Consider the following 72,089-nt stretch of genomic DNA (forward strand, 5'->3'; position numbering starts at 1 on the left):
TCATATGCGTGAGAGGGGGATTACGTGTTTGGCTAAGAAAAGTTTGCTTTCTGGAGTGAAACAAGCAAAGCTAAAAATGTGCATACATTGTTTAGCTGGCAAACAGAAAAGGGTTTCCTTTCATAGACATCCTCCCTTAAGAAAGCCCGATTTATTGGAGCTAGTACACTCTGATTTGTGTGGTCCTTTTAAAGTAAAGTCAAAAGGTGGTGCACTTTACTTTGTGACCTTCATTGATGATCATTCTCGTAAGCTCTGGGTGTATCCTTTGAAATCTAAAGATCAAGCACTTAGCGTGTTTAAGGAATTTCAGGCCTTAGCTGAGAGACAAACGGGGAAGAAATTAAAATGTATCCGCACTGACAACGGTGGTGAATATTGTGGCCCCTTTGATAACTATTGCAAGAAAAAAGGAATTCGTCATCAGAAAACTCCACCCAAGACACCTCAATTGAATGGTTTGGCAGAGAGGACGAATAGAACTCTAGTTGAGAGAGTTAGATGCTTACTTTCAGAGGCTAAACTTCCAAATACATTTTGGGCGGAAGCACTTAACACTGTTGCCTATGTTATCAATTTGTCTCCTGCAGTTGCTTTGGATGCTGATGTCCCAGACAGAGTTTGGTTTGCCAAAGATGTTTCTTATGATCACCTGAGAGTTTTTGGGTGTAAAGTTTGTGTGCATGTTCCTAAAGATGAGAGATCGAAACTGGATGCCAAAACTAAGCAGTGCATCTTTATCGGTTATGGTCAAGATGAGTTTGGGTATCGTTTTTATGATCCAATCGACAATAAACTTATTAGAAGTCATGATGCAATATTCTTTTAAGACCAAACTATTGAAGATATTGACAAAGCTGAGAAGATAGATTCTCAGAGTAATGAGAGATTAGTTGATATTGATCTAGTTCCAATTGCTAAGGCACCTATTGCACATGAAGGAACCCAAGACAATGATGGAGATAATGATCAAGATCAAAATGATCATCATGGTGTAGATGTTATGGATGCTCCAGTTGATGAAGTTGTGGTTGATCAGCAACCAATTTCTGCACAGGCAACTACTTCGAATGCTCCTGAAACCTCTCTTAGAAGATCTACAAGGGAGAAGCAAAAATCCATGCGCTATCCTCCTGATGAGTATGTACTTTTGACTGACATGGGAGAACCTGAGAATTATGATGAAGCCATGCAAGATACTCACAAAGATCAGTGGATCGAAGCGATGGAAGATGAGATGAAGTGACTCCATGAGAATGACACATATGAGTTAGTGAAATTGCCGAAAGGTAAGAGAGCTTTATCTAACAAATGGATATTCAGAATAAAGCAAGATAACCATACTTCTGCAGCTAGATACAAGGCGAGGTTAGTTGTTAAAGGTTTTGGCCAGAAGAAGGGAATTGACTTTGATGAAATTTTCTCCCCTATTGTGAAGATGTTTTCTATTCGTGTGGTTCTAGGCTTAGCTGCAAGTCTAGATTTAGAGGTTGAGTAGATGGATGTCAAGACTACTTTTCTTCATGGTGATTTAGATGAGCAGATTTATATGGAGCAACCTGAGGGTTGTGTAACTAAGGGAAAAGAAAATTATGTTTGTAAATTGAAAAAGAGCCTGTATGGATTGAAACAAGCTCCAAGGCAATGGTATTTGAAGTTTGAATCTGTCATAGAAGAACAAGGGTACAAGAAAACTTCTTCAGACCACTGTGTATTCTTCCAGAAGTTCTCTGATGATGATTTTATTATTTTATTGCTTTATGTGGATGACATACTTATTGTTGGCAAAAATAAATCCAGAATTGCAGTCCTTAAGAAACAGTTGAGAAAATCGTTTGCGATGAAGGACTTGGGGCCAACAAAGAAAATTTTGGGCATTCAAATCCACCGACACAGAGATAGAAATGAGTTATTTCTGTCCCAAAAGAAATACATTGAGAAGGTACTCAAGAGGTTCAATATGACAGATGCAAAATTGGTTAGTACTCCTCTTGCTAAACACTTTAAATTGAGTATTAGTCAGAGTCCATCTACTGATGAAAAGAAAAAGGAGATGTCTCGTATTCCTTACTCTTTTGCCGTTGGTAGCTTGATGTATGCTATGGTTTGCACTAGACCAGATATTGCACATGCCGTTGGTACTGTTAGTAGATTCCTTTCTAATCCTGGAAAAGAACATTGGGATGCCGTAAAATGGATATTAAGGTATTTGAAAGGTACTGCAGATTTGAAGCTGTGCTTTGGCAATGGCAAACCTGAATTTGTTTGTTACACAGACTCTGATTTAGGAGACAATCTTGATAATTCAAGATCCACTTCCGGTTATTTGATCACTTTTGCAGGTGAGTTGTTTCTTGGCAATCTAGACTATAGAAGTGCATAGCTCTATCCACCACAAAAGCCGAATATATTGATGTCACAGAAGGTGCCAAAGAACTATTATGGATGAAGGAGTTTATTAATGATCTTGGTTTTGAGCAGCCAAGGTACATCTTATTTTGTGATGATCAGAGTGTTATCTGTCTCACCAAGCACTTCACTTTTCATTCTAAGACCAAACATATAAATAGAAAGTATCATTGGATAAGAATGGTCGTGGAAGAGAAATTATTTGAGGTTGAGAAGATACACACTGATGAAAATCCTTCGGATATGCTGACAAAGGCGGTGGTTGCAGATAAACATGAATTTTGTAGAAAATTGGCAGGCATGAAGACTGTCAATAGTTCTTCTACTTAAAGACACATTTGGCCCCTTGGCTGGAGGGGGAGTTTGTTAGGCACATGCCCATGTTGTCCAGCCAAAGGCCAAATGGCCTAATCCTATTCTCTTTTGGTTTCCATTCCTATTTGGAATTGGATTCAGTTTATTCCTATTTTGAGTGGGTTTTGGCTTTAAGAGAAAGCACCACTCATGATCTATAAATAGGACAACCTCGGAGAATTATTCGATGCTCATTGATACAAATCTTTGAAAGACTTAAGCACATAAGTGGCAATGGCAAGCTTGAACTTATTTGTTACACAGACTCTGATTTAGGAGGCAATCTTGATAATTCAAGATCCACTTCCGGTTATTTGATCACTTTTATAGGGAGTTATTTCTTGGCAATCTAGACTATAGAAGTGCATAGCTCTATCCACCACAGAAGCCGAATATATTGCTGTCACAGATGGTGCCAAAGAACTATTATGGATGAAGGAGTTTATTAATGATCTTGGTTTTGAGCAGCCAAGGTACATCTTATTTTGTGATAATTAGAGTGCTATCTATCTCACCAAGCACTCCACTTTTCATTCTAAGACCAAACCTATAAATAGAAAGTATCATTGGATAAGAATGGCCGTGGAAGAGAAATTATTTGAGGTTGAGAAGATACACACTGATGAAAATCCTTCGGATATGCTAACAAAGGCGGTGGTTGCAGATAAACATAAATTTTGTAGAAAATTGGCAGGCATGAAGCTTGTCAATAGTTCCTATACTTAAAGACACATTTGGCCCCTTGGCTGGAGGGGGAGTTTGTTGGGCACATGTCCATGTTGTCCAGCCAAAGGCCAAATGGCCTAATCCTATTCTCTTTTGGTTTCCATTCCTATTTGAAATTGGATTCAGTTTATTCCTATTTTGAGTGGGTTTAGGCTTTAAGATAAAGCATCACTCATGATCTATAAATAGGACAACCTTGGAGAATTATTCGATGCTCATTGATACAAGTCTTTGAAATACTTAAGCACATAAGAGTGATTTTTGAGAGAGCTTTCATCAAGAGAGAAGAGAGAAGAAAAATATTTGTTTTGCTGCAGATTTTTATTCCGACCAGCCAACTTCAAATCACATTTTCCGATCGTTAACCATTGGATCGGGCTGAAATATTGACTGAGTGTTCGCAACATCTGGTCTTTGATATGAACGGTGGAGATCGGATTTGGAGGCTCGTAGCATCTGATTTCGAGCCTCGAACAACAGCTTCGTTTTTGTGGATTATACTCTTTCTTCAATTGATTAGTTATTGCTATTGTTGCTCCGTGTTTGGCACTTGTTGTGTAGCCAATTTGGAGAACTTTTGTAACTCTCTTATTGTTATAGTGGAGCCTTTTTTTGGATCTTTATGATCCCGTGGTTTTTACTTTCGATTTGAAGGGTTTTTCACGTTAAAATTTGGTGTTTTTATCTTCTTTATTTTCGGGTTTGCCTCTTCCTCGACATAACAGAAGTCGTCTTTGTTAGGGAGCTAGCGCATTATATTTTAATGTTGGACTTTCCGGTGCTAATCTGAATTTAGTAGTTCCACTACGAGTGCTTGACATTGGCCAAAAAACAAAAACAAAATATATTGTGATTTTTGTTTTTTTTTCTACTCGGATAATTAATGTATCAACATTGGGATCTAAACTAATATGAATTCGCATCGCATCGCCTAGATCCATTAATAAAAAAATATTTTCTATTAAAAAAATTTAATATTCAATGCTTGAACGTAAGACCTTTAATAAAGGATGAAAGTATTTTATTCTTCCCATAGCAATTTTTGATGTTCTGCTGTGGCTATTTACACTTGTGCTCGCCAATAATGACCAAGGAATGTCTCTCCTTAAATATGAAAAGAAAAAAAATTCAATCATTTTGGACAAATTAGGATTATTTGTATTTTTTTCAATTATTCTCATGGTGCGGGGTGGATTCACGAATAATGAATAACAACAATAACAAATTCAGTGATTTTGTATATGTGGGGTTTGAGAGGGTAAGATATACGCAGTCTTACCTCTGCCCTAAGAGGATAGATTTAGAAAAATAGAAGGTAGGGGTTTGGTGGAATTAAAATAGAAAAATAGAAGGTGGGGGTTTAGTGGAATTAAAATCTTCCACATTAGGCCACAACTCCATTCTAATTAGTGTATCACTATAATTCAAGGAGATCTTACTCTAAGTATGACCTAACTTATTATATTGCTATTAAATGTGTTTGATTAGGTTAAACAAATTTTTTCTTAGAACAATATTAAGCTCCAGCTTTTGTTTTAGTTGTGGTTAACGCTATACAATATTTGCGTATCTAACGCTTTCTAAAAATGCAATAACTAGACATTGAAATTGAAATATACAAGTAAACAATGACAAACGGAGTGTGTATTACGTATATAAAATTTTGACGCTTTAAATTTAACCTTTGTAAAAAATAGTAGAATCCATATTTTAAATGGTAAAGGCTGAACTTGCATTGCCCACAGGCCACAGCCAAGAGACCTTTTAACATTTCTTTGAAGTAGATTTTGAGATCATCAACCGTTGTGGGTAGGGGTGTACATGGACCGGGTTGGTTCGGTTTTTATCAAAACCAAATCAAACCAACTATATCGGTTTGGATTGGTTCGGTTTTATCGAATTTTTCGGGTTTTTCGGGTTTTTTGTTACTTAAATATTATTTCAATCTTACTTTGTTAAATTTTTGATAAGTAAATATATGTTTAGTAAAAATATAAAAAATTGACAAAAATTATCTATTAAAATATTTTATGAGAGAATTTTCTTAGTAACATATATTAGTTATTTTTTTAGTCGTCTGATAATAATGTTTCGTTAATGTACACTTTCAAGGTTAACCGAATTTAGTAATTAAACATAAAAATCAATATGATACCTAAATAATAATAATAATAATAATAATAATAATAATAATAATAATAATAATAATAATAATAATAATAATAATCACTTTACATTCGAAAAAGATATAACAATTCAGTAGATCTTAACATATGATACGAATATGGAAGAAGAAAGAGATTGACGCATTTCAATAACACTTGATGAGAAAGTGATCACACAATCTATTATTTAAGGTTAATAAATATGGAGCACTTCATATACTATTAAATATTATATCCCGCAAGATAATCCCAAATATTTCTAGATATTTTTTAAAGAAAACTCTATACAAAATCTTAAAAGTATATATAAAAATTATATATTTATATGTAGGCTTGGTTCGGATTTTTTTACTCAATACCAAGCCAAATCAAACCAAACCTAATCGGGTTTTTTAGTCGGTTTGGTTTGACTTTTCGGTTTGGTGCGGTTTTCCGGTTCGGTTTGTACACTCCTAGTTGTGGGGGATGCATAGAATTTGTACGCCCTTAATCATAAGTCATGTGTTCGAGCTTTGGAAATAATTTTTTTCGATGGGCTTTACGCGACAAAAATCAAGAAGAAATTCAAAAATAGCCAGATTTACAAGTGGTCGTTCAAAAATAGCCACAGTTTTAAAAGTCATCAAAATTTAGTCACTTTTCATGTAAAGAAAAATTTGAACGAAAATACTATTTAAAATCCGGAAAATACTCATACTAAAACTCCAGTATAATATACTGATCCAGTATACTTTGTTGGAACTCGAGTATATTATACTGGAATATACTGGAGTTCCAGCAAAGTATACTGGAACTCCAGTATATTATACTGGAGCCAACAAAGTATACCGGTCCAGAATAATATGCTGGAAATTCATACACAGGTACACCAAACTCTAGTATATTATGCTGGATCTGTCTCTGTTGCAGCAAAATAGTGGTTATTTTTCAATGACTTGGAAAACGCTGGCTATTTTTGAAAGATCAATCCAAAAACTGGCTAGCCCGTGCTATTTTAACCAAAAATCAGTATCGAACACTAAGTGAAAAACGAAAAAAATTACAATTTGATAATACTTCATTATGGTCCCATTCGGTGGCAAAGCCACATGTATTCAAGGGATGTCAATCGACACCCCTTCAAAAATTACAATGTTTAGCTAGATAAAAAAATTGTGTATATATTCTACATATTAACACCACTTGACTTTTTTGTGGACTTACTCCTCTATATTATGATCCTCTTAATAAAAATTTTTGGCTTCGCCTCTAGTCTCATTCTTCCCATTGGTCTTGGCATTGAAATGATCATATCTAGCAACAACAAGAAAGAAAAGGAATATCTTTTAAAGCAAAATCCAAATGGCATTAACAAAATTTATATTGTTTTGCCGATGAATAATTTCTCGCAACAGAATTAAGAAATTAAAAATACTTTGAATAGCGACAACAACTTCCATTGAAGAAATTGTAGCAACTCCTCCGCCACTAATTTTAATAATACTAATTAAAATTTAGTGTCAGAATACTTGGTCTAGAGGCGGATCGAGAGCACCATGCGTTAACAACTTGTTTGGATGTTTGTTACTTATTGTATTGCATCGTGTTGTTACTTTAAATATAAGTTTATTTTTATTGTTACTGAAATTTCATTGTATCGTATCGTTAAATTCGTCGTTACGTAACAATAGAAAGTGACACTTTATGGACGAATTTGTTGGTGTGATGGTGTCGTTACCTTATTTTTTTCTCTCATCTTGTCCTTCCTTATTATTAAAGAATCATATTTTATTCTTTACCCTACTTTTTTATACAATAATTCTACTATGTTACCTATTTTTTTAGTAATATTGAAAGTTTATTTTCCATATTGTTGGTGCATGATACCATGAAATAACGGCAAAGGATACAATCTATCCAAATATTATATTCATCAAACAATACAGTACAATACAATATAATACAATACGATACATTAGGAAACGACATGTAACAACAATCTAAACATGCCAAGGGGTCATTGGTACAAAAGTAGGATAAACAATGGGATATCCTATGGGATTAGCTATCTTACGTTCTATATGAGATAATTAATCTCACCATTTTAATGTATAATTTATTTCGGAATTAGCTAATACCTATAATCAAACATGAGATTAATACAATCCTAAAATTATTCTCCTTATCTCTTGTACTAAACGACTCCTAAATGTTAATTAGCTCCTAATCTTTCCGATAGAAAAACCCAAAAATATTTCCCTACTAAACGTTTCAAGTGATCGAACAAGTCCCACGTACATGTGCTCTTACATGTCCTTGATTAATAAACTAGACAATACAGTACAGAAATGCTATAAAAGAGCAAGAAATTATTACATGTATACAAGTTAGCAAGAATTGCGGTAAGGCTTTCAGAACTGCAGAAAACGTCCTTTTAAGACACAGTACTGACGAAATTCATGTGATCTCTAAAGCAAAGCCAACTCGGATCGAAAGACCTATGACTAGACATGCTTTCCGACAAAAACTTACTCGCACTTATATTTACGCGAAATTAATAAATACAATATTTTTAGTACGATGAATTAAGTTGTTCACAACGGATACATATCACAACAGAACTAATGACCAACTAAACATCTCAACTGCTTATTAAGTGCGTCAACTAAACATTCATGCATGACTTGGCATATCGCGTGTTGCACACTCATGTAACAACACATTACCTCAAATTTTAACAAATCTCCCGCGGTTGGGGTGTTTATCTGGTCATTGCTAAGGTATTATTTAATTTCATGTAGACATCGAGTTTGCATTAGTATTTATCCAAATTGCTCATTACTATCACCTCTCCAAGGGCGGATCCATATCTCGCATGATGAGTTCACATTAACTATAGCAACATTAACACATTCAGTGGAATCTTATAAGTGTGATCTGGAAAGGGTAACTCTATTTTATAAATGTAGATAAGTTGTTTCTAATATAATATCGACTCAAAACAATGAAAATAAAGCACAAAACAAATAAAACCAACAAGAAGTAATAGCCAACAAAAGCAAATGGTAAAGCGTGTAATAACTAACAATGATCTAGGAGTGCGAAAAATACAAGAATAGTGAGTTCACACTTCACAAATTAAATACAGTCAAACATATCTATAACAGCCTCGTTTGTTTTGAATATTTTTGGATATAATAGCGAAGTGTTGTTATACAGAACATATATTTTAATATAACATGAAAATTGGTTCGGAAAAAGCTTTTATAGTGAAATGTTGTTATATAGGGTTGTTGTTATAGAGAGGTTTGACTGTATCTAGTAGTTATACATTAATTTAAAATTTTTATAAAAATTTATAAACTTCAAATCCACTACTATTCCTTATCCACCCTCGAGTACCCGGGGGGGTTGAGGGTTCACAGACTGGGATTCTCGAGAAGTTTTATTTTGTTTCTCATACAACTGACACTAGTTGTATGAGACTCCTTTTTGTCTCACAAATTTGTGGACCTCAATCTTACACTTCTGGGTCCATAAAAATCTAAGCCCACAAAATTGTGAAATAAAAAAGTTGTCTCACTAATTGTGTGAGACACAAAAAAAAAAAATTCCGAGATTCTCTCAGTTTTCTGTGTTATTGTCAGCTGGAAGGAAACCAATTATACAAGGCAGCTAGCTCTACCCCAGCATATATTTCTGCATTTGGAGTTGCAGAAAAAAAACAGATCAAATATGACAGAAAACATCAGATTTTTCTTTTGTTATGTCACTATACTTCTCTGTCATACGTTACCCTCTTCTTCCCATTATTATTCTCCCCTTTTTCCTCTTTCCTACGGCATGGTCTTTTCCCATCTGTAAAATGCTTTGCCATTGCTTTTCTTGATTACACGTTACACTATATATTTCCTTTGGTATGCTTTACACTATTTATAATCATTTAGTGATTTATTTTTTGGTTCCTCCCCACCCCGATGTACGGTACTTACATTGGGATTCGATTAAATCCGAATTCGTGCAGAAAAGTTTCACATTAGGAGGTAAATGCGCTCCTTAACAAAGACAACTACATAACAAGAGACTCGAACCTGAGACCTCTGGTTAAAGATAAAGTAGTACTTATTACTCTACCATAACCCTTTGTTGTAAAAAATTAATTGCGTATGATATTATTAATTGCGCATGATGTTATTAACATAGGTGGACCTAGTATTTAAAGGTTGGGGTTGCATTCTGCATTTCAATCAAAATCTGCTTTGTATAAAAAGTGTCGCTATCAATTATATTAATAATTTTAAATACATATACAGTATACATGGAATTTTGCTAAGATGACCCCTCTCTTTTTTAAGCTCAGATATCGAGCAAAATTGATGAATCCATGGGTTTACAGAGAGAAAAACGAGAGAAGAAATGAGCAAAAATTCTGTATTGAAAAATAATGTTATGTGTCTTTCTAGAATGTTCCCTATTCTTATATATACAATGGGTCTAACTTCATGCTACCAAAGAATACAGACGGACCTAGTAAATAATTATAACGGGCTTGTGGCCCAACTACACTACTGACTAATTACATCCCAAAGTTAAAATGTGTCATGTAACTCCAACAACCCCCTCAAGTTGTAAGGTGGGCACACTCCCAACTTGCTGGACAATAGGTGATGTTGCAAACTTGTCAAGGACTTAGTAAAAATATCAGCTATTTGTGAAAAAGTGGGAACATGAGATAAAGAAATGAGCCCATCAGCCAACTTGGTGCGAGTGGAGTGACAGTTCACTTCGATATGTTTAGTACGCTCATGAAAGACAGAATTTTTGGCTATATGAATGGCAGCCTGGCTGTCATACAATAGAGGAACAGGAGTAGTAAAAGGCACTCCCAAATTAGCCAACAATCGAACAAGTCAAGCTAACTCTGCAACCACCTTACTCATGGCTCTGTATTCAGCTTCAGCGGAAGATAAAGAAACAATAGGTTGCTTTTTAGACTTCCAACTAATGAGGTTGTTCTATAAATGAATGCAAAACTCAGTAATAAACCTTCGAGAAGTTGGACAAGCAGCCCAATCACTATCACAACTAGCTAGCAAGGAGAAATCAGAGGAGTTGTTAACGAATACCCCATGATCAAGTCTACCCTTCAAGTATCTCAAAACATGTAATGCACCAGTCATGTGAGGAATTCTAGGGGCCTGTAGGAATTGACTTAGATGCTGCACAGTGAAGCACGAATCAGGCCTAGTGTGAGTTAAGTAATTCAACTTCCCAACTAAACTCTTATACTTGCCATGCTCAGCTAACAAATCCCCAATATCAGCATCTAGTTTAAGTGAAGTATCCAATAGAGCAATGACCTCAGAAATATCAGAACAATGATATTCATCAAGCAAATCATTAATGAACTTTTTTGATGCAAAATAACACCTCAAGGAAGAGAAAGTACCTCAATACCCAAAAATAATGAAGGAGTCCCAAATCTTTAGTTCTGAAATGGTCATCCAAAAATGACTTATGGCCTGAAATCTTAGATAAGTCATCTCTAGTGAGTATGATGTAGGGTTGTTCATTCGGATCGGATATCCGAAATCCGAATCGATCCATTCAATTTCGGATTTCGAATTTTGAATTGGATCAGATTTTGGATTGTGTTATTAAAATTTCGGATTTCGGATCGGATTCGGATTGGTATATTTTAATCCGATCCGAAATAATTATTGCATGTATAAATACTACACTTTAATTTCGGATAGTCAGTACTTCCTTTACATCTTCCTCCAAGCTATTACTTTTATAATTGCTGGATTTAGCTATACTGGCACCATACTACTCTCATAATTGCATAAACATGAATTTTTCTTAATGTATTGCCTCTTTTACAAAGAAATATACATATTAGTTTACAACTTTGAGGCATAATAATACGATCCGAAATCCGATCCAATCCAAACTTTAAAATCTGATCCGATCTGATATAATTCAGATCGTATTCAGATTGCATTTTCTAGAATCCGAAATCCAAAATCTGAATTCGAAATATGCTAAATCCGATCCGATCCGTGCACAGCCCTAGTATGATATGTATGATGTGTTCCACATAAACAACAATGAAAATAATAGAGGACTCAGACTTCTTAACAAATAATGAATAGTCATTCAAGGAGTGAGTATACCCTCTAGAGCAAAGAGCTTGTGATAACTTTGCATACCACTGTCGAGATGCCTGTCTAAGACCATAAAGGAATTTTTGAAGTTTGCATACCAAGGTGGCAGAATTGGAAGAGGTTGAAGGAACAAAAAGTCGAGGAGGAATATTTATGTAGACTTTTTCACCTAGGTCACCATGCAGAAATGCATTATTGGCATCTAATTGAAATAAAGGCCATTGTTTCTTAAGTGCAACAACAATCAAGCATCTGACAGTGTACAATCTTGACAATAGGGGAGAAGGTTTCATTGAAATCAATCCCTTCTACCTGAGTGTCCCCTCTAACCACCAATCTGGCCTTAAACCTTTCCACACTACCATCTGCTTTATATTTAATTTTATAAACTCATTTACAGCCTATGGGTTTCTTTCCAAGAGGTAATTCAATAATCTTCCAAGTCTTATTTTCCTCTAAGGCTTCAAACTCTTTGGCCATAGCTTCCTGCCATGCATGGAGCAGCCTGAGTGTAAGAATGAGGTTCTACTAGAGCATGTTGTGTAGTAGAAAAGGAGGAAGGAGTGGAAAAGGAAAGGGAAAAGGGAAGTTGTACAACATAATCCTTCAAATGAGATGGTGTTTACCTTGAAAATGGTAATTACAATTAGATTTGATTTTGTAGTTCTAAAAATATGTGATTTATTTTTATGCTAGTTATTAGGCAATAGATGCTAAGTATGAGCTAGGAAAGTAAAGTAAGAGTAAGGGGCAATATGACTATTCAAACCGGACGGCCACGAATCCGGGCCTCGAGCTGGCCTATTCTGGCCTCGAGGTCGAGCTAGAGTGCTTGATTGGGGCTGACCGATGAAGGTCTAACAGTTCCAAGGGCTTCAATAATGGCTCTTTATGATCAATGATGAGTAATAAATGAAGAACAATCAATGAAACACAATAAATGTAAGCAAAAAATCAAAGAAAAGATAATGGAGAGTGTTTAAGTTAGAGAGCAGATAATGTTTTTGTTCTTGTATTGAATATCACATGAGAAAGAAATAACAAGGGCCCCCTTTATATAGGAGGGGGAATCCCAATATAGTACATATGCATTTATTATAAAGATTTGCAGCTGGTACAACTATTTAACGTCATGGTATGAACTTGTACTATTCTTGTAGACCTGGTCAATCACAATCACGCGCCTTGGGAATTTCTCGCTTATCCATAATAGCCGTCGACCTGCACTGTCCCGAGGTCGATCATAGGGAACCCTCGGGGTCGAACTTCAAGCTGTGTCTCGGGCCTTATGAAGACGGGCTATGTAATGTCATAATGATCATAAAATCGGACTCTTCAATTTTAGCCGTATACTGATAGTCCCCGCGTTTCTTAGCATAGAATGATATGAAATGACTTTGACATCGATTTCCTTGAGCCTCTCACGATGATGTCATGCTCATGACATAAGTTTTCCCGATGACTGAAACATCCCATTGGTTCATCTTCCCAGAAGCATTCAATACACTGCCGGTTTATTTTCCCAAAAGCAGTTACATCGCTACCGATCCGTTTCCCAAAAAGCATTGATTGCACCTGTTGATATGTTTCCCAAAGGCATTGGTTGCGTCGATTGATACGTTTCCCAAAGGCGTTGATTGCGTTGTTGGTTACGTTACTGCCTTTCTATAAATGGGAGGTTACTTGAACCAAAATTCCACCTCAGTCATTCTTCAACAGCCTTTAACCCTTTTCTTCTCTCCATCCTTATCCAAACTCTAATTTTCATGGTTCAAGCCCATGGCCGTAAGGTCACACGGCAACGGTTTTGCTAGTTATGCCACAACTCTTTTTCAGAATTTGTCCTCACTGAGTGGGATCATACTGGTTTTTTTGTTGTTGTTGTTGTTATTGTTGGCCTGAAATAATGAGAGAGGGGCTTCAAATTATTCCCGTATTAGAGGATATGTGGAATGTGAACTACTGCTCATCTCTCTTAACTTCAACCTGGTGTGGTGCTTCACTCCTTTTGCTTTCTACGCAGTGAGGTGGCGCCATCTACTAACTTTTGCACCCCACACCGGTGCAATATCACAAGAAGTGGCTTCTCAATAGTAGTACTGGCGAGACCTATACTCGCCAAATTTTTCACCAAGCTGCAATTTTCCCTGCCTGTTAAAAGCTTTTGCTCTTTGATAGGCTATAGCCTCTTCCTCATCTATTGCTGCTTTGGAGAAGATTCTCAAAAACGTCATTCTGAAGATCGAAATGGGATCCCCAAGGAAACGGTTCTCGTAGATGTCACTCCCGAGGATGCACATCCGAAAGTAGATTAGGCTTTTAGGCTGTTGTTTTTTGCTTCTTTGTTTTTGTGTAAGGACCCCTCGTGGGCTTTTGTAATCGTCTTTTATCAATACAAAAGTTTCTTTGATTTGCCTTTGGCTTGTGTTGAACATCCATTTTACTTTTGATCGGTCCGAATACTAGACCCCGACATCGTAATCCCTTCGGTTCTCGATCGGTTAATATGATATTTCTTGAGATTCTTTGTCATCCTTCGGACTATGTCTGGATTGATCTGGTACAAACTTAGGTCATCGTGACTTCTGAGTTCGAGTTGAGCGAGAGCAGGGCCCCGATTTTCTTTGAAATATAGCTTAGCCTTTTTAGGCCTTGCTGCTAGTCCTCGAGTGAGAGTTTGCTTGATCATCTGAAAATAAAGATAACCCTTAGGCTTTCACAAATAGTCCCCGAGTGAGAGTTTTCTTGAACTCGAGCGGCCTCGAAAACTTGCTTTGAACATAAAATGAAGATATCCCTAAGGCGTTATAGATAGTCCTTGAACGAGGATATACTCGAACTCGGATGGCCCCTGGGCTAAGGTAATCGAGAGAGCGTTTAAATTGAACTGAAGACGAAGATAGCCTTGAGGCTTTATTAATAACCCTCGAATGAGAACTGACTTGGACTCGGTAGCCTGGGGGCCAGAAAATCGGGTTAATGACCCGTACTTGTAGTAACAGAGATCCTCGAGATCGGGCACCATCTCGAGGCTCGGTTTATGTGGATAGCTCCTTAGAGCCCATTTATATATTGACAGAGATCCTCGATATCGGGCACCATCTCGAGGCTAGGTTGACATGGGGATCTTTGGCCCTTCGAACGTTGTACAACAACATCATTCGTATGACACGGCCATGAACTGACCGAGGTGGTCTCGCTGGTACACTTCCCCGAAAGTGATAATGGCCTAGTCAGAATTAATTGGCTCTATATATGAGTTTGTTTTCCTCTTATTTGAGGATTCCGCTACTTTGTGCAGCTATCCTTTGTATAGAGTTCTCCTTCCTTGCGTCAGCTCTTTCACCATTTTAATCCAAAGCTTTCGCCTAAGTTTTCATTTCACTTCTCTTGTTTCACCATAGTTATGGATGCTACGCCCAAACCTGCTCACCAAGAAGAGGAGAGTTTTGCCTCTGCTTCCCGCTCAGTCGGTGGTAAACCACCGGTGTTCGGTGAGCTAACCTCGATATGTTTTGTCTCAAGGAAGGACTTTTCGTTATAGAGGCCTCCCAATGTTCAGGTCCATTGGAAGCATGTATCGAGGTTCATTTCATCAATAGGAGAGGGACATCTAGGGGCAGTGAGGAGAGACTGCGGATGGGGAGAAGAGGTGGTACTGTAGGTACCTTCCCTAGAAGAGAACATCACGGCTCATGTAGAGGGTTTTTTGAACATATACACATACCTTTTTATGTTGGGCCCTCTTTATAGAGTCATGCTCGACTTCTGTCGAAGATGTCGGGCTACCCTGGCATAGGTTCACCCGTCATTCTACAAGATAGTATTGATGGTGAGGTTTTTTGCGGAGGAAGCAGGGCTTGAGTTTACCCTTAGCCATCTCATCAAATTGTACTGGCCCTTTCATTACCGAGGCCTGATAACTTTACGATATCGATCCACCAGGCAGTTTGTTGTCGACGATGAAGAAGATGGATATCGAGGGTGGATGAGTTGATTTGTCCGAGTGCGGACTGTCGATATTATCCCCATAGAGTTCCTGCCATTTCCTGAGAAATGGAATTTCGCACGTAAGTGGTACACTTGTGTTTTTATCATTTTTGCTCATGGTGGAGGTGGACTCCGTAAAGATATTTTCCTTTTCTTTTGTACAGCAATCCCCTGGATGCCATACGAGGTTCCCGACCTGGCGGATTGCACTTGGAAGTGGGCAGCTCGCTCGACCTACGATGAGCGCAAGTGGCGAGACCTGTCGAAGGGTAGATGGGATGCAAAACACCATAGTATGTGCTGTGTGGTTTATTTTCCTTGAAAGGTACTTTTTTTTATGTGTATTAACTCCGTCACTACAGGCATTGGAGAATTTTTTGAGATGAGACCATGCTCCCTCGGAGAGGAGGAAGGATCGACGGCTTCTAGGCTGAGGAATGATAACAAAAGGAAGGAGTCCTCGACTAACAAGGGTGCTCATAGCGAAGCAAACCCTGCTCGGAGGCTCAAAAAAGATATATCGGCTGAGTTTACAGCACCCGAGGCTTCTAGCCTCGGAAGGAAGGCTCCTCCTTTGCCGCCGTCTTCTTTTCCCATCGAAGGTACTTCGAGGGATAAAAAATTTCAACCTCCATATTCTTCTCCCGTTGAAGGTACTTCGAGGGACACGGGTTTTCTGCCGGTGTCTTCATCTCTTGTCGAAGGTACTTCGAGGGATGTTCGAGGCCAGGAGCCGCCTAAATCAAGCGGGGCCTCGAGCGACTATGTCCCCACCGAGATTGGTTCGACTGGGGATGGGAAGATCAGGCCAGTAGATGTACACTTAACCTTTAAGGAGGCTCGGCGGCTCTATTCTGTGGTGAATTTTGGTTGACTTTGTTTTTTTTTTATGGTTTTGCATTTTCATTTTCTTACTGAGCTTCCTTTTTATAGGTTTTTGACAAGCTCAAGTCTAGGTTGTTCCGTCATGAAGCTAGGTTGCGGAAAGCCTTGTACGGGGATAAATCCCTCAGGCTTCTTTGTGACAAAAGGGAAAAGGAGCTGAGTCACCTTCGGTGCGAGATGAATTGAAGTAACCTTTGTTTCGAGGGGGTGAATGTTTTTCCTCCTATTCTTCAGAGATTAATATTTTGATACTTCAGTTGCAGAGTAAGACGGAGGACCTGGAACGCCTTTGGGGAAAAGTTGGTCAGGCCAAGTATGAGTGTAATGAGCTAAGGGCTCAGGTAGATGCCCAAGTTGCGGTCAAGAAGAATGCTTTGGCCAAGGCTTCTGCCCTCGAGGTGCAGCTCCGGAATGCTCGTGAAAACAGCTTGGTCCAGACAAGCAGGATTGCAAGGCTCGAGTATGACCTTTTGAAGATGAAGGTCGAGGTCGTGGATGCCCAGGCTGAAGCTGAAGAGATTCGGGCTAAGGCTGATAAGAAAGTGGTCGTCTATTTAAAAGATGTTGCCGACACTCGAGCTGAGTTGGGAGGAGCTTCCGATCGAGAGAGCAGATAAATATGCCCGATGCAGATCCCGGAGGGAAACCCTCGAGGAGATCCATGCTAGGGGCTTCAATCTCTTGGAAGAGATAGAGCAGGCCAAGGCAGATGAATACGACGCCAAGTTCCTCGTATCCAATGCCGAAGATAATGAGGAAAAGGCCGATGGGGCCATAGTCCCCGAGGAGAAAGTAGACTAGGCTTTCCCTTTCTGATTTTGTGTATAATGCTCTTAGAGAATCATTTGTAAATGAAGCCTTTCATGTATATATACATAAAGAAACCTTTCGATTTTCTCCTTTCATAAATTTCCATTTGCTTGTGTATGTCTTTCTTTAGTTGTGAATTTTGACTTTTATCAATGATTAGCCAGATGAATCGGGATTCGGGGTAAAACCCTTAGGTTTACAAATCAGCCCTGAGGCTTCTTAGGCTGGCACGTAGGCTCTTACGCATTTACCCATAGGCGTTTTTTAGTTAACCGTTTTGGGCTTAGTTTTCAGGTCGGGTTTCGACTCGAGCTCATCGACCCTTAAGTTTTTGAATTTTAAGCTGGATCTTAGGCTCTTACGCATTGGGTCGGTACAACCTCTAATATAGGTTGGCACTTAGGCTCTTACACAGTGTGTCAGTACGACCTCTAATATAGGCTTGCGCTTAGGCTCTTACGCGGTGGTTCGGTATGACCTCTAATATGGCTTTATTTTTCCCTCGTAAAAGATTTTTTTTAAATTTTTGTGTTTGTCTGAATCTTCGACGGTTTGATAAGAACCTCGATTGTGAGCCGTTATGTGACGATAAATAAGCACCTCGATAGGTTTTGCTCGATGGCTGAATTGTCTCCGAGCCTTTTTATTGTTTGGAGCTGATATGATCGAAGCTCTTTTGCTTATGCCGAGGGTAGCCTAATTAACCAGTTTTTTTCGAAGTATTTTTGAAGTAATTGAAAGCCTATGATTTTATGGCGACGGTGGGGCGTCCCCAAGTCACGTTAGTTTAGCTGGTACAGCCTTGAGTTAGTGTATTTGGCCGTAGCCTTTTAGCCCCCGAGTGAGGTAGCCTCGACGTCTATATCGAGAGTATGTCTTTTTAGGGGTCTTACAAGTTCGGATATATAGCCTTGACTTTTAAGATCGGGATTAAGCCTTTAATAAGGTCTTATAAATTTGAACATGCCTTACTTGAGGTCTTACAGATAGGTTACTTGGTATAAGTATAATTCATGCCTTGCTTGAGGTATTATAGATTTGGTATTGCCTCATGGAGGTCTTATGTTTCCTTAGTGTTGCCACATGGAGGGTTTTCAGGCTCGAGGTTACCCTCTTGAGGTTTTATGGCCTCGAGTTTTTGATAGCTCGATAGGGTGACAGTCGGCGACAGTCCCCGAGACATCGAAAGTTTTTGGCTTTGGAGCTGTTTTTTGATGTTGCCTCATTGAGGGCTTATGAGCTCAAAGTTTTCGGCCTGGAGGTCTTATGGCTTCGAGTTTTTGATGTCAGTTCCCGGGTGTTCAGGGAATTTCTGGCCCTAGAGCCGTTTCTTGTGAAAATAGCAAACTTCTTTGAAGTGCAAAGTGTTCTGATGGTAGAAATCAAAATATATTCATTGATTACTTGGCACAAGTATTACATAGTTTTCACCGTTGAGGGTTTGATTGGTCCGCATCGAACATGGTTCTTTCTACCGTTTTTGCCCAATACATCATTTTTCTATTGAGACCCTCTTTGGCTTGTCTTGATTTCTCCGGGGAGATGATCTCCCGGGGGGATGCCCCCAGTATTCGAGGTTGATTGAAGAGAAGCCTTGAATACTTGTTAAGTTCTTCTTAGGTAGCATATAGATGTTGCCTAGTTAAAACCCTTACCGGTAAAACCCTTCTTGGGATAAAATCCGATCGAAGGAAAAAAGTGCAGCGCTTGCTTTAAAACCTAAGGTCTTCAAGCTGGAGGGTACTTCAATTCTTCTAACCGGACTCCTGCACACCGGTTAGTGTAAGATGTAAATAAAAAGGGAGACGGTCATACCTTATTCATGATGGCGCTCGAGCCTCGATATGCTCCAACAGCTCGCTCCGGGGACGCGGTACAGTCCTTTGCTTATTTACTCAGATGCAGCCAAAAATGTAGATTGCAATTGCTACTTCGCTATTTGCTTATCCTTTGGCTCCTTCGATGTTGAAGGTGTCAATGCCGGTGCCACATCGTGCACCGCGAACATCTCTCTTGTTTCATGATGTTCCCCGTATACCATTTTTATCCCGTCCTTTGTTGGAAACTTCATCATTTGATGAAGGGTTGATGGTACTGCTCTCATGCAGTGTATCCATGGCCTTCCGAGCAAGGCATTGTATCCCATGTCTCCTTCGATGACATGAAACTTGACATTTTGGGTTGTGCCGACCACGTTGACCGGGAGGGTGATTTCCCTTTTTGTTGTCTCGCTCGCCATGTTGAATTTGTTGAGGACTCGAGAAGTGTGCACGATCTGGTTGAGCAGTCCGAGCTGCTCTACCACCCTCGACCTGATAATATTGGCCGAGCTACCTTGATCCACAAGTACACATTTAATTTGAAATGTATTCACAAGAAAATAAATTACCAATGCATCGTTATGAGGCTGAGACAGGGTCTCGATGTCCTCTTCGCTGAATGTGAGAGCGTCCTCGGGTACGTAACCTCAAGTTCGCTTTTCCCTGGTGATGGATATTTTTGTTCTTTTGATAATGGGTTCATGTGGGATGTCAATTCCTCCAACGATCATGTGGATGACATGTTGTGGCTTTATTATTTCATTTTTCCTGTTTGTCTCTCTTTCTTGAAATTGATTTTTGGCTCGGTCGCTGAGGAATTCTTGGAGGTGCCCTTTGTTAAGTAGTCGGGCTACTTCTTCTCGGAGCTGTCTACAATCTTCGGTCCTGTGACCGTGTGTGCCGTGAAATTTGCACATCAGGATAGGATTTCTTTGTGACGGGTCTGATAGTATAGGTTTTAGCCACCTAGTGTCTTTAATTTTACCTACAACTGATACGATGTCTGAAACATTGACATTTAAGTGGTACTCAAATAATCGGGGTGCCTCCGTCGGCCCTGTGTATCTGTCGAATTCGGCCCTGCTCACGAGTCCCTGAGGATTCTGACCTCGATCTACCCTTCGATCGTTTCGGGGTATGTTACGCCTTGGGGCGTTTCTTCGATCTTTAGTGTATAGTTGGTACCTTTCCTTGTTTGGCTTTGGCTCCTTTGACATGAGCCTTCTAGGATATACTGAGCCCGAGGGGGCTCCCAGTTAGTCGTCCTCGACCCTAATCTTTGATTGATATCGGTTGTGGACATCCACCCAAGTCATGGGGGGATATTCAACCAAGTTCTGCTTTAGCTACTTCGAAGCTACCGAGCTTTGTTCATTCAAACCTTGGGTGAAGACCTGCACCGCCTAGTCATTAGAGACTGGTGGTAACTTCATTCACTCCATTTGAAAGCGAGATACAAACTCCCGCAACATCTCGTTTTCTCTCTATTTGATTTTGAAGACGTCAGACTTCCTTGTAGTGACCTTGATGGCACTAACATGTGCCTTTATAAAAGAATCTGCCAGCATGGTGAATGAGTCTATCAAATTCGGGGATAGGTTGTGATACCACATCATGGCCCCTTTTGAAAGTGTTCCCCCGAATTTCTTCAACAGGACGGATTCAATTTCGTCGTCCTTCAGGTCATTTCCCTTTACAGCGCAAGTCTAAGCAGTGACGTACTTGTTGGGATCCAAGGTTCCATTGTACTTCGGGAGATCGAAAATTCTGAATTTCTTCGGAATAGGCTTTGGAGCCACACTTGATAGGAATGACTTTTGTACGAATTTCTTTGAATCAACACCCTTCAGTATCAGGGGTGCGCCTGGGATCTTATCGACCCTTGAATTGTAGGTCTCCACCTTCTTATCATTAGCTTCTATCTTCTTTTCGCCCGATTCAATCCTCTTTGTGAGGTCCTCGAGCATCTTCATAATACTGGGGTGGGCTGCTGACCCATTGTTGCTCGATCTTTCCAGTACCTGTTCGGCTCGATGAGCCATTTCTGGTGCTGCTGTGCTTGGAGTTTTTTGGTGGCTTTGTAGTTGAGCAATAGCCAGCTGTTGTGCCTACAACATCTCAAAAATGATGTGAATGCTAACCTCTTGTTCCTCCCGAGCTGGGGTTTTTTGAGCTTCTTATTGGTTTTCTTGGCGTACACTCCCGTTAGTGTGAGAGATTATATTAACATGTTGGGCATTGCGTGAGACCACATTCACGTGGATTGGCTCTGGTGCATCCTCAGGGTTTCGTAGTGGTACACCGACGCTTGGAACAACTACATCATTCTCTTCATGGTCCTCGGGACCGTTGTTTTCATGTGCATTTATTGAGTTAGACATTTTGACGTGAAATCAAAGATTCTTGGGCAAGAAAAAGTGTGAAGAATAACTTGTGTTTTCAATAAACCAACACGAAAACAATCACTATTATTTTTAGCCCCATGGTGGGCGCTAAACTGTTTACCTTGAAAATGGTAATTACAATTAGATTTGATTTTGTGGTTCTAAAATACGTGATTTATTTTTATGCTAGTTGTTAGGTAATAGATGCTAGGTGTGAGCTAGGAAAGTAAAGTAAGAGTAAAGGAAAGTATGATTATTCAAACCAGACGGCCGCGAATCGGGGCCTCGACCTGGCTTATTCTGGCCTCGAGGTCGAGCTAGAGTGGTTGACTGGGGCTGACCGAAGAAGGTCTAATAGTTTCAAGGGCCTCAATAATGGCTCTTTATGATCAATGATGAGTAATAAATGAAGAACAATCAATGAAACACAATAAATGTAAGCAATAAATCAAAGGAAAGACAATGGAGAGTGTTTAAGTTAGAGAGCCGAGAATGTTTTTGTTCTTGTATTGAATATCATGTATGCAAGAAATAACAAGGGTCCCCTTTATATAGGAGGGGAAATCCCAATATAGTACATATGCATGTATTACAAAGATTTGCAGCTGGTACAACCAATTAACATCACGGTACGGACTTGTACTATCCTTGTAGACCTGGTCAATCACAATCACGTGCCTTGGGGAATTTTTTGCTTATCCATAATAGCCGCCGATCTGCACTGGCCTGAGGTCGAGCATAGGGAACTCTCGGGGTCGAACCTCGAGCTATGCCCCGGGCCTTATGAAGACGGGCTATGAAATGTTATAACGATTGTAAAATCGGACTCTCCGATTTTAGCCGCATACAGATGGTATTTAGTGGGTTCTAGAACTCTTTCTAATCACAGGAGAAGGATGAGTTTGAGGTTCTGACTCATGTATTTGGAAGGTTGGCTGAACAGGATCAGGTGGTGCAGAATAATCAGGAACATGTGAATCAGTTGGAATAGTGGTATTTGGAGAAGAAGATCCAAATGGACTTGAACTAGACAAATAAGAATGTGCATCAAAGGAGGACATGGGAAAAGAAGAAGTTGGAGTAGAAGAAGAAGGAGTAGAGTGCACCAATTGATAGGGGAACACATATTCATGAAAAATGACATTTCTGGAGTGCAAACTGACTTAGTATTTAAGTTGAAGAGTTTGTAACCCTTTTTAGCATAGGAGTAGCCAATGGAAACACAAGGGGAAGCTTGGTTGAAACTTGTCCCTATGACATTTAGGCACGGTTGCATAACATAGATAGCCAAAAGGTTTTTGGGTGAGAGTATGAAGGTGGACTGCTATAAAAAAGTTCAAATGGTGTCTTATTGTGCAAAACTGAAGAGGGATACAACATGGGTCTGTCTCTCATATTGTACCAAATTAATGGATGGCGAGAACAAGTGTCTGTTATATGGATATATTTATCAATTAACATGGCTAATGACATACATTTTTATTTTAATTTTTACCTATTAAAGTTAAATTGTTTGGCTTAAAGTAAGTGTTTGACTCGAAAGATATCGAAACCTTTTTGAACAAATCAATCGAAATTGAAGAGGTAAATCTTAGCTAAGTATAATAATCTCTAGATTGGAAGAGAGATACGGGGAAGATGGGTAATCAGATTTCTTTATCGATCTGAATCAGTAAAATCCTTTCAAGAACACTTCTCATTCATAAGTAGAATTATAGCCGATATTCTCAAAAAATCCCCCCTTTACAGAGTTATGATTCGCTATATATATAGGGAGTGAGTCCCCTCTAAGCTGTAAAAGACAGATTATAAAGAATATTCGAAGGAATATTCTTAGTATTCCCTAACGGGCCTATATTATTACAAGGATCGTACAATCTCTTGTTTATCTCAAGGCCGTCCTCTGTAAGGCGTCAGGTTATGGGGAACTCGCCGTTTCATCGTACTCGTCGATGGTCGTGGTTGTTCAAATTTGGACCCATACAGTACGTTTTTAAAATTTTCCTGTGCCATGTAATATAGCTTTGGAAAAATAATATTGTATTGTCGCTCTCAAATAATAGCCGAAAAAATATATTTTTTTCCGTATGTATATATATTATATATGTTATATACAAAAATTATACAAATTTTATATATTCTTTTAACTATCAAAAATAAATAATTTCTGGCGCGAATTGAAAACAATAATACCACCGTAGCTTTTGCACAACAGTGAGGATCACTTAAATACTATTGACAGATACACGACGAGGAAAAGGTTGAGGACCCACTCTAAAGATATTGCGTTGCGTGATTTCATCTTAATTTACATGTAGGGGTGGCACAGATAATAAATACTAACTGGTACTGTAATTTTTATCCCTACTGATACTGTAATTCGATGGCAAAAGTTTACACTCAGGACCCGTTTGACCATATGCTCCCGTTTGGTCATACATTTTGATAACTTTTTTTCAAATCTTTTTTGAAAACATTGTTTGTTCATAGTTTAGTGATCTATTTTTGAAAATTTTCTGAAATTATTTTTCAAGTTCCCAAAATCTAGTTTAGGGTAGTTTTTGGGTGAAACTTTTTCTCCCACTCATAAAACTTCAAATTTTTTTCAAATAAAATGCATGTCCAAACATAATTTCAACTTCCAAAAATTATTTTTCAAAACTACTTCAAAAATTATTTTTTCAAGTTTTAACCAAATCTATGTCCAAATGCTAGCATAGATTTTGCCAAAATAAACTTGGATTTTATTTGGCAAACACATGTTTGGCCATAGATTTTGCCTATATTTTGGCAAAAAAATCTCAAATCCCAAAATCAGCTCAATAGCGTTTTGGGCCAAATCTCTAATAATACACATGTTTTTCCAAAAATTTTAGATTTGAAAAGGTATGTCCAAACACATTTTTATCTTCAAACCAAACTTCACCCAAATCAGATTTTTTCAAAACAAATTTGGGAATCTATGACCAAACGCTAACTTAAATTGACTCTTTGGTATAAATGGGTAAAAAGAGGAAGATATACTGATACTAATATTCTAAATCTAATTAAAATATGTATATTGCACAAGAAACCTAAGTATAATCCCTTTCTGCAGGCATGATGGTAGGACATTATTTTCAAGAGTTAAGTTATATACATTGTACAATAAACTTAAATATAATCCCTTTATGTGTAACTCATCTTTTTTCAGAATTATAAATCCCACATTTTAAAAAAACTTACCTATAAATTTTTGAATGGGAGCGGATAATGTAAAAGTTCCTTATTTGGATGATCGTCCCTCTTTCTTTTTCTTTCTCTAAATTAGAAAGAGTGAGATTTTACCTATTACGGGATGAAAGATAAATAAAGGGATTAAGAGGGCTTTAGGATCAGAGGAGAAGCGATTAGTTGGTGCACTAAATTGATGAAAGAATCAATAGGAAGAAAAACGACTTACTGAATTCAGATCAGACATCACTAATATGAACAAAAAAAGAAAATCTTAAATTGCATTTGAAATCACTTATATTCTCAGTATTTAAACAGACATTAATCTAATATTTAGGGCTTTGACAAAAAGAAAAGTATAATTGGGAGGTGCAATTCTGATGTCATATAATAATATTCTACGAGAAAAACTAATTCATCCATTTTAATTTTATGTGGCATAGTTAGATGGGTACGGAGCTAGGAAGGGAAGAAATACTTTTAAAACTTGTGATTTAGATAAGTTATGTGATTTTTGTCGGTATAAAAACATGTTGTGAATGATACAATAAAAAATTTGAAGTTTAACTATTTAAAATACAAAAAAAAAAAGCACTTCTCTTTTAAACGAACTAATAAAAAAGTAATTATATTAGATAGAGATTTGAACATTAGTTGTTGGGGCCAAGTGAAGGCAGCAAGAACAACTAGTGCTTTATGCTATACATTGGTGAGACTTCATTGAAGTAGAGTTTGGCCCCATTTTGGATGTACTTTGAGTTAAAAGAGAAAAGAATCAAATGAGTGCCAAAAATAGGATGACGGCTATGCACGGATTAGATCGGATTTAGCACATTTCGGATTCGAATTTCGGATTCTAGAAAATGCAATCTAAATCCGATCCGAATTATATCGGATCAGATTTTAAAGTTTGGATCGGATCGAATTTAGGATCGTATTATTATGCCTCAAAGTTGCAAACTAATATGTATATTTTCTTTGTAAAAGAGGCAATACATTAAGAAAAATTCACATTTATGCATTATGAGAATACTATGGTGCCAATATAGCTAAATCCAACAATTGTAAAGGTAATAGCTCGGAGGAAGATGTAAAGGAAGTATTGACTATCTGAAATTAAAGTGCAGTATTTATACATACCATAATAATTTGGGATTTCAGATTGGATTAAAATATACCAATCCGAATCCAATCCGAAATCCGAAATTTTAATAAACACAATCCGAAATCCGATCCAATCCGAAATCCGAAATTGAATGGATCGGTTCGGATTTCGGATATCCGATCCGAATGAACAGCCCTAGGTGACAGTGAGAAATGCTTTCTCATTTAGCATCCAGCTTCCACAAATATGGAAAAGCAACTCTTTGCTGTGCCTTTTAATACTATCCACAAAATACATCCTAGTTGCAAATTCAAATCTTTTTCACAGCACTACTATATTATTTGGTGTTAATTTTGAAAATAGTTACCTCCACTCAATGTTTGCACTAATTCATAATGTACTTAACTATTGGTAACTTATGTCTGATCTAACTTAAATTTGTGACTTCTTAGTTCAAATAGTATTAAATTTGGTGCATAACCTAATAGTGCTACATTTTTCATACCTTTGAGCCTTCACTCAAAAATCTTAGCAGATTGGACAAGTAAAAGAAACCTTTTATATGTCACTCATGTAAAAGAATGAGGATAGATTTGGGCATGTTAAAATCAAGATAGGATCTCACTAGCTCAGCTCCACAATCATTCATTTTATAACCAAAAATGCTATACATACAACTCATGACCAAAAACTACGCCTCAACCACAACAAGTTGAAATCGACTATATGAATTCTCAATAACCATATACTCCATTTAAACTCCTCATGACCAACATTTGACTAATGCATGGGTTGGTGCGTGTGAGAATGAAAATATACAAAATGCAGTGATGATCGATTGTGAATTGAACAAACAGTAAGAAAAAAGAGAAAGGAAGGCAAAAACAAGCTATCATAGCACAGGAAAAAATGTGTGGGAGCTATAAGTGCCTCACATTGTTAGGCATGTTAAACTGCTAATTATGTTCATAAATATTCGCATACAATACTCTCTAGACTAGAGAGAGAAGCAGTTCATTTTAACCTTGTATCTGCCAAAAGAGATAATCCACAAGTGAATACCATGAAATCTGAGTTCACTTCCAAGGATATCAGAAAATTTCATTTAGGCAGACAAGTACTTCTGTTTCTTTCTAATGTTATCTTCAGAATTTTCATCAGTGACGACTACATATAATGAATTATGCCCTCTCAGATAAACCAAATTTAAGATCAAGAACAGACTCACACTAAGTTGCGTGCTTGTAATGCCTCCTGCAGGCAATTCACTGCACCAGTGTAATTTAGAAATCCCATAAACCAAAATTCATGGTTATCGACAGATATAGTCTGGACATATCTTTCGGATGGATTGGTCCTGCTTGATGAAGGATTAATTGCCTTAAGCTGATGCAATGGGATAACTACCTGCAGATTTCATGGTAAAAAGTGAGAAATGTGAGTATAAATAATGATTCGTCAAATGGAAAAAAATTAAGTACAAGAATAATGACAAATGAAACCATACAGACCTATTTACCACATAAACATATACACATACACACACACATATATATACATATATATATATATATATATATGCTCATTATCTAAATGAACTAACAGTTAATGAATAAGACATGAATACTCAAAAGTAACGAGCTTAGATTTCCCAGCAAGTAACATTAAATTGGCAGGTATTGACAAATATCTAAACTAGTGTCGCAAGGAAACATCCAAGGTTCTAAATGATGGTAATACCTGTTGATATCGAACGAGATACAAATGACACTCATGCAAACGAGAAAACGGCCATCGAACATTAAAGGAAACAAGCAGTGAGATAACAGATGTGTTACACTTTGAATGGACTCTGTGATACACAAGTAGAGCTAAAACATTGTTTTCCAGTATAGAAACAGCTTTTGCAAGAGCTAATTATCCCAAATTTTCCACATCTCAACCACTGTAATTGTAGTTTCTCAACCAAAGTTTCTGTCTGCAAGCTGTCTATGGCTATACCTTCACCCCGATCCTTATGATCTAACACTATGTAATGCAATACCTGGGCACTCTCAGGACTATCTAGATACCCTGAAGTGTTTTAAGGAAGTACTATCTTCAGAAAAAACTGCAGTGAAGCAGAAGAAAGTGAATATTTGCTGTGCAAGCATTTCTCCGCTTTAATAGTACGCCTTTGAGGACATTTTCAGTTTTCACTGAACTCAGGGAAAAAGAGGCTACCATGAGGTAGCTCACATTAAAATAACGCGACTAGGTAGCATGTAGATGCAACTATCACAACCACTCGTTCCTACAGTCTATTAATGGATAGCAAGACAGATCCTCCAATCATACATAGACAATCATTTGAGCTTGAAGAGATTTCTTATAAGCAATCAATGAAATATATTTAAGACTTAAGATGGAGAATGCTACATTGTCAAATATAGAATAATGTCTGCTCACTGCATACAAAGTAAAAACTTCGCCAATATCAAAATTTGTTTCAAATTGACATGAGTTGAATTGCTTTGCAAGGTTGGAAGACTTAAAGAATGTGAATTACTAAAAAGTTTATTGATGGAACATGTTGAACTTGTGACTTCAACATACTATTGGGATTACCCAGGGAAAATTCACTTGAGAAATGACAAGTATAAATTTTCATATTATATTATTATTATATATATTTCTTTGTAAGAAAAGAAACAATAGATTGGCACAGTCAATGGAGATGTGCAAATTCACTTTAATATACATGAGTTTTTCTAATAAATCACAGTTCAAAACTGGGTGGATAACGCATCCTCTCCTCCCTCTCCTCTATCCTTTCTTCACTTAAATACTAGGCTTGTCTGTGTCAAGGTTCAAACTCATGACGTGTGCCTAATCCACACATCACTGGTTGCACTTTACCACAGGACCAAAATACCTGGGGGCAAAACAACTGGCTTGACAGAAAAAAAGGATACATATGATAGCAACTGGCACCAAATGCTCTTGAACAATTTTGTGAAGTGTAATATTATTCCTATCTGTTGATTGTTAACCTCAAAGTTTCAATTATCCCCAGTTGCCAGTTCTATTGCCTCTTCGTAAACTTGGCCATGGGAAGAGCATGTGTTATTCACATGATAGAATAAAGGGTGTTTTGATGATTTCCCGTACAAATTAACTATAGAAAAACAGCGTGTAACCCCTTCATGCTGCCACCATCTCATCAATACTGCATCCTCTCCCATTTCTAGCCAAACCTCCTTCCTTCCTCCCTGGCCCCCTCTTCCAAACGCCGTTCCACCTTCTACAAAACCCCTATTGCACCCGCTTTCATCCTCCCAAACTCTCTTTCCCTTTCCAAAACCTAGTGTAGACACAACACACACACGCAAATATGGATATGAAGGTAATATAAGAATCACTAACAATTATTTCCCCTTTTCAACTAGATGACACTAGATTCATTAAAATGAGTAGAATGAACCCTCTAACCCTGTCTGATGGTTCCTGTGGCTTCTGATTTGCATGAAATTATTATTTCCAAGTAAACCTCTCATTCTCAAATCATTTTCACCTAATTAGTTGGACGGAGTGGATGATAATGATTGCGGTGCGGAATAGGAAAAAAGACACACTCTTGAAAATTTGGACCAGAGATGAAGATGATTCATGAACATGTGACACAATATATTTCGAGACCGAAGTGCTGCAGCACAAATGATTGGGAAGTGAAGCTGGGATGTTAAAGTGGATTATAGGGGATCGCTACGCAGGAAAAGCATAGTAACTCTTTTCTGATCCAAAGCTGCAGAAGATAATATTTATGTCAATGCTTGAATCTCGTTTTACCAATCGATAATTGTTACGCACAAAGGCATCCTTCAACTATCTTAAGAATTACTTGAAAATCCATATGACAGGAAAACTTTTAAGGCAGTTACATAAACTGAACATAAACAGCACGTATTTTAGTGTGACACAAACTACAACAAGATGAGATAGGTTAGTTAAATAAATCATGCTTGCTCATCCTGTCATCTAGGAATGGATGACCAGTAATATTAGCATCCACATTTTCCCATAGTTATAGAAAACCTACACCAAGCTGGCATTAAGTGGAGATGTTCTCCAATCTAACAATCACCTATCAAGTTCAGCAGTAATTACAGAAAAGGCAGTATATGTGATAGTCACTAGTGCAGCTCTAGACTGACAAATAATTAATTGAATACATGTATGGGCTTCCAGTACTGAAGGACAAAGTCTAACATACCTTGTAATAGCTCCATTCAGTCTTGTCTTCTGCTTTATAGGAGAGAGGGTTATCACTACAAAATGCAAGCTTAGCTGTGGAGACATATAATACTCCCATAACCGGACCAGCTGATGTGGATAAGTAACATGCAAATGAATTCTGAAGTTGCTCCTCAGGAACAGTCTCAAATGTTTGGCGAAATATCTTGTCATAGCCACCTTCTGCTAGAACCTTTGTTCCCTGAGCAATTCTTCCCAAGGCAGCATCAGCAAGACTAGGGCCTGTTTTCACTATATCAGCCAATAAAAGAAACAAAGTTATTGCATGTGAGCGGGTGGAACAGGAGCTCTTCATCTAATTGTATATGACCTAACGTATTAACAATAAACAAAGCTTGCAAGACAGGAAAGCATTAGAATCTTCAACAGATATAAGCCCCCCCCCCCCCGGGGCCTCTTTCCTCCACCCCTACCCCCAAGAAGAAAAAGTTAAGCTTTACATGCGTATTAAGGAAGTTGTCCCAAGAAAGAAAAACAAGTTGACAGATGCAGCACACAAGGGGAGGATTCCGCACTTCTCAAGCTCACATCATATACATACACAAACTCACAGCAAGAAGGTATTTACAGGATCATATCCTCAACATAAGCTCATAGCAAAGTTGGTGGCAACTCTAGAGAAGTGCCATAAGTTGAGGTATGGCTCTTAGTCGCAAATGACTTATAAAGACATCCACATTGCAAATGTGCTTATTATTACAGACGTCCTAAATATCAATTTAAGCAAAGTGAAATACATTGTTATTATTTTATCTTTTTATAAATTACCTATGAATTCACAGAAACACCATCTCCAGGATGTGAAAAAACTCTGCCTGCATTGTGAGACTGGAGTATTTTTAAGCTTCACATCATGGATACAAATAAGAGAGTTTTGTTAGGTAAAATTTCATTTATGCACGTAATAACCTAACTTTAAATTTAGATGCAAAAATAAGATCTCATCCTAATAGTGTTAACTATTGGAGGGAAAGAGACACGTGCCTTACACATGACCCATTTATTAGTCTATTTAATGGCTCAAAACTCGGTTTTACTTTTTTGAAAAAACACTCATCTTTGACAGCGCCGAAGGGTACAGCCTAGTGGTCAATGAAGTGGGTAGAGAACCATGAGATCTCAAGTTCAAGTCCCGGTGAAGACAAAATAGAGTTACTCAGCGGTACTTGTACGGGTGGGAGATAACAGGTATCCGATGGAATTAATCGAGGTGTGCGCAACTTGGTCCAGACACCACCCTTATTAAAACAAAAAAAAACATAAATTGACATCAAACGTTCAATATGCATACAAATCCTCTAAATATAGTGAGTAGATTTTTATAATATTTATCATAAAGGTCGTTTCTTTTTTCCTTGTGCTTTTTTTGGTAAATAAAGATTTTTTACCAAGTAGAATATGTACAACAAAACAAAATAAAAGGACTACAAAGAAAGGAAACTGAACAACAGTTCCAGTACATCAACTACTCATCCCCTAAGATTAACAACTGGCTACTCAAGGATAGAAATTGTAGTGCTGCAGCTTCCCAGCAACAGTTTCCAGTTTCCTTTTGCTTCTTAAAGCAGGATAAAATTGAAAAAGCCTTTGATTTGAATACTAAAAACTCAAGAAACAGAAAAGGAATCTCATTATTGTAAAATTTTACCATGCTATTTAACGGGTGGATTTCATTGTTTTTCTACTGAATATGATAGCTTTTTGTTTAAGTAGCAAAGAAAAGTTGTACAAAAAAAAAAAGAGATACTTTTTGGTTTTGAATATTTAGTAAGTAAAATTAAAGAACTTTTCATCTAATTGAGATAAAACAACAAATACTTATCGTATATATTTTGTTAAAAATAAAAAATAGTATTTACTATATGAAAAGGATTCGTATGCAAAAACACACCAATGACAAGTTTTATTTACACAAACTACTGATTAATTAGTAAAACCAAGTTTTGAGCCCTTAGAAGGACTAATAAACCCGACATATGCGAGGTAGACAGATTCTTTCCCATTCAAAAGTTAACACCATCAAGATGAAGTCCCACTATTTGCACAAATGTTAAAGTTACATTATTACGTGTACAACTTAAGAAAATAGGACAATAAAAGCACAAACTCTCGAATCTAGGGATCAAAAAAGTATCTTTTCCTAATATTTATCCTTACTTTTATCTTTGTCTCCAACTAAAAGATAAAGTTTCATGAGTCTGTCTGTTCAGCATCTGCTGCTCTATAAATATGGACTTATTTTTTACACACTTGAGTTAGTGAATAACACTTCATGAATTAGTTCTTCTCTATTTCTCCCTATTCTTATCCCTTTCCTCCTTTCTCCCTGGTGCTAGATTGCCAAATTAAAACTTGAACTTTGATGGGTTCCTCAAACTAGTCTTGAACCTTTGACCTAATGGAAGACTTTGAAGCCAATAAGCACCTATTCAACCACCACACCCAAGGAAGACTGGTACCAAATCTAAACTTGAACTTAACATTTAAAGAAGTCATAGCATGACTCTTTTTATCCTTTATTTATAAGATAACCCAAAACATCCTATCCAACAGTCCAACAGTTGCCCGATCCGACTTTTGCTCCCTCATTGACTTGAACCCCCAACTTCACCACACATTCGTAAATCCTTTCCTTTTTTTATTTGTCTATTATTACCTTTAAAAAGTTCACTTACACATGAACATCGGTGCTTAATCATACTTAAATCTTAATTAATGTTACTTTTACCGCGCTGCACTCATGGTCGTCTGCATTTTTCAGAGACAAACTTTCTTATAAAAATCATTAGAGAACCACTGATATTAACTGATTTCTACCTTGGATTCCGAGAAGTACAGATAATATCCAAGTGAGAGTACTAGAAAAGTAGAAATCCATTGTAAGTGAACTCTGGAATCATCAAGTATTAGGAGGATATATGTTAATCAAGTAAAATATACTTGCACTAATAGAAAAGTTCTGCCCCTCTACGACTGCGAAGGTCCCTTTTCATAGGGAAAACCTCCATGACACTGCTTAAAATTTATTAGACTGACACTTTATGTATTTAAAACGTGAGTAAAAGAAGCTCATCTGAAATAAGGCACTAAAAGTCAAAGGACACCACCAAGTCACTAAGACCACTTTCGTTGATCTAGTGACCACTAAGAACTATTAAGAAGTGGGAGGCAAAACTCTCCTATCCCAATAAAATGTTGTATGCTGAAATAAAAAATTCTCTTTCTAAATTCTCTCTCTTGTTTCTTACTTCAATTATGAGAGGTTGATCCTTAATTAAGTGTAAAATATTAAAAATCATAGTAGGCATGAGTACCATGGTTTAAAGATTTTTATTTGGATAAAGGCCAGGCCAAGCTACGCAAATTGTTGGCAAGATGTATCGTGTTAATGCTAGGCCAGGCAAACCTTCTAAGGAAAAATCTTTAGCAATCGGTTCAATCATAATTCGCCTACTTAGTGTCACCACAGTACTACACTCATCTCTGAGTTTATGGAATTAAAGCCATAAATTTCTGAGGGCCAAGATTCTACCCGTAACTTCCAACCGTAGATCCACCCTATGAGCAAGGAGAACCAAATACATCATTGCCGACACCTTTTCTCAAACTAAAACATACAACTCAGAGATGTAACCAGAACATACACACAACTCAAAGATGCCCAAAAAATGGAAGAGGAAAGACTTACAATGTTGCCATGTGTTGCCAGCAAGATCCTCAGCTTTCTTAGTTGCTTCACCAACCTTCTTCCCCCATCTACCAAGCACACCTTTGACACTCTCCATTGTATCTGTTAAGCAAGATGGAGACGTTGCATTATTCTTCTTCTCAACTTGTTTCTTTTTTGAAAAAAATAAATTATTCTGTTCTTTTGTGGGACATTCTATCTTTCAAAAGCTCTCACATCAAACTTTTCCATCCAAATGAACATAATGCAGTTCACGTCAACTTACTTGGTAATTATAGTTAAATTTCTTGATAAACATTAATTGATAATCTGGTAAAAATGCTAACGAACCTGCTGGTAAAAAATCTTTTGTCTCTGTATATAAATTAAATCCTTTCCATCAACATTTCAAAGCGATAGGAATTACAATAACATACCCAGTACACTATGAGCTCTGGGGAGTATAGTGTGTACGCAGACCTTACCCTACCTTGTGAGGATAGAGAGGTTGTTTCCAATAGACCCTCGGCTCAGGACAAAGCGATAGGAATTGAGACTAAAAATTGCTAAAATATATCGCAATTTCAGAAATTGTCAAGTTCACGAATTCTTAATGCATATGCTTTAAAAATGGTAACTTAGTTGCTATCACAACTAAAAATTCATTGATAGAGTAAAAAATCTGACACTATCAGTGTAAGTAACTTAGAACATTTCTATTAGCGGCGGGAATCGAGAGCTAAAAAATTGCCAAAACTGTATCGCAATTTAACAATTGTCAAGTATACGAATTCGTATTGCATATGTTAAACAACAATTCGAGAACTTGGACCGATTCAAAAATTAGATCTCAAGTATACGTATATTCACACGAATAAAGAAAAATACTGACTTTTTATGTTGAAGGAAGATGAATTGTCGGACGGAGCAGGAGAATAAGCCACATAAGGATTCGATCCACGGTCATCGGAAGGCATAGATCTCGGCGCCGGAGATTCCATCACCAATTCCTCGCTCCAGCTCACCGATTTCTTCGACTTATTCAAACCGTTCGCCGATTCGCCATTTTGTTTCTCATCGATAGCGGCAATATTGTCCTGTAGTTGAATTTGCTCTAAATCGGGTCGCGGATCCGGTTTCGGAATTCGATCCGAATCCTGACCCGAGATATTTTTCTGATCCGTCTCTGTCGCTACTCCGTTTGGCTGCTCCATTTAAAAAAGAAGCGGGTCCGTGATGGTGGTGGCGCGTGAAGAGGCGAATGTAGACCTGGGAAATAACGACTTTTGATGTTGAAATGTGTGATCTGAAGAAAATGATTGGAGGTTTTATTAGATCGACGGTATTACCGGTTATAACGGTAACGACCGTACGATGGAGGAGTTAGAGGGTGACCGGCTTTTTGAACGCGGGAAGACGCAATATGGACGGATTTCGTGTTCGCACCTTGAAATTCGCATGCAAAAAAAGAAAAGCTGGGCCACATTAACTTTTGTCCCAGGAATTCTTTTTCTTTTTCTCCTTTTCCTTTGTTTTTAATTTATATATATATATATATATATATATACTTCTTTGCTAAATACATATATTATGGATTTATACGTACAACCCTCTCAGCTTACATAGATTTCCCTTTTATTCATCTTATATACTCCCTCCGTTTCAATTTATGTGGACCTATTTTCTTTTTAGTGCGTGTCAAAAAGAATGATCACTTTCCTTATTTGGAAATAATTTACCTTTACACAAAGATTTATAGCCACACATAATATATGTGCCTCATTTTAAACCACAAGATCAAAAGTCTTCTCTCTTTTCTTAAACTCCGTGCCCAATCAAATGAGTTCACATAAATTGAAACGGAGGGAGTATGTGATAGTAAAAGAACGGGGAGGGGGATCACATAAACCATTCTACTCTTCTTAAACCATGTATAATAATATTATATTTCTTTAAAAAATCACTTAAATATATGTGCATGCACACAAGCTCAAAGACTCTTATGGTACAATGATTAGGTGAACCTTCACAAGTAAAATTAGCAACTCAAATGTCACTCCGATCTTTTTAACACTCAAATGTGAACCTTCAAAGACTTTTCTAACACGATCTTTTTTAGAAAAGTGTTATGGATTTGCGGTAAGAGCCTAAAGTTAAACCCTTTGAATAAATTCTAAATTCACTTTTTTACAGTGGTATCCCACCTTTTGAAATTCTAGATCTACCTCTAAATATAGTGGCCGAGAGGAAGAGAGTGATTTGGAAACAATAAGCTAAGTTGGGCATTTGTTTCGATTGGGAGTTGGGAATATAAACTCGTCCTTGTGAATTTATTTTAGATATAACTTTTCGAAATTTGTTTGTTTTATAGAGTATTTCTTATGAGTAACTTAGTCTCTTTTATCTCTCAAAATCAACCTGTTAGTTTTCATTTCATCTTGTTTCAAAACTCAATTTATAACTAATGATCAATATCTTTCGTTTCCTCCTTATGTTGCGATTTTTTTAAAAAGTAATATTCAGACTCTAAACTAAGGAAAAGTAAGGAAGAATCAGCATTAACTTGTTGGTTAAGCATACCAAATTTGTCAATGGCTCTTTCTTAAGATCAAAATGTGCCTATTAAAAAATACTATATAACATATGGTCAAATACTGGTTCCTACAATTATACTCGGTGAATACTTAGAGGTGCAAGCTATGCTTTTTTCTTCTTTTATTTTCTATATTTAAACAGCAGAGATTATTGAAAATGACATTGTTTTGCGAAATATAAACAATGTTTGGATGAAAATTACTGGCCGTATTAGTTTGACAAGCTAAGTAAAAGCATAAGCTGTCAAACACAGCAAGAAGTCTTTGGTTTAGCATAAAAATCATTGTTTATATATGTGAGAATATTTTAGGAAAATTGATATGTTCATACCACTTTTAACAACTATTGGTAAACTTTTAGTTAATGATTGTCAATGGATAGCCAAATCCTACTTAAAAATAGGATAATTTGAATATCTAAATCCTAATTGCATAGTTGTTCCCTTCCAAAATTCAAAAATATCCTAAAATTTACAAATATTCACCAAATATTTAACTCTATGAGTTCACATAATCTCATGGCAACAAAGGTGGACCCAAGATTTTAACATGATGGGGGCACCGCTGTTTTTCTCAATCAGTGCCCCCTAAGAGTTTTAATGCTCAGCGTGCCAAGTTATTTATATAATCATTTTCAAGGTACACACATATATTAGATTTCTGCCTAAATTTACGGAGTCCGGTGACCCCTTAACACTACACATAGGTCCGTCTATGCATGGCAGTAACATGTATATCCTTGCGCATATCAGTAAATAGTCATGTATATCACTATGTAAAGATAATGCCTACGATATGTGTATATCACGTTGTATATATGATATACTAGTATATATCGTATGCACATTTTCATATCATGAGATACATGGATTTACAATAGGATATACGCTTATATACATGTGAATATATACGAATATCATAGAAATATACACATATATAAAACCTCCATACCCACCGAAATCTGATCAAAACCACACCAAATTTTCTTTAAGTGAGCTCAAATTTTATATTTAGCTTCCCAAAAATATTTTCAAGCTATTGCAACGACACCCATTCGATTTAACATCACATTTGGATTCCAATTTTCAAACCTTCACACTTCAATAGTGGAGTTTTTAAACGTTTCTACCCATTGTGAGCAGTGTTTTTCAAAACAAAATGGATACACTCAACTATGTTACTGTTGGATCAGTCGGCAGTCTGGAACCGGTGGCAGAGCAAAGTAGCATGAAGAGGCAGTTTAACCGAACCCCTTCGTTGAAAAATTACAATGTACAAATAGGATAGAAACAATATTTGTTTGGTTATATATGAGTTATTAAATTCTCTTGACATGAAGAGAAGTTAAAGTATTATAGTGAAGGGATTTCAAAAGTTGCTTTAGGTCATCAGTTTAAATACATCCTAAATTTTTTTTGAATCATGTTATATAATTTTTTGTTTCGCCACTGCTTTAAATGATATAATTGTCTTGTTTAAGTCATGAAACACCATACGATGGAGCAAAAGCAAAGGACATAAAGCTTAATTTCACTAGTTTAGCAAATGTATTTACTACACTCAATTCCATATCATATGGCACCCTTGAAATGCATAGTAATGATTTGAAAATCTTCTTGTGACAAAGGTTTGGAGCACAACTGCACAAACTCAGTGCATCTGCTGATAAGTATTGTGAGAACTGTTTGCAACTAATTTTCAAACATATGAAAAATAAATTACAATCACAAAATAAGAGAAAAATATTTGTACCAGTCAATGGTGGGTACAATTTTATTTCTCACTTGATTCTTCTCTCCTGATTATCTCTGTGATTCGAGGGCTGAAGCAGCATATTTCTCGAATGTAGAATGTGCAAACCTCCTGAGGATATATTTGATCTCCAGTTTCTTGAACTATTTGATTATCAAGAAGTATCCGGTCATATTTTGATCTTTTTGCGGATATCCCAAGAGTTTATGGGATTTTGCTGAGATACCTCTTCAAGGGAATATATATCCCTTTATATATGTGTGAGTTAGGGTTTAGGGTAGAGTAACCTCTAAGAAACCCTAATAGACTCCTAGGATTTTAAGAGTCCTGTAGTATCTTTAATTTACGATTTGGCTTGATCCCTTAAAATTTCAATGTCTACAAATGCTCCCTACTTCAAGGTCTGTCAGGGTGTAGGCTGACCGAAACTTAAAGACGAGACTTGAAGTACTCGACCATCGCAACAAATAGTTTTGAAACTTGGAGTTTTCGATTTACAGGAGGAAGAGATGAAGGGCAGAACTATCCCACTGGGCGTGCCAGAATTTGTAGACAATAAATTGCGTCAAGAAAATAAAATCAAGACGGAAAAATATCGCAACAATCGTAGTATTTTATTTCGAATATTTGAGTGTTACAATCTCTATGGATCCTCGGATTCTACTTTTCAATAGCAAATAAATTCAGCCTTTGATCTTGATCTTGAATCTATATTTGTTTCCACGAACGATGATCTTGTTCTTGAGCTTGAGCTTGAGCTTGATTGCTTGAACTTGACCTTGATTCGTTCTTCGTTCTTGAGCTTGAACTTGATTTCTTGAACTTGAACTTGATTGCTTGAAGCTTGAAACTTGTAGAGAAATTTGCGGCGTTTGATCCACGAGTTCTCTCTTGCTTCTTGTTATAACTTCTGGTGTCTTTTCTGTGTTATGAAAACCCCTATTTATAGTTGTGGGAGGGAAGAGTTGTGATGAGAACAAACTCTTTCCGATCAATCAGATTGAAGTGTGACATGGCCGCATTTGATTGGCCAGAACATGTCACTTGCACACGTGGCGCGATTTCATTGGCCTTTTACTGTGACTTGGCATGCCTTGTCATTTTGACACGTGGCACAATCCTATTGGCTCTTCCATTTGACTTGGTGCGCCACGTCATTTGACACGTGGCAATGGGCCTCTAGGAAGATGCCATCTTGGGCCTAATGAAGTGGGCTCATCACTTTAGTCCAATTAAATGGGCTAGCCCAATGGATTAAGACTTATTTATTTAATCCATATATATTGAATTTATATAATTAATCTAATTATATTAGCCCATAATATTTATTTGGACCAATATATCTTAAATTTAAAATATAGTCAAAATTAATTTATGAATTTAATTTCATAAATTTTATACGCCTACACCTTGTTCTTAGGCTATCAAGATGATGTCCATATAAATTTAATATTGATCCACGTGAAAGAAGCATTTTACTTTATTGACAACTAAAGCATTAATTGTTTTATTAGTGCATCTGAATGGAAAAGTGAATCCCCCCCCCTAGAAATTGCAAATGCAAGAAAAGAAAGTCACTTGCAAATTTTTGAAATCAATAAGTCGTCATTTCATTTAAAATGAAATTTGACATACTACTTCCTCCTGTTATGAATAGTTTGTACATTGGATGCTACTTTGGATACTACATTGGATGCTACATTGGATGCTTATGTTGTGAATAACTTAAAGATTAAATTTCTTATTTTATGTCCATCATCTTTACTTTTTATACCTATAAAAGGTCATGTAATTGCAATGAAAAATTACACCAAAGTGAAAGAAGAAAACACTTCTCCATTCTCTCTATCTCTTCTTGTTTACATTTTACTGCATTGTTTTTATTTTATAACACGTTATCAGCCCGAAGCTCTAATTTTATTCTTAACTCCCGCTAAGATGAGCCATATTTTATTAAGGTATGTATCATTATAATCATTTTATTTATGGCAGTACATATCATATGCTCATTGTTTGCAGATTACTTGTGCGCTTGGGCATCTTAAATAGTTTAAGTACATTGCAGTGATAAAATAACTATTTTCTTCCGTGCTCAACTCTTAGAGGACCTCAAAGTCATCAAACTAGCTATGCACTAATGTCATACTTATAATATTCATGGACTCCCTAGATCAAAACATATCTTTAAGGCATTTTGAAGAACTGTGAGAAATAAATTGACAAGCAATAATTTTATAGTTTAATTACTTTATATTTATTGGAACATATAAATAATGTTAGTCACGTTCAGTTCTATTAACACATATATATCAATAATATAAAGTGAAATGAAACAAGTATGTAATTTCTACTTTATGGCAAGAATAAAATGAAATAGTAGATTGTTAACATGATATAGCTCTATTTTCATTTCTTTTACCTTAATCGTTTTGTTTTCATTAATTGTTTATTATTATAATTATTTCTCTAACTTATTCATCTTTTATGATAATTTTCACTATGTCAAATTTATCAAAACTTGAATTTGTGGCACTTGACATCACCGGGAGAAACTATTTATCATGGGTTCTTGATGCTGAAATTCACCTTGACGCTAAAGGTCTTGGAAATACTATTATACAAGGAAATGAAGCATCAAATCAGGATAAAGCGAAGGCCATGATTTTCCTTCGTCATCATCTACATGAAGGGTTAAAAACTGAATATTTAACCGTAAAAGATCCACTTGAATTATGGATTAATTTGAAGGATCGATATGACCACCTAAAACTTACGGTATTACCGAAAGCTCGGTATGAGTGGATACATTTAAGGTTGCAAGACTTTAAAACCGTAAGTGAGTATAATTCTGCTATCTTTAAAGTAAGTTCTCTATTAAAATTATGTGGAGACACTATCACAGATGAGGACTTATTGGAAAAAACATTTTCTTACTTTTCACGCTTCAAATGTGGTGCTACAACAACAATACCATGAAAAAGGTTTTAAGAAATATTCTGAGTTAATCACATGCCTACTTGTGGCTGAGCAGAATAATACTCTATTAATGAAAAATCATGAAGCCCGTCCCACTGGGTCAGCTCCATTTCCGGAAGTGAATGATGTAGCAACATATGATAAGTTAGAAAGAAAACAAAATAATTACCGTGGTCGTGGAGATGGTCGTAAACGTGGACGTGGCAGGAGGTGAAACAATTATCGTCATTATGGTGGAAATAAATTGGAGAACAATAAGAGTTCTCAAATTAATCATTCAAAATGTAAAGCTAGTATGTGTCACCGATGTGGTATGAGAGGTCATTGGGCACGCATTTGTCGTACGCCAGAACATTTTGTCAAACTTTATCAAGCCTCCCTCAAGAAAAAAGAAAATAATGTGGAGGCACACTTGACCTTTCAAAATAATGATGATGAAGCAGGTCCCTCAAATAAATATGATTCTAAGGCACATCTTGCATATAAAGATGATGATTTTGAAGGCCTAACAAATATTACTCATTTAGAAGTTGGGGACTTCTTTGAGGATATTGACTGAAGAACTAATCATCTTACTGGGGAATGAAGCTATAAAAGTTGTTATGTTTATGTTTGCAACTAGTTTATTTTTCTTGAGTGTATTTTCCTAATGCATCATGTGTTGCTAGTTTCTACATTTCTAATGTATTTCTTAATGTTTTTTTCCTGCTTGTCTTTCATATTTCTTATGATGTATTATTTGTCTTTTTTATGAAGAATATGAAAATTCCCCAGTCTTCAGTTGGACTCAAGATTAATAAAGATGATATATGTCTTCTGGATAGTGCTACAACACACACTATTTTAAAAGATAAGAGATATTTCTCTTATTTGGTAATGAAAGAAGCGAATGTTAATACAATATCCGGTAGTACAAGATTAATTGAAGGTTCTGGAAGAGCCAATTTATTACTACCAGGAGGAACAAATTTGGCTATTGATGAAGCACTATATTGTAGTAAATCTCAAAGAAACTTATTAAGTTTCAAAGATATTCGCCAAAATGGCTATCATATTGAGACTACAAATGATGAAAAGATTGAATATCTTTATATTACTACAATAATGTCCGGTAAGAAATATGTGCTTGAAATGTTACCTGCTCTTTCCTCCGGCTTATACTACACAAGTATTAGCAGGATTGAAACACATGCCGTAGTAAACGAGAAGTTTACTAATCAAGATAATTTTATTATTTGGCATGACCGGTTGGGCCATCCTGGTTCTAATATGATGCGTAAAATAATTGAGAATTCACATGGACATGCAATGAAGAATCAGAAAATTCTTCAATTTAAGGAATTCTCTTGTGCTGCGTGTTCTCAAGGAAAATTAATTATTAGACCATCAACTATTAAAGTTAGGATGGAATCCCCTGCATTTCTGGAACGTATACATGGTGCTATATGTGGTCCCATTCACCCTCCATATGGACCATTCAAATATTATATGGTTTTGGTAGATGCATATACAAAATGGTCACATATGTGCTTACTATCAACTTGCAATATGGCATTTGCGAGATTGTTGGCTCAAATAATAAAGCTAAGAGCACAATTTCCAGATTATGCAATTAAGACAATTCGTCTTGATAATGCCGGTGAGTTTACATCCCAAGCCTTTAATGATTATTGTATTTCAACTGGGATAACAATTGAGCATCCGGTTGCTCATGTTCATACACAAAATGGTCTAGCAGAATCATTGATCAAACGCCTCCAATTAATTGCTAGACCAATGCTTATGAGAACAAAACTTCCCATTTCAGTATGGGGTCATGCTATTTTGCACGCAGCAGCACTTGTGCGGATAAGGCCCACAAGTTATCATAAAGTCTCCCCATTGCAATTGGCTTTTGGTCAGGAGCCAAATATTTCCCATCTTAGGATCTTTGGTTGTGCGATATATGTTCCAATTGCTCCACCACAACGCACAAAGATGGGTCCTCAAAGAAGGTTGGGGATATATGTTGGATATGAATCTCCTTCTATTATAAAATATCTAGAGCCGATGACTGGAGATTTATTTACGGCAAAATTTTCTGATTGCCATTTTAATGAATCAGTATATCCAACATTAGGGGGAGAAAATAAGCAGCTGAAAAAGAAGATAGATTGGAATGCATTATCACTGTCTCATTTAGATCCTCGAACAAATCAATGTGAACAAGAGGTTCAAAAGATTATTCATTTACAAAATATTGCAAATCAATTGCCAGATGCATTCACTAACCTACCAAGGGTGACTAAGTCACATATTCCAGCTGCTAATGCTCCAATTCGAGTTGATATCCCGACAGAACAATTAATTAAAGCAAATGAGTCTAAGCCATGCTTGAAACGTGGTAGACCAATCGGTTCTAAAGATAAAAATCCTCGAAGAAGAAAAGGAGCAAGTGATCAAAGTGAACATAACACAGAGGTAGTGGCTCAAGAAGAGCCCCAAGACGTAACAAATGATAAGACCTTAGGGGAGGTCCAGGTACCTAAAAATAATAAAAATGAAGAGATATCAATAAGTTACGTCTCAACCGGGAAAAGATGGAACCGAAATAATATTGTTATCGATAACATTTTTGCTTATAATGTTGCTGTTGAAATAATGCAACAAGATGAGGATCTTGAACCAAAATCTGTCAATGAATGTAGACAGAGAAATGATTGGCCAAAATGGAAAGACGCTATCCAGGCAGAGTTAACTTCACTTGGAAAACGTGAAGTCTTCGGACCCATAGTTCGAACACCTGAAGGCATAAAGCCAGTAGGGTATAAATGGGTTTTTGTGCGAAAACGAAATGATAAAAATGAAGTCGTTAGATATAAAGCACGACTTGTGGCACAAGGGTTTTCCCAAAGGCCTGGAATTGATTATATGGAGACATATTCTCCTGTAGTGGATGCTATCACCTTCAGGTATCTCATAAATATGGCAGTGCAAGAAAAACTTGATATGCATCTAATGGATGTTGTTACAGCCTATTTGTATGGATCATTAGACAACGAAATTTTTATGAAAGTACCTGAGGGATTTAAAGTGCCAGAAGCATATAAAAATTTTCGAGAAACTTGTTCAATAAAGCTTCAGAAATCTTTATACGGATTGAAACAATCAGGACGTATGTGGTACAATCGCCTGAGTGAATACCTGTTGAAAGAAGGGTACAAGAATGATCCAATTTGTCCCTGTGTCTTTATAAAAAGGTCTGGATCTGAATTTGTTATAATCGCCGTGTATGTTGATGATTTAAATATCATTGGAACTCCTGGGGAGCTTCCAAAAACAGTAGACTGTTTGAAGAAAGAATTTGAAATGAAAGATCTTGGAAAGACAAAATTTTGTCTTGGTCTACAAATTGAGTATATGAAAGATGGAATATTTGTCCATCAATCAACATACACCGAAAAGATTTTAAAGCGATTCTATATGGATAAAGAACATCCATTGAGTACCCTGATGGTTGTGAGATCACTTGATATAAAGAAAGATCCATTCCGACCTCATGAAAATGATGAAGAGCTTCTTGATGCCGAAGTACTATATCTTAGTGCACTTGGGGCATTAATGTATCTTGCCAATAATTCCCGACCAGATATAGCTTTCTCAGTAAGCTTATTGGCAAGATTTAGTACTTCGCCAACACAAAGACACTGGAATGGTATTAAACATATATTCAGATACCTCCAAGGGACCATTGATATGGGTTTATTTTATTCAAATGAATCCAAGCCATCATTGATTGGTTATGCAGATGCAGGATATTTGTCTGATCCACACAAAGGTCGATCTCAGACAGGCTATTTATTTACAAGTGGAGGTACAACCATATCATGGCGTTCGACAAAACAAACTATGGTTGCTACTTCTTCAAATCATGCAGAGATAATAGCCATTCACGAAGCAAGTCGAGAATGCGTTTGGTTAAGATCTATAACTCAACACATTCAGCAAACATGTGGTCTTTCTTCGAAAGAGAATATTCCAACAATATTGTATGAAGACAATGCTGCATGCATAGCTCAATTGAAAGGAGGATATATCAAAGGAGATAGAACAAAACACATTTCACCGAAATTCTTTTTCACTCATGATCTTCAGAAGAATGGTGAAATAGATGTACAACAAGTTCGTTCAAGTGATAATTTGGCTGATCTGTTCACTAAGGCATTACCAACCTCAATATTTGAAAAGCTGATATATAAGATTGGAATGCGTCGTCTTCGAGACATTAAGTGATTTTTCATCAGGGGGAGTAACTACACGCTGCACTCTTTTCCTTAACCAAGGTTTTGTCCCACTGGGTTTTCCTAGTAAGGTTTTTAATGAGGCAGCAAGCAATGCATGTTATAAATAACTATGTACATCCCAATATTTTTTTTTTGTAAGTTTTTAATGAGGCACATTATCTTACATGGACATCCAAGAGGGAGTGTTATGAATAGTTTGTACATTGGATACTACATTGGATACTACATTGGATGCTACATTGGATGCCCATGTTGTGAATAACTTAAAGATTAAATTTCCTATTTTATGTCCATCATCTTTACTTTTTATGCCTATAAAAGGCCATGTAATTGCTATGAAAAATTACACCAAAGTGAAAGAAGAAAACACTTCTCCATTCTCTCTATCTCTTCTTGTTTACATTTTACTGCATTGCTTTTATTTTATAACACTTCTGAAGTAATAGCAAGTAAAGCTATTACTCTTTTCCTTACTTTAATGGAATGAGTCATTTTGAGCTATCCGTAAATACTTCAAGTCTAGTCTTTAACAAGTCTTGAAGTAGGGGGTATTTATAGGCATATAAAATTTATGGAATTAAATTCATAAATTAATTTGGACTATATTTTAAATTTAAAATATATTGGTCAAAATAAATATTATGGGCTAATATAATTGGGTTAATTATATAAATCCAATATATATGAATTAAATAAGTAAGTCTTAATACATTGGACTAGCCCATTTAATTGAACTAAAGTGATGAGCCCACTTCATTAGGCTCAAGATGGCATCTTCCTAGAGGCCCAGTGCCACGTGTCAAATGACGTGGCACACCAAGTCAAACGAAAGAGCCAATAGGATTGTGCCACGTGTCAAAATGACAAGGCATGCCAAGTCACAGTAAAAACCCAATGAAATCGTGTCACGTGTGCAAGTGACATATTCTGGCCAATCAAATGCAGCCATGTCACACTTCAATCTGATTAGTCGGAAAGAGTTTATTCTCATCACAAATATTTCCTCCCACAACTATAAATAGGGGTCTTCATAACTCAGAAAAGACACCAGAAGTTATAACAATAAGCAAGAGAGAGCTCGTGGATCAAACGCTGCAAATTTCTCTACAAGTTTCAAGATTCAAGCAATCAAGTTCAAGATCAAGAACGAAGAACGAATCAAGGTCAAGTTCAAGCAATCAAGCTCAAGCTCAAGAACAAGATCATCGTTCGTGGAAACAAATATTGATTCAAGATCAAGCTAAAAGGCCCTTGAATTTATTTACTATTGAAAAGTAGAATCAGAGGATCCATAGAGATTGTAACACTCAAATATTCGAAATAAAATACTACAATTGTTGCGATATTTTTTCGTCTTGATTTTATTTTCTTGACGCAATTTATTGTCTACACAAGATCTTTCGAGATGTAGTCCAACTTGTCCACCTATGGGTGTGCATTTAAATCGGTTTATCGATAAATCGAATCGATTATTTGTTATCTGTTTATCGATTTATCAATTTCGATTTCGATTTCGAAATTTTCCTTATCGAGTTATCGATTTCAATTTCGATTTTGTCCTCTTCGGTTATCGGTTTATCGATAAACCGATAATATATACTAAAAAAAAAATTCACCCTTATTCTATAATAACCTTTCCTTTACCCTAAGTCTCTAACCCTATTATTTCATCTACCACATTTAAGGAATGATCATATTTAAAGCTCAAAGGAATGAAGTTCAAATTTAATGGAAAATAGAATTAGCCGTGATGATGTATTTTTTTATATACCGTTGGGGTGTTGGTGACATACATTTGATCCCTTACTTTAGTTTCGTTGCATGTGCTTGTTGACATAATTTTTATGTTATAGACGGTGTTCGTCTTATTTTAGCTTCTTTTTGTCCATATTAGTTAGGTGTGTTTATAGCGATATACTTTCCGTGGAATCCCGCAAATTTTTTTATTGGTGTAATCGATAACCAAATCGATAAGCCCCAGAAATCAATAAATCGAAATCAAAAAAATCGAAACCTTATTGAAACGATAACGATAAGCATATGTACAAATCGATAATCGATAAGTAATTATCGATAAGGTTCAAAATCGAATCGGTAAATCGAATGCACACTCCTATGTCCACGTAAATAAGTTGCAATCATCCAAGGAATTGGATTTGTCTTACATGCCAATACTAATACACCCACTAAGTTATTTTCCTTATTTCAGTATAACTCAAGAGTCCTTTTCCAAATCTGCTCGTAAGCAGTAGATACTCACCGTCTCGTAGCAATCCTTTCCGCTCTAGAGAATAACTCTTATAATTTGAATCCTTTTTGGAGTCTGATTAGAGCAGCTATCCCACATCGACACTTTCACGTTTCAGCAGCCGTCTTTGACATCTATATAAACGCATGTGCTCCTAATTGTTAAGTATCAATTCACAGTTTTTGCAAGCCACTTGAGTCTAGTTGGACTCGGAAGCATCAACATGAAGGTAATTTCCTTTTCTTTTCTTGTGCTTTTCTTCCTTTATTGTCTTTTTTCTTTTTTTTTTTATAGGTCAAGCGAGAAAGATATGCTTTTGTTCAACAAGATGATCCACGCATGAAGAAGGCGGTCTTAGGGTGTGAGGGGATGGGTACTCATCCCTGCCCGACTATCGAAGAGATTACTCTCAATGTGGCTCGACTATCGGAGAGGTTACTCTCAAAATGACCCAACTATCGGAGAGATTACTCTCAATGTGGCCTGACTATCGGAGAGATTACTCTCAAAATGACCCAACTATCGGAGAGATTACTCTCAAAATGACCCGACTATCCGAGAGATTACTCTCAAAACGACCCAACTATCGGAGAGATTACTCTCAAAATGACCCGACTATTGAAGAGATTACTCTTAAATCGACCCGACTATCGGAGAGATTACTCTCAAAATGACCCGACTATCGAAGAGGCCAACTTAAGGTGCAAAGAGACTTATTTGTTCACCTTAAGATTGAAAATTATAGTTCCTTTTAAGGATAAACCTACAAAGAGGCCAACCTAAGGTGCAAAGGGACTTATATGTCCACCTTAAGATTTGACTGTTATAGTTCCTATTAAGGACAAACCCACGAAGAGGCCAACTTAAGGTGCAAAGGGACTTATATGTACACCTTCAACTCGAAGACTTCATGGACTTGATGACGTCTACTTGAACACTTGGAATACTTTGAAGATTGGGCGGACTTTGCAGACTTCAACCTGAAGACCGACAAACTTGAAGATTCGGCAGACTTTGATGTTTTAACCTGAAAAATTTGAGGGCTCAAATATTTCCAGTTGAAGACCGATGAGTTTGAAGACTTCAACTTGAAGAGCGACATACTTGAAGATTTGGAGTGCTTATATAATTCAACTTGAAGACCGGCGAATTTGCAGACTTCAACTTGAAGGATGGTGGACTTTGTAAAATTTAACTTGAAGGATGTCTTAAGGACTTAGTCAATTACAAGTTGAAATCGCAAATCGAATTCCAGATTTGCGCAGTCTTACCAAATAATTTATATCTTGGTGTAGGAAAGTCGAAATGACGAACCGTTTGATTTATTGAACACTAGACTTCAAGATCTAGAACATATCTAAAATTTTCAATCAAAAAATTTCAGAATCATCCCTAATAATATTTTGAAATCAACTTTATATTGCACCACGCTATCAATTCCAGATTTGCGCGGTCTCACCAAAAAAATCATATCTCTGTGTAGGAACTTCAAAATTATGAACCGTTTGATTTCATGAAAATTAGACTTAAATATCTAGAACATATCCAAAATTCTCAACCAAACAACTTCGGAATCATCCCAAATAATATTTTGAAATCAACTTTATACTGCACCATGATGTCAATTCAAGATTGCGCGACTTCACCAAAACTTTTGTATCTTGGTATGGAAGCCTCGAGATCGGAAGATGTCTTACTTGCCATCAATCGAAATTTAAGAGCTATATCTCACAAATATCTTGGGTTCAAGTCTTACTGAATTTGAAACATTTTGCCAAGCAATCTTTTCCTTATACTTGTGTTTCCTTTTGACGCCTCTCTTCTCTTTCTTTTTTTTAAGGCAGAGGGCGGACTTGAAGACCAACAAACTTGAAGGTTTGGCGAACCTGAAGACATAGAGAATCCCTGAACTTCAATGTAAATACTTGACATCCTCCTAAAATCGGCCCATTGAAAAAATATCAATTTACCATGGAGGGTTGCCCCCTTTAAATCAAATGAGATCAAAGTTCAACAGGAGGATGGCATTTCAGCTTGATCTTACATTCCTTCATACTTCATTTGAACAACAATTGGGGCAATATATATCTTTTGAACTTATGCGACTGAACTTAGAATGAAACTCTAAGCTACCTACGTACCTCGGTGAAGAGGATCAAGTCATACCGTAGTTCAGACTGGGTGATTTTTTTTTATATGTCCTAACTTTTACCTAGGCCGCCTTTTTCGAAGTTTTCAACCTAGCGGACTTTTTTTTGTAGGGACCGTACACAGTTTAGATTCATGTGGGCCAGGAGTGTAGCAACATGCAGTTTAGGCTCAGGCGTCAAGGAGCGTGGCAACTTCAAGGATAATACTTCTTTAAAAACTTGCCCATTATAGGGTCGATTCTCATGTCATCTGCATCAACCAACTTGTAAGCCCCACTTGAGTAAGCTTCTTGTACGACATGTGGCCCATACCATTTTAAAGTGAACTTCCCTACAGGTTTATGAGAAGTAATTATAGGTCTTCGTATATCAAGGACTTGATCTCCTACTTGAAAGGATCTCGGGCGAACTCTTTTATTGAAGGCGCGAGACAATCGAGCTTGATAACATTCAAGACTCTGTTGAGCTCCCAACCTCTTCTCATCAAGAGCCTCCAACTCTGTTAATCGAAGTCGAGTATTTTCTTCATCAGTGATCCCTTATTGAATAGCCAGTCGTAATGAAGGTATTTAACGCTCAAGTGGCAAGACGACTTCGACTCCATAAACCAGTGAATAAGGAATCACTTGTGTTGGCGTGCGGTGAGTCATCCTATATGCCCATAAAGCTTCTTCCATACGGTCATTCCAATCTTGTTGGGATTTGGAGACGACTTTCTTTAGCAAGTTGCATAGAGTTTTGTTGAATGCCTCAGCTAGACCATTGGCGGCAACATTGTACATCAAAGAGTTACGTTGCTTGAAGCCAAAGAGATCACAAATCTTGTTCATCAACCTATTATCGAATGGATTTCCATTATCCGTTATTATGTAGTGAGGAATGCCAAAGCGATAAATAATGTTTACTCGGATGAAATTTGCAATATTTTCCTTCTTTACTTCCTTAAGAGCAACATCTTCAGCCCATTTTGAGAAGTAGTCGGTTGCAGCCAGGATGTATAGGTGCCCACCAAAGGACTTTGCAGTGGTCCAACAACATTCAATCCCCAAACGTCAAATGTCCAGGATGCCACAGTCGGGTGCAACACTTCAGGAGGTTGGTGAATAAAATTCGCATGGAATTGACAAGCCTTACATCTTCAATAGTAGTCCAAGTAATCTTTTGTCATCGTTGGCTCATAATATCCCATCCTTTTTATATGAAAGTAGAGCTTTGGATCCAGACTGGTGTGACTCACATACCCTAGAATGCGTTTCTTGCAAAGCTTAGAGTTCTTCATCTTCCCCTAAGCATCGCAAGAGTACTCACTCGAATGATCTTTTGTATAGGGTGTCTTTGTAGTAAAGGAAGCGAGGTGCACGATGATGGATTTAAGTTCTTCTCCGTGGATTTTTTGGAAGTATCCCATAGCACAAGTAGTCGATAATGGGTCGTCTCCATTCTTCTTTCTCAACTTCAGAAACAACGACAAAATGCTTGAGTTCATTTTCTTCACCTTCAGCCTCATTTGGCGATGGTACTACCCATTTTTGGCTGACATTAACCTGCGCTTGATCAGGCATGGCTAATGACAAAGCTAGGGCGGCTAAAGCATCAGCCTTCTTATTTTCTTTCCTTGGCACATGCTGAATAGTCAGATCACCGAGCCACCCCATTAACTTTTTAGCGTAACCATGATATGGGCGTAGTTCAAGCTTCTTAACCTCGTAACTACCTAAAAGCTGATTGATCACTAACTGGGAGTCACCAAAGACTTGCAATTACAATTGCTTCATATCAACGGCCATTTCAAGCCCAAGTATTAATGCTTGATACTCAGCAACATTGTTGGAACAGAGTTGTGTCAAGGTGAAGGAGTAGGGCAAGACTTTACCTTGGGAAATGACAAATACTACGCTAGCACTAGCTCCTCCACGATGTGCAGCACCATCAAAGTACATCTTCCTTCCATAGAGGTTGAACTTCATTGACCATTGCATCCTCATCAGGTAGTTTGTCAGTTAGCTCACAGTCATCAGGTATCGGATGATCTGTCAAGAAGTCTGCCAATGCTTGTCCTTTTACAGCCTTCTGAGGGATGTACAAAATCTCGATTTGTTGAAATTGGAGGTACCATCTCGCTAGTTGATCACTAAGAACAGGTTTTGACATCATGAACTTTATGGGATTTTCCTTAGAAATAAGACGAACAACATGAGCTTGAAAGTAGTGCTTCAACTTTTAAATTGAGAAGACTAGCGCCAAACACAACTTTTCAATTGGCAAATAATTCAGCTCGTTCGGTGTCATCATCCTCTTTAAGTAGTAAAGAGAGTTTTCTTTCCCTTCACTATTTTCTTGGGCCAACAGTGCTCCAACGGACCTTTCTTGTGCCGCAATGTATAGTATCAATGGCTTTCCAGGTATAGGGGCTGCTAAAACTAGAGGCTTCATCAAGTAGGATTTAATGCTCTCAAAGGCATTACTGCATACTTGGTCCCACTTGAAAGGGACACCTTTCTTCATAAGGCGACTGAATGGTTGATACCTCCCAGCTAGGTTCGAGATGAATCTCCTAAGGTACGCTAATTTTCTTTGCAGACTTTTCAATTCATGGATATCCTGAGGCTCAGGCATTTTCAAAATGGCGTCCACTTTGGCTTGATCAATTTCGATCCCTCAATGTCGGACAATGAAACAAAGGAACTTTTCAGAAGTAACTCCAAAGGCACATTTCAATGGATTCATCCTAAGTTGGTACCTCCAGAGCAATTCAAATACCATCCTCAAGTCCTTCAAGTGGTCGCCTTTCTCTCTTGATTTTACCACTAAGTCGTCAACATAGCATTCAACATTCTTGTGGAGAAGGTCATTAAAGATATTCTGCATAGCTCTTTGGTAAGTAGTGTAGACATGTGATTTTTGACCCTCCCCAAGATTTTTTATATTTTAGCATGTAAATATTTAGTTTAGACCTAATATAGTTATTTCAACTAATTTTGATTCTTTTATTTTATTTCGTCACAAAATGAAAATTACAAAAAAAAAATATTTTATTTTTGTGTACCTTTCATAAAATTAAAAAAATACAAAAATAATACCTTATTTTTATCTTTATATAATCTTGAAAATACAAAAAAAATAGTTTCAATTTTTATATTTAGTTTTATTTTAGTAGTTTATTTTATTAATTAAGATGTGATTTTTATATTTTTATGAGTATATTACATTGTTTTAGTCTTCCAACCATATTTAAGCCCAACAAGACAAAGGCTCATTCTTCCCAACCCATTAGCCCACTTAAGTGCAAGATTTAATCTTAGACATCTATTTCCTTCTAATCCAATGGTCATCATCCCTTCTCACCTTCATATAAAATACCCAATTATAGAAACCCCACCCTAATTTTTCAATTCCTAAAAAGCTAAGAACGGACACATACCATCAAAAATGATCGGCGGCACCACACAATTAGAATTGAAATCTTTGTTTGGTATCTCTCTTCGTTAAACATGTTCTCACCTCAAAATCTAAATTACTTCTAAAGATTTTAATCATCCGAAGTCCATATATACAAAGCAGTGACGCCTACTTTCTACTCCAAGGATTATCTTTGAAAGGAAAAGATAATATTTTGAGAAAATCTCACCCTTGAGATCCTTAGGCATTGTTGGGAGGAGGTTAGCTCGTTAGTTTCCATTCAAGGCTTGGTTTGAAGCTGGTCAGTAGAGGTCGATTTAGAGGTTGAGTTGGGGGCGAGTCCACCAAAGTCCGTACGAGATTTTCGGTCTGGGTTCGTGTTTGAGATTTCTGTCCATTTGAGTTCCGATTGTAACTGTGTTATGTTCTTGTCCGTGTAATTGTTAGCTGTCTTCATCAATTGAAAATTTCCGTTTTCAGGTTCAACTCTTTCCCTCTTACTTTATCTAATGGTGTTGATTTCTCATTTTAGGATATTTAAATACTAGTAATGAATTATAATGTTGGTTCTCATTCGTGAATTGTTCTGTACTGCTAAGTTTCTTCCATGCTTTTGATTTAACGTGTGAATTCAAATTTTTTGTGGAATTTTTCACTTGAAAAATGCCTGGGTTTAGTGTCACCTAATAGTAAACTATTTAAATAATATGCTAGGCAGAATCTTTGAAAAGAGAACGTTTAGATTGATCTCACCAATTTGCCTATGTTTATCGTTGTTTACATACTTTTGTTGAATAACGTGGGTTATAGGAATAAAGAGGCTAATATGGGCGTGAATTATATTTTCTTTTATTTAGTTCCCTTTTATTCACTTTACTTTATTATATTATACATTGTAGTTTGCTTTAGTCGAAATTTAATATATTATCGTTGTTGCGTATACGTTCGCGTGACGTAACTACGATCTTAAAAACAAAATCAGAGTATGCATTCGCGCAACTTCGACTAAACTTTTTTTTAATATTAATAAAGCATTATTAGTTGTGGACGCATAATCGTGAAATGATTTTTGATGCGCCAAATAAATGGGTACACGTACACGTGACCCGTTTCAAGATAATTTCCTAATTAAAAAAAGTAAATGCACATAGGTTCTAAAATCAATAATCAAACAATTTGTTTAAGCGAAGTATGATCAAAGCGACCGTGCTAGAACCACGCAACTCGGAATGCCTAACACCTTTTTCCAGGTTAACATAATTCCTTACCCAAATTTCTGTGTTCGCAGACCGTAAATAAGAGCCAATTTCCTCGATTCGGGATTTTAAACCAGTAACTTGGGACACCATAAATTATCCCAAGTGGTGACTATGAATCTAATAAATAATCTCGTTTCGATTGTCACTTAAATTGGAAAAAACTCCCCTTATACCCTTTTGGGGGTAGTAAAAAGGAGGTGTGACAAGTAGCACTAGTGTTCTTCAAGCCAAAAGGCATTGCTTTGTAGCAATAAATACCCTTAGGGGTACGGAATGCAGTAAGATCTTCATCTTTTGGCGCCATGCAAATTTGATTATAGACTGATGAACCGTCTATAAATGACATTGCCTCATACCCAGTAGTAGCATCGATCATCAGTTCTGGAATGGGAAGCGGGAACTCATTTTTCGGACACACATTGTTAAGATCTCTAAAGTCAACGCACACTCGAATCTGGACATTTTTCTTCCTTACAGGGACAATACTTGAAACCCATGTTGGGTATTTAACTTCATGAATAAATCCAGCTTCGATGAATTTATTAACTTCAGTTTCAATCAAGGGAACCAAGTCCGGCCTAAAACACCTTTGAGCTTGTTTAACAGGGCGAGCACCATTTTTGACTGCAAGGTGATGGACTGCTACTTTCGGGTCCAAGCCAGGCATCTCTTTGTAACTCCAAGAGAAAACATCCCTGAACTCCTTGAGTAACTCAATATAAGTGCTCCCTTCATCAGCTTCTAGTAAAGCACTTCGGTAGGTGGGTCTTGGCTCTTCATCGGTGCCAAGGTTGACTTCTTTTAAGGCATCAACTGTCAACTTCACTCCTTCCTTAAATTCAGGTGGAGCATCTTTCACATCTTCATCTTCTTGAGGGTTCACATTGTTGAAGGATATGCGATAACACGATGAAACATGCTCCAATTCTGCATTATCTTCCATCGAAGACGGAACACCATTCTCACCTTGTACAGTGATATGATACGAAGAACCTATACTTTCTTCATCTTCGTCACGTTCCTTAGTGTAGACCACAATATATAGCTTTACCTTTAGTACTTCTTTACATGAAACCATAAGTTTTGTTTGTCGCCTTATTCTTGAAAGAACCAAACCTTGGAAATCATTAGAGATCTTCTGGATTTTGGGTGGAGCCAGTGTTCTTATGCTTTGAAAATTTCTCTGGAACTTGTTCCCCTTCTTTAATGGACCCAATCTTTCAAATACGGAAGTTCTCACAGTTGATTTTCCAAGGTAGCCAAAGACAGAAGGCCTATTAGAAGCGGTATATTCATCTTCTACAGTGATGTAATTGCTACTCACCCTTCTTATTGAGATGCGCACTAGTAACAATTGCTTGTATCCCAAACCGTCACGTGGTTGTCTCATTATAGCTTCTGATGGTAGCTTTCCTAAATTTGATGGCTCATTAGGATTGTATCCAGCTTTTGCAAATGGCCTGTAAGCATTAGGATCAAAACCTTCATTTATTCGCTTTGTAGGGAGTTCCACATTCTGCAAACGATTTTGGGCCACAAACCCTGCAAGCGGCATTGAGGACGACTTTACTACCACAATTCGTTTGATCGAAAGAGTTAACTCCTTTAGTATGTTAGCTTAGAGATTAGATGATTCACTTTCATCTTTATTCCTTTTAGGGACATATTGGAGCGCACAACTTACTTTCTTGCCATAAGATGCAATACTACCTTTATGAGATTTATTCACGTTGGTGTGTACCTCATGAGTAACAGCTTTGGCTTTACCAATAGTCACCTCAGCTCTTTTAGTTATGGGCTCGTCATTCTTGCTTTTCATACCACCATCAACTTTTATCTCTTTCACAATGTGGTTCTTCAAATAGAACTTTGCATCAACGAATATGACTCAGTCTCAGTAAATGGCTTATCATCAACAACTATCTTCTTCTAAAACTTCACTCTCATAGTATTTCAAAAATTGATGGTAGGTAGATGGAATCACTTTGTTCTCATGTATCCAAGGCCTTCCAAATGTTGTATTAAGTCTTTGCATCAATCACATGTAGCCATGCACTTGATTTCATATCTTTAATGGTGATTTCCAGCCTGATCACGCCTGTGGCTCTTTGCCCCCCTTGGTTGAATCCTTAGATCATCACACGACTTTCTGAGAGTTTGTTCATAGGAATACCAAGTTCTTTCACAGTGCGAATTAGTAAATGTTCACTGAGGATCCTCCATCAACTAAAATTCGATTTACCTTTTCATCACGTATATAGCCAATCAGGTACAATGGGTGGTTCTGAAAAATGTCAACTAGCAGAAGATCATCATTTATGAACGTGACCTTTTCCTCACAAGCATTAACTTCCTGAGGAGTGGACTTAATGAGATTTTCCAAAGATGGTGCCAACAGTAGGACATCATTCTTTTCTTCCCCTTTATCGGCATTGCAACAAAAAGCCTCAATACCCTCATGGAAAATCTTCGTGCGGAACCAACTTGGTAAGAACTCCTCCAATGTCACTGGATGTCGTGGCTTTTGAGGATGGTGCACCTCCACTTTTGCTTTCCTCAAATATTTAACTGGATTCCATCTTTTTGGTCTTTTCACCATCATTTTCCTTGTTGGTTGTTCTATTGATTCTTTTCGTGGGCTCCTTTTGTGGTGCCTACGACGAGTCACCAATGTCCAACCTTCATCATCATCATCAGGTTGATTGACTTCGGCTTTGTTGCTCTCCAGTAATTCTTTATCTTTACTTTCTTTAAAACCACATAATTCATCCGAACTGAATGAGCCAAAGTGATAGAGACTTGGTTTGCGCTTGCTTTCTTATCTTCAAGCACGATCTTCTTTTTGCGAGCCAAATCCATGACTTTGTCCTTGAAGACAAAGCACTTGTCTAGAGGGTGGCCTACAAGTCGGTGATATTTGCAGTAATTTTGGTCATTTGTTTTCCCAGCTTCATTTTGTCACTTCATCTCCGGAAGCTCAATAAGGTTTAACTCGAGGAGTTCTTCAAAAATGGCTGGCACATCAGAATCCAGAAATGGGTACTCCTTCTCTTGCATTTCTTTTAGAGTCAACTTTCCACTTGGCTTATCTTGAAAAGAAGTGGATTTCATACTCTGTTTCTTGCTCACCTTCGTTGTGAACTTCACTGGTAACGTGTTGACATTCATAGCTTCTTTTCTTTTAGACATGGGTACGAACTTAACCCACTTCCTGACTTCTTACTTGTCATTCCCTTTGCGAGATTCATAGATGGGCAGTCTTTCATTTCCAATAGAGGCCATGCTCAATTCCATGTCATGGGCACGAGTTGCAAGTTCTTCAAATGTGCTAGGCTTGATACCTTACAAGATGTAGCACAATCCTCAATGCATGCCATGGATGCACATCTCTATGCCTGAAGCTTCACCAAGCCTGTCTTTGCAGTTAAGGCTTGCATTCCTCCAACGATTGATAAAGTCAATAACTGGTTCCCCCTTTCGTTGATGAGTATTTGTAAGTTCTATCATACTCACAGTACGTCTCATACTATAAAAGCGATTGATGAACTCTTGCTCTAGTTGATCCCAACTATCGATAGATCCAGCCTCGAGGTCTGTGTACCAGTCAAAAACATTTCCTTTTAGTGAGCGGAAAAACTGCTTGATGGGATAATCTCCATAAGTCCAAGCATTATTGCATGTCTCCACGAAGTGCGCCACATGTTGCTTTAGGTTACCTTTACCATCAAACTGTTAAAACTTTGGAGGTTGATAGGTAGCAGGCATCTTCAACATATCGACCCTTGCAGTGTACGGCTTTGCATACATAAGGGAGAATTTGGTAGCAACCTCATATTTGTTCTTAATGGTTCCTTCAATGAACTCCGCCAGTTGATCGATTAGAATCATCCCTTCAGATGAGACAAGTATAGCCTTAGTGGATGTTACTTGTCTTGGGGGAGAGTCACTCTCTAGAACTTATGGGAGCTTGCCGGGTGCATGGGTGGATTCTTCTTCTATCAAGATTCCCACCCTGTCTGTTAGCGTATCGATTCTAGCCTCTTGATTTTGCATGTATTTGGTCAAGCCGGCGATTGCTTCCGTCAAGTTTGCCAACTGCTCCTCCATGGATGAAGTATTTGTCACCATGTCTTGCATGATTGTCGTGCACGACGGAGAGTAGCATGGATTTTCACACAGATTGATTCTTGATCGTCTCACGCTATGTGGTGTAAGTTGGGAGGATCCATCACTTGAAGCATCATCATCTTCCTTCATAGTAGAGTGCTTGGATCTGGAGAGGTCAAACAGAGCAAGAGTTTTCTTGATCTTTTCAGCAACATCGCTTCCTCCTTCAGATGCGTTTGTGGAAGATCTTGCTCCATTTGAGGATGAAGATCCGAAAACAAGGGTTGATACGGATGTCACTTGGGGTGCTTGTTGTCCTAAAGAGCTTACTTTGCTCCTCGTAACTGGTCCGAAGCTTCTAAAGGTAACATCGAGGATGCTTCCACATCAGCATAGAACCTGGAGTTAGCATCCTTGGTGGAAGTTGAACCGGAGTTGATTTTCTTTGAAGCCATTTCAATATTCTTGGACTTTGGTGATTGAAAAGTTGAGATGAGAGGTAGAGATTGTCCCACTAGGCATGCCAATTTGTTTGCAACTAATTTTCAACATATGAAAAATAAATTGCAATCACAAAATAAGAGAAAAATATTTGTACTAATCAATGGTGGGTACAGTTTTGTTTCTCCCTTGATTCTTCTCTCTTGATTATCTCTGTGATTCGAGGGCTGAAGCAGCATATTTCTTGAATGTAGGATGTTCAGACTTCCTGGGGATGTATTTGATCTCCAGCTTCTTGAACTATTTGATTGTCAAGAAGTATTCGGTCATATTTTGATCTCTTTGTGGATATCCCAAGAATTTATGGGATTTTATTGAGACACCTCTTCAAGGGAATATATATCCCTTTATATATGTCTGAATTAGGGTTTAGGGTAGGGTAACCTCTAAGAAACCCTAATAGACTCCTAGGATTTCAAGAGTCCTGTAGTATCTTTAATTTAGGATTTGGCTTGATCCCTTGAAATTTCAATGTCTACAAAGAACTCAAAAGGCAAATAATAGAGAAATTTGTGAAGAAAGATTAAAGGCCCGTTTGTCTATAATTTTTTTTTTCAAAAAAGATTTTTAAAAATATGTTTGTCCATGAAATTTGTAAGTTTTTTTAAAAAATTCGAAAATGAGTTTTTCAATAAAAACTTTTTCCCCCACTCACAAAACTGCAATATCTTTTCAAGTGAAATACATGTCCAAACATAATTTCAAATTACGAATACAATTTTTCAACTTAATTCTAAATACTATTTGTTTTTCAAAAATTATAATTTTTATGTCCAAACGCCTATTAAAAACTTTTGGGGGAGTAATCGGAGAAAACGGTTAGATGAGAAAGAAGTAAAAAATTTGAAGCTATTTTAAAGGATAATATTTTTGGATATAAGATACCAATATTTTAAGATGAAAAATCATTATAGGCTACTAGATAACAATCATAGATTGAGTTATTTTATATCATTAACAGGGTCAGGTTGTCATGCAATGCTAATTTTTTACAGTTGATATATAATTGTTTAAAAATTAAGAATATTATAATAATTTGGGTCAAGTTGGATGGATTAGAGTAAGACACATTAATTATTTTATTTTAATCCAAATAAATTTTGTAAAAATTTGAATTAAGTTGGACGGGTAGGATTAAGGACACCTTGGTCATCCAATCTTAATCCAAGTGAAATTTGGCAGGGTTCGAACAATGATTGACCATTGAGTCAGCTCACTTCGACCCGCACAAATATAGATCATTTTAACCCGCATATATTACATGACATTTCTATAACTCATCATGACTATATCTAATCGGACAGAATAAATTCTCTTTTATTTTACTAAAATTTTATAAATTCAAGGTTTACAGATAAATTTAGTTGTATTTTAGAATGCTAGGCCAAATTCTATGTTTCGAGATTGTTAAACTGTGATGATCCGATAGGTCATCTCATGTTTTAGATCTAAATTCTATGTTTCGAAGCCTTAAATATCTTATTTTAGCCTTTTTCGATTTGCATGCGCGGTTTGTGTTTTTCTGGAAGGCTTATATGTTAAAAACGGAGAAAACTAAGAAATTTTGCCTTAAAAATCAATTTGATTTGACTTCGGTCAACGTTTTGAGTAAACGGATCTGGATACAGATTTTGACGGTCCCGATGGGTCTGTATCGAAATAAGAAACATGGGCGTATGCCCAGAATCAAATTCGAAGATCCCGAGCTCGAGTTATGAATTTTTGTTAAAATTATAAGTCTGAAAGTTTAATGGTTTTTAAAAATTGATTGATGTTTGGCCATGTTGATACAAAGTTTGTATTTTTGTTTCGAATCCCGGTGCAGGTTCGTTATAATATTTATAATTTGTCTATAAAATTTGGCGAGAAACGGAGTTGGTTTGACGTGATTCGGACGTCCAGTTGTGAAAATAGAAGTTTTAAAGCTTTCATTCGATTTGGTGTTCAATTTGTAGTTCTAAATGTTATTTTGGCGATTTGATCGCGCGAGCAAGTTCGTAAGATGTTTAGGACTTATGTGAATGTTTGGTTTGGATCTAGCCTTAAACGTTCGGGTGAATTTCGGATAGGCTACGGAAGGTTTTTGAACTTAGAAATCTAGTTTTTGTGCTTCAGCTGATATCTGGTGTGTTCTTCTTCGCGTTCACGAACGTACTCTTGCGAACGCGAAGAGCGAACTGGGCTCGGGAAGATTTTCTTCTTCGCGAACACAAAAGCTTGATCGCGAACACGGAGCGATGGGGGCATTACGCTTCGCAAACGCGACCATCTCATCGCGAACAAATAGCTTTAGTGACCTAGGGGAAGGGTCAGTCATCTCTTCATTGCAAACATGAGCAAGGATTCACGAACACGAAGGCTAGGGGGGAAGATTTCGCGAACGCGATGAGGGACTCGCGGTCGTGTAAGCCTAACAGGCACTGCTCTTCGCGAATGCAATGAATACCTGGCACCCAGTTATTAAAAACAGAACCAAAACGGAATTTTTGTCATTCTTTCAAAATTTCAAAATTTGAAGACCTAGAGGCGATTCTCCCATAAGATTTTCTTCCCCAATTTGTTGGTAAGGGATTCTAACCTACTTTCTTTCAATTACCCATTACATTTCATTAGTTTTCAACCTAAAATTTAGTGTTTCTATTGTGGCAATTGGGGTTTGGGTAGAATTAGGGGCTTTTGAGAAATTGGGATTTAGACCTCAAATTGAGGTCGGATTCAAAACCTAGTTACATAATCAGGCTCGGGGGTGAATGCATAAGTGGATATTGGTCCGAACCTCGGGTTTTGACCAAGCAGGGCGGTGGTCAGTTTTTGACTTTTTGGGGAAAAGTTTGGAATTTCTAAATTTATGCATTGTAGTTGATTCCTTTAGCAATAATTAATATTATTGAGTCAATCGTAGTTAGATAGGAGTGGTTTGGAGGCAGATTCTAGAGGAAAAGCTGTGATTGAGCATTGAGTGGCCTTTGGAGCAAGGTAAGTGACCTTGTTAACCTTGACTTGAGGGAATTAGGAACCCTCGGACTATGTGTTATATGAATTTTATGCCGAGTGCTTATATGTGAATTACGGCGGCGTATATGCGAGGTGACGAGTGCTTATACGCCGCCGAATTATCTATTTTTCCCTGATTTTCCATTTTCCTTGATTATTTCCTTCCCTGTCTTAATTGTTATATGCTCTACATGCTTCCCATGTTTAATTGCTACTTGTCAATCAATACATTCTCCTATTATTGATATTAGCCCTTCCATAGTTTCATGATCCCCTGCTATTTGCTTATATTGAATTACTTGCACCTTCTAATCGTCAATTACTGGATTGGTCTCGTTGTGGTATTACTCGTATAGATTTCTTTATTATACAAGTTCCCTTTTGAGTTCAGTTTGTTATTTATGATCCCAAAGGCTTTGTGGTTGAACTATCGATTTGATTGTGCTTTGGCTATTTGGTACTGATATGGTGGGATCGGGCTGCACATCATAGCAGGTGTAATAAGAGAGGAATAATAAGGTGGAATAAGTATGAATATATATTATATGGTGGGATCATGTTGCATGCCGCAACAGGTGGAATAAGGATGGATTGATATGGTGAAATAAGGGTGAATTATGATACTGATATTGATATATGATGGGATCGGATTGTGCGCCACAACATATATATATATATATATATATATATATATATATATATATATATATATATATATGTCATTTTGGGCTGTTATATTTTATAGTGAAATAATGGAGAATTTTGTGTTGTCTGGCAGGATCGAGTTGCGCGCCACAACAACTTATGTGTTTTCATTTCTTGAACTATGTTGTTTTTTCGGTATTTTCATTTGAACCGCTAAAGATTGGTAAATTCTGGACAATACTGGTTTATTCCCAAGACAGTAGTATCATTTTCAATTGACTGTTCTTTCCAGTTCAGTATTATTATTTTCTGTCATTATTATATATATATATATATATATATATATATATATATATATATATATATATATATATATATATATATATTATTCTGCATACATGTTGTAGAGTAGGTGACCCGCCTTAGCCTTGTCACTACCTCGTCGAGGTTAGGCTCAACACTTAGCAGTACATAGGGTCGGTTGTACTGATACTACACTCTGCACTTCTGTGCAAATTTTGGAGTTGATCCTAGTGGCAACTACTAGAGAGATTGGATTTGACAGCCTACGAATACTTACGGTACAGCTGCTCCGCGCCCGCAGCCCCTGGAGTCCTCTTCCTATTTTTATTTAGCTGTGTATCTTCTTTTCAAACAGTTTACTGTTATTTCAAACCCTTGTATGTACTATTCTAGTAGCTTGTGCACTCGTGACACCAGGTTCAGGGATTTGTAGCAGATGTTTACAGTTTTAATTTCCGTATTTATAACTTTGGATTATTGCAGTTGAATCGGTTCCTATTCATTAAATCAATTTAAACTGTTAAAATGGATAATATTTTCTAACGTTGGCTTGCGTAGCAAGTGAAATGTTAGACACCATCGCGGTTTCGACTGTAGGAATTCCGGTCGTGACATAAACCAACACCGAATATTTAATTTTTTAACCATCCAAAATCATAGGTATTATTTTAAAACATTTCACACCGCTTGTGAGCACGTGATTTTTGCCTCACGAAAACTACTCCAAAATAAATCAAAAAATAAAACAAAATTCTCTTAGTGTGCAATTTTTAGATTTTATGTGGCATTTATTAATTATTTGTGTTGTGTCCATAAATGTTTACTTTGTCATAGTTAAATGAAAAAAATAAAAATAAAAATAAAATAAAAATACATGTTGCATGCTAGGATTTAATTATGCATTTAAGAATTAAAAGGGAAAATCACAAAAAATATGTATTTATTCTATTTTTGTCATTTAAATGTGTCATTGTATGTTTAAAGCTCTGTCTTGTGTGTTAATGGTTGTTAAAAGGTGATTAATATTTTATAAGGTTAATTTTGATTTTTATAATTAGAATTAGAAATCCAATAATTAGGATTTAAAAGAAAAATAGGAAATAAGTCATAAATCAGACCTGGACCGAAATCCAGGCCCAAACCAAATTAACCCCCTCACAGCCCAATCCAAACAACCCCAGGTCCGGTCCGTCTCAAAGATACCCCAAACGATGTCGTTTTGGGAAACTTTGATAAGGGCCGTTGATTTGGAATTGATCAACGGTCCGAAGGCATTACCTTTCACCCGACCCGTTCCCGTCAGAGACCGATCCGGTCTTAAAGGAAATGAAATGATGTCGTTTCACTTAAATAAGCAATCCCAGTCGTAAATCTCATTTGATCTAACAGCCAAAATCCATTGATTACCCTAGTATATAAGCCCAAAAGTTTCACCCCACACCCCAGGCAAGACTCCCCTCTCCTCTCTTCTTCCCCGAGTCTTCAAAGACCGGACCTCAAGCACTCACGGTGGTGAACAGTGGCCATACCTCTCCATTTTCACACCTTGAACTCACCTCAACTTCCCGATCCTAAATCCCTGAACCTTATCCTCCAAATATCAGCCAACGTCTTCGAATCTTCGATCGAAGATGCAGTCCGAAACCCTAGTTCATCTGACAACCACCAAACTCACACCTTTTAACCTATGGACCTCTCTCACCACTAGAGCCTCATGGGTTTCCTTCGAATCAGCCTGGAACCCCTCGAATATCGAATCAAAATCAAGAACCCTAGCGCCGCCATGAGATTCCCTGGTGGCGGCGCCATTCCAATCAGTTCCAAACTAACACCAAATGACCCCTAGGCCTCCCTCACCCTTGAGTCATCTTTAGTTCCCTTCGAATCTGCCCAGAATTGGTCGAACCCTAAATCTGAGAAAAAGTGAAAACCTAAAATGCCAAATCATGGAATTTGTCCGATTAAATGAGGGATTGAGGTCTAAGAGACTTTAATCGAGGTATTATCAATTAAGAATACTTCGAATAAAGTCTGTTCAGCCTCAAAAGGTCCGAATCCAAGTTGAGCTCGTGTCTGTGTAAAATTGAGGATTCAGAGGTATTTTTCTATTTCTTTTTGTTTCCTACGTGTATATTGTTGCCTATTTTTAGTAGTCTGTGTAATTTTCATATTTGTTTATTTGATTTTGTGATTCTGTCTCATACCCATTTATATGATCAAATTATAGCATTGTCTCTGTTTGTTGTGATTGTTTACAATGTGTGTAATCGACTCGACTAAGTACGTCGATTAGTTGTTTTATAAATTCCTGTTTCTGTTAATGTTGATTGAAATAACCTGATTATCTATTTATAGACTGTTTGTTGACAATCATTGTAGATAGTCAGTTGATTAGTACTCGTAAATTAAATCATGCTTGTTTGCAAATCAGTAAATTCAGCAAATGGATGTTACATATGTTGGTTTCTGGGCAGTAAGTTTCAGGGCACTGTCAATATGCTGACAATGCCCCTGCATTCATACATATTTCAAATTCAGTATAAATTGTTCTGTTGAATTTTGTGTGATGTTATTGTGATGTTGGGTTTAAATTCAATTTTACAAGTGTTGATTAGATATAATTGTGTTAGAAGGTTGCATTCTCAGTTAAGATTCAGTCCAGAACATAAGAGAATTGGTTATAGCTGTTTAAATCAGAAAGCAGGTTGATAATTAAGTTTGAACAGATTATAAAATCTGTATTGTATCAGATTCTGATTTCTTTGTATTAAGGGCAGTAATAACAGTAGGATTTCAGGGGTATTTTTGGAAAAGAAATAGTAGGAATAATATGTTAGTATTAATATGTTATAGTGGAATGTTGATGGCTATAATTTAATGGGATAATGGGAAACAAAGGGTAATGGGAGTGCTGAAAATCAGGAAAAGGTTTTACTTAATGGGATTTAAAGTAGTAAAGCAGATTTTGAATTGGATTTTCTGATTTTAAAAGAAAGAAGGGGTCCAGGCAGCATTACAGAGTAAGTTATATAAGAAGGGGAGTTGGGACTGATTTAAAGGGGAGAAAAGAAGAGAATAAGAGACAGAAGTATATACAAAGGAGAAGAGAAAAGAGAGACATTAGAAGGAGTTAGACAAGGAAAAACCAAGAGAGATTAAGAGAACCACATAGAGAGGAAGTGGAATCTGAAAATTAAGAGATACACATAGGATAGAGAAAAGGAACCAGAGATAGAGAAAAATCAGAAACAGAAATCTGAAAGAAAGAAAGAAAAATCAGAAAATAGTAAAAAAACAGATTTCTACACTAGAAGCTAGTGCTAAGGTTGAATTTTTGAGATTGAAATTTTCAGTTTGCCTTCTCCTAAGTCTTGAAAAATCAGAAATACTGTTTTTCTCGAATCTGTCCGGATTTGTTCGATCCCATTGTTTAGTTTGAAATCTGAAATTTCTTAAAGAGTCCTTCTACGGTGCGTCTGGGCTTCATGGGTCTTGTTGTTTGTTGTTGAAATCTGTTGAAACATTGGTATATTTTGCTGATTTAGTTGTTGCTGCTACTGCTGAAATTTGCCTCTTTTACCCTCATTTCCAGGTATATATTTTAGACTCATGTTGTGGAAAGTTTCAATATTGTCAACTAAATGAAGTGTGAAATTATAATTATGTCTTTTACTCGTTTAAATCTATTAGTTTAAATTTCAATTTTGTTTCAGTTAGTTAACATGGTAGTATGCTTAACATGATCACTACTAGTTAATCATTCCCTTTTGAAGTTCGTATAAGCGTCGTAATAATGTTATCTATTTCAGAATTTCATTAAGTATAAGTTATGTTCGAATTGTCAAGATAGGGAACATGGCAGAAAGTTGGTCATTAATTCAATCTTGTGATATTGTTAGCTAAGTAAAGAATAGTGTAGAAATATCAAACAACTATATTATTAGCCTATTTTGTCAAGTATCCGATTTTGTTTAAGGCTAGATAATGTTAATTGTATTTCGTTCATATATGGCATAATAACGGTTATGTGAATAGCCATGGTAGAAATGTGAATTGATATAATCCGTCCCGTTTATGATGTTGGAATATGATGAATGGTTCGGACGTTCCACTACGTTGCATGTGATGCCATTTTATTAAGTCAATTTGTATAATAGTTCTCTTTCTCACCAACTTGATTATTTATCATTGTAAACAAATTAACCAAACAATTATAACTTTGGACTAAAAACAAGTATACGAGAATGAGATGGGATTTATAAGCACGAATTGCAACATTTTATGTCAAGGATATGTAGAAATAGAGTTCGCACTAAATATAAATAATGAAAATTCTTCGGAAACTATTAATTTGTTTATCAAATTAATTCTTTTCCCAATTTTATATGTGATTCGATTTTTGGGTATACTAATGTTGTATTCACGATAAAAATGGTAGTACTAAGCACACGTTGTTTATTTTTGTTTTACTCTTTAAATTCGAATGGTTTTGAGGAATATAATTCACACGCGAAAAATATAATTTGTGGTCAACACTTAATAAATTGTGAATTCTATTAAAGGAATCTAAAGGCATCTCAAATAGGGATTTCTCATGACTTTCACATAAAAATGCATGGACGCAATAAACAATTTGTGGAACATTTATACTACCATCAAGAATATTTTGTGTGATTAGGGATACGTTCGAGTGACCTGATTATATTTCTAAAAGCAATTCGGATTATGCGTTCGCGCAACTTCGAGCGAACATTTAATTAAAAAGGGGTTCTTCGGAGAATATCAAATTAATTTCATATAACCCGAGATGTGCAGTTCACTATTTAATCATACAAGAGCGACGAACGTTCTTAATTTTATTTTAAGCACAATTTCGAACATAAGTCTATTTTTATAATAAAAATAAACAAAAAATAATATTATCAATCTTATCATGTACACGTATGCGTGACACGATTCTTCACGTTTATAAAAAATATACGACACGAATATACGTACGCGTGATTCGTTTAAGGGTCTATAATTATGAACAATCTAAAACGGTAATGAAAATTATGTATTTAACAAATCAAGATAATTAAGCCAAGTATAATAACGGTTAAGAGACCGTGCTAGAACCACGGAATTCGAGAATGGGTAACACCTTCTCCCGAATTAACAGAATTCCTTACTCGGATTTTCTGGTTCGCAGAATGACAAATAGAGTCATATTCTCCTCGATTCGGGATTAAAACCGGTGACTTGGGACGCCTTAAAATTCCCAGGTGGCGACTCTGAAACAAACAAGCGAATCCCGTTTCGACTGTCCTTTAATTGGAGAAAACTCCCTCGCACCCTCGCCGGGGGCGGAAAGAGGAGGTGTGACACCGCTTAATGAGAATTACCAATATATAAGAGAAAATAGTTAAAAGCATCTCACCATGTCACGACCCTAAACTGGGACCCGGTCGTGATGGCGCCTCTCGTGAAGACAAGGCCAGCCGACACACTTTCAATTCATTTGTAATCAATTAAGATAATAAATATTAAGTCTTAAACATAATAAAATCCCAAAATAAGTAGTGAACAGTACAATTTGCGGAATTTAAACCAACACAGCCTGATGTCGGGGTGTCACCAGTCATGAACATCAATAATACCACTACAAGTCTGAAAGTCTACAAAGCTATTACAGAATCACTAACAAGAGAAAGGAAATGAGATAAAGGGGGAGAAGCACGGGGCTGCGACGTCGAGCACCTACCTCGTGAACTCCAAAGTCTGTCGGGAACTCTCAACCCTTGCAAGTAGGATCAGCAGTGCCTGAATCTGCACACGGGTTGCAGGGAGTAAAGTGAGTACTCCAACTCAGTGAGTAATAATCATAAATAAAGACTGAGAAATAAGAAATCACGTAAGACACATCACAGACTATAAGGAAGCAGTAAAAGCCAGTAAAAACAGTAAAGATATGTAAAGTCACTGAGTTCAGTTTAAACTTTATAAAAATGCCTTTTTAACAAGTAAGCAAGTAAATGACAGGCAAATAGGGAAAGATAAATACATAAAGGATCGCCCCTCAGGCATAATGTCAACAAATCCGCCCCTCGAGCAATATCTTAAAAATAATACCAGCTCCTCGGGCTATATCTCGCATCACAATGAGTACCCACGCTCACTGGGGTGTGTACAGACTCCTGGAGGAGCCCCTTACGGCCCAAGCGCAATATCAAGCCATCTCGTGGCATCATCACTAGGCTCTTGGCCTCATATCAACAAGCCACCTCGTGGTGTACAAATCTCAGGCCCTCGGCCTCATAATCATAATATGATGTTTCCTCACAACATAGGCCCTCGACCTTACTCAGTCAGAATCTCATAACCCGCTTGGGCAACAGTAAAACATGATGCTCAACCCAAAATATCATTTAAAATATTATTTTAAGTGTTAAAGCAGAGTAAACATGGTTGAGTTATGAAAACAGTAGAATATAGCATGACTGAGTTTAAGTATAAAGTCAAAACAGTGAGGAAATAAAAATAAAAATCACCCAAGGGTTCAAATAGTTGGCACGAGACCCAAATATGACATTCACCCCAAAACATGATGATAGCAAATAGTTTTCAGTCAAATACGCGGTAAATCAATCATTCGGGATGGACTAAGTCACAATCCCCAACAATGCACGACCTCACGCTCGTCATCTAGCGTGTGCGTCACCTCAATATAGTACAATAATGTGCAATCCGGGGTTTCATACCCTCAGGACAACATTTACAATCATTACTCACCTCTACCCGGTCCAAATCTCTAGCTCCTGATACCTTTGCCCCTCGAATCGGCCTCTGGATGCTCCAAATCTAACCAAAATTAGTGCAAAACCATCAAAATATGCTAAGGGAACAAATCCCACTCGAAAGAAATCAAATTACAATACAAATCCCGAAATTGGCCAAACCCGACCCTCGGGCCCACGTCTCGAATTCCTATAAAAATCCCATCAATGGACTCCTTATCACCCCCTGAGTTCATTCATACCAAAAGAATCAAAATCCAACCACAAATGACCCCTTAAATCCCAAATTCTAGGTCTCCAATTACAAGCTCTAGTTCTTCAATTTTAGGCTTAATTTCCATAATTAGTTAGGTAGGATTTACATTAGAGTCGAGTATTAAGTCCATGAATCTTACCTCCAAGTGTTTCCCCTTGAATCCCTCTTCAATTCTTCAAAAAGCTCCAAAATCGCTCAAAAATGGTGGAAATAAACTCCAAAATCGCGGACAAGATGACTATTTAAACATTCTACCCAGGTCTCAATTCCTTCTTCGCGAACGCGGTCAATGCCTCGCGTTCGCGAAGCACAAATTAACTTTGACCAAAAATCCTCTTACGCGAACGCGACCTGACCCTCGCGATGCGATGGTTCCTCGGCCTAACCCTTCGCGAACGCGCTTCCTCTCTCAGAACGCGATGAACAAAGCACCTTGAAACCCAGCTGCCCAACTTCCTCTACGCGAACGTGCTCCCTTTCTCGCGAACGCAATGCATAATCACCTAGCCCTTCACGAATGCGGAGCCTTCCTCGCGAACGCGAAAGCTAAAATCTCAACCTTCTCAACTAACCCTTCGCGAACACGAGGGCCTACTCGCGAACGCGAAGGCCATTTCTCTGCAACACTGAACAACAATTTTCTGCAACTTTCAACATGAAGAAATGATCCGATTGACCACCCGAAACTCACCTGAGGCCCCCGGGACCTCAACCAAACATGCCAACATATCCCATAACATCATTCAAACTTGTTCCAACCTTCAGAACGCTCAAAACAACATCAAAATACCAAATTCGCATCGGATTCAAGCCTAAGAATTACAAAATCTTCTAAATTACGCTTTTGATAAAAAACCCAACCAAACCACGCCCGAATGACCTGAAATTTTGCACACACATCCCAAATGACACAACGGAACTACTGCAACTCCCGAAATTCCATTCCGACCCATATATCAAAATCTCACCTATCAACCGAAAAACGCAAAAAATCCAATTTCGCCAATTCAAGCCTAAATCTACTCCGGACCTCCAAAACACATTCCGATCACTCTCCTAAGTCTCAAATCACCTCCCGAAGCTATCCGAGCCATCAAAATTTACATCCGACCCCTCTAACATATAAGTCAACATCCAATTGACTTTTCCAACTTAAGCTTCCTCAAAAGAGACTAATTGTCTCAAACCTTACCAAATCCTTTCCGGACCCGAGCCAACCAACCCGATCACTCATAGAACCAATAGACAAAGCAATAAGAAGCAGAAATGGGGGAAGCGGGGCGGTAACTCATGAGACGACTGGCCGGGTCGTCACACACCATAATTTACCCAAGAGTTAAATTTTATAGGTTTGAGTTCAGTATTCTATCACAACTCACTAGATTTATTGAATTTGAAATTATTTATTAATACTTATCTAATAATTTTTAATCTATATTTATATCTATCTATATATATATTATTATAAAAGCACGAATATTTTATACTAAATGTTGAACGACAAAAATATCCTTGAATATTGATCAACTTTTATACCCTTAATTATTTAGATTAGTATTCACAATAAGTCATATAAAAAGGACAAAAGTAGAAATACTACCAGCTAGGATAAAGAATTGTAATAGAAAAAGGATATGATTGTGAAAAAAGAAGAAAATATTGTAATAGAAAAAGGATTTGATCGTGAAAAAAGTAGAAAATATATGAATTCGTCAAATTCTAATCCCAATCAAAATTCCAAATTTATGTCCTACTTATTCTTGAAGTTTAAAATTATACTAATTTCATATAAGAACACCCTAAGCTAATGCTGCTTGGTGGGCCGGGCCTGAACCGGACCGGGCCCGCGGTCCTAACGGGCCGGTCCTGGTGGGCCTGA

The 72,089-nt window shown here is 37.0% G+C and overlaps 2 protein-coding genes across 2 annotated transcripts; both read right to left on the reverse strand.

Moving 5' to 3' along the window:
- Nucleotides 1-26,921: 26,921 nt before the first annotated feature.
- On the reverse strand, nucleotides 26,922-35,292 carry LOC104220358 (putative GEM-like protein 3). The gene is made up of 4 exons (XM_009771205.2): nucleotides 34,860-35,292; nucleotides 33,989-34,090; nucleotides 30,260-30,531; nucleotides 26,922-27,414 (listed from the first exon to the last, which is right to left on the reverse strand). Exons 1-4 carry the CDS (start codon nucleotides 35,179-35,181, stop codon nucleotides 27,232-27,234), a joined length of 879 nt encoding a protein of 292 aa, XP_009769507.1. The 5' UTR covers nucleotides 35,182-35,292; the 3' UTR covers nucleotides 26,922-27,231.
- A 14,872-nt stretch (nucleotides 35,293-50,164) lies between these two features.
- Nucleotides 50,165-50,800, reverse strand: LOC138889227 (uncharacterized). Its single transcript, XM_070172501.1, has 2 exons — nucleotides 50,650-50,800; nucleotides 50,165-50,508 (listed from the first exon to the last, which is right to left on the reverse strand). The coding sequence occupies exons 1-2, from the start codon at nucleotides 50,798-50,800 to the stop codon at nucleotides 50,165-50,167; spliced, it is 495 nt and encodes a 164-aa protein (XP_070028602.1).
- Nucleotides 50,801-72,089: the final 21,289 nt, after the last annotated feature.

This window comes from Nicotiana sylvestris, chromosome 4 (genome assembly GCF_000393655.2).
Source record: "Nicotiana sylvestris chromosome 4, ASM39365v2, whole genome shotgun sequence".
Lineage (NCBI taxonomy): Eukaryota > Viridiplantae > Streptophyta > Magnoliopsida > Solanales > Solanaceae > Nicotiana > Nicotiana sylvestris.

What these genes read in the sequence shown, in the direction of transcription:
- LOC138889227 (XM_070172501.1), bottom strand. Translation starts at nt 50,800, where the DNA reads ATGAACAAGATTTGTGATCTCTTTGGCTTCAAGCAACGTAACTCTTTG. An exon ending in CCAACAAGATTGGAATGACC is followed by an intron (nt 50,509 to 50,649) that starts GTATGGAAGAAG and finishes CTATTCAATAAG; the next exon opens with GGATCACTGATGAAGAAAAT.
- LOC104220358 (XM_009771205.2), bottom strand. Translation starts at nt 35,181, where the DNA reads ATGGAGCAGCCAAACGGAGTAGCGACAGAGACGGATCAGAAAAATATC. An exon ending in ATCTTCCTTCAACATAAAAA is followed by an intron (nt 34,091 to 34,859) that starts GTCAGTATTTTT and finishes CTTGCTTAACAG; the next exon opens with ATACAATGGAGAGTGTCAAA. An exon ending in CTGAATGGAGCTATTACAAG is followed by an intron (nt 27,415 to 30,259) that starts GTATGTTAGACT and finishes TGAAATCTGCAG; the next exon opens with GTAGTTATCCCATTGCATCA.